Source organism: Gossypium arboreum, chromosome 2 (assembly GCF_025698485.1).
Source record: "Gossypium arboreum isolate Shixiya-1 chromosome 2, ASM2569848v2, whole genome shotgun sequence".
NCBI classification, from domain to species: Eukaryota; Viridiplantae; Streptophyta; class Magnoliopsida; order Malvales; family Malvaceae; genus Gossypium; species Gossypium arboreum.
In genome coordinates this window covers 31,215,712-31,287,800 of record NC_069071.1, presented here as the reverse complement: position 1 = coordinate 31,287,800, position 72,089 = coordinate 31,215,712, and the positions used below count along the sequence as shown (strand labels likewise).

The window sequence follows — 72,089 nt, the reverse complement described above, 5'->3', positions numbered from 1 at the left end:
CATAACTTGTAATAAATATCAAGAAACTTACTTAACTTGTTTCAATTAAGTAATAAGCTAAGTTCATACATGGTTGTTTTAGCTCATTTTACACATCCGTACACGATTTACCTTTTCCCGATAAACCATTCGGAATTGGGTAGGACACTCGGATAATCACACATATATTGTACAATGCCAGCGTCCCAGACGTGGTCTTACATGTAATCACATATCGATGCCACTGTCCCAGACAGGGTCTTACTCGCACACATATATCAGAGTCACATATCGATGCCATGGTCTTACTCGCACATCACATATCGAAATCCTTGTCATGACCTATGTATCCTAACTATTCCTAAGGTTCATACGGGGCTTTCGGACATCGTAACTCGGTCTAAAAGAACTCGAAAATATAGTAGCCAAACTTATTCATATTCGTCCATAGCATGTATAATTTCATACATTTCATACCGGCATATATAACATTTAACTACAATTTAGCACATTTATTTGCTTATAACTTACCTCAGACGTTATAAAACGGAATAGGGCAGCTAGTCGACGACTTCTGTTTTCCCTCGATCCAAATCTGATTTCTTTGGTTATTGATCTAAACATATTCAAATTAAGTTCATTCAAACATATTTTCATTCAATTTAGTCCAAAAACACATAAATGGACAAATTACCATTTTAACCCTTACATTTACAATTTTTACAATTTAGTCCCTATTGCACAAAACACAAAATACACCAAATTTCTCCATACCCAAGCTAGGCCGAATATTACCCATGTCTACCATATAATTCATTTATTTCACATTTTAGTCCCTCAAATTATTTTTTTTTCAATTTAGTCCTAATTACTCAAAATCATCAAAAACTCAAATAGAAAACATGCTAATCTAAAACATATCTTTCATATTTCATCATCAAACAACAAAAATCACAAGTTCTCAACAATGGCACAACTCAAAATATTCACCAAAATAAAAAATTCAAGTATGGGTTTTGTAGTACTCGAAACAACGATCTCAAAAAGGTAAAAATTATCAAAAACCGAGCTAGACACATACCTTAATTAAGCTTGGAAATGGCCGAACCCTAGGTTTCTCTTTTTCTTTTCTTTTTATTTTGTTTAGTTTCGGCAATGAAGAACAATTATAACACATATATCAACTTTATTTTATGTTTTATGATTTACAAATTTAACCTTAATGAATTATTATATAATCTTTATATTATAAGCCTAATACCGTCCAACTAACATGAAAGTGGGCTATTTACAACATAAAGGCTCCCATTAAAGAAGCCAATAGCAATTAGGTCCCTTTTAGAAATTACCACCAAATTTCCCTTTTACGCGATTAAGTCCTTTTATTTAATCGGATACCTAAACAACAAAATTAAATCACAAAAATTTCACGGATATAAATTCACACAAAATAAACAAAGAAAATAATTTTTAAATATTTTTTTAGTCAAATTCGTGGTCCCGAAACCACCATTCCAATTAGGGTCTAAATCGGGCTGTTACACCCTGGGCTAGCTAGATTAAGTTGCAATGATCTCAAAAACATAGAATCATTAAAAAGGGGACAAAAATCACTTACAAGTGGACAAAATAGGTTCGCTGAATGTTAAGCTACCATGTCTTCTTTTTCTCTTTGATTTTTGGTTGAAGATAGTGTTTTAAAGATGAAGACTTGTTTTTCTTTTATTTAATTAACCATTTATTTACTAATTACTTAATTATCCTTAAAACTTAATCAAAATTCCAATAATGCCAAGCCAATATCATCCACTATCTAATTAATGGACTAATTATCATTTAAGGACCTCCACTTTAAAGTTCTATAGTTGTTAGACCCCTTTAGCTAATAGAACTCTATTTTTACATTTTACGAAATTTAGTCATTTTTATCGAATTGAGTATACAAATGATAAAATTTCTTCACGAATTTTTTACTCAATCATACTATCATGCTGTAGACTTAAAAATAATAATAAAATAATTATTTTGACCTCAAATTTGTGGTCCTGAAACCACTATTCTAATTTGACTAAAAATGAGTTGTTACAAATATTGTTGTCTCATCGCATCTTCAGCTTCCAAAGTAGCCTCCTTTGCCTAATGGTTGCACCACAAAACCTTAATCAACAAAAATTTCTTATTTTGCAAAACCTTCTTTTCACAAGCTAGAATCTCAACAGTTTCTTCCTCGTACATGAGATCAATTCGAACATTAATCTCCTCTACCAGCACAATATGCGATGGATCTGAATGATACTTCTGTAACATCAATACATGGAAAACATCATGAATTCACTTAAGCTTCAGCAGCAACTTAAGCCAATAAGCAACCTGACCAATCCTTTCAACAACTTCGTAAGGTCTAACATTTCTTGGACTCAATTACCCTTCCTTCAAAACCTCAAAACTTCTTCCATTGTGAGCTTTTCAAGAACACCTTATCTCTAACTTGAAACTTGATATCTTGATGTTTCAAATCCACATAAGATTTTTGCCTATCCCTTGCTACTTTCAAACGATCACAAACCAACTTCACTCTCTCTTCACTCCCTCAAACTAAATTCAGTCCAACAACCCTCTTTTCATACAACTTCATCCAACACAAAGAAGTCCTATACTTCCTACCATACAATGCCTAAAATGGTGCCATGCAAACATTCACTTGGAAACTATTGTTGAAAGTAAACTCTGCTAAGGGCAGATATCACTCCCAACTACCACTAAACTCAATCACACAGCTTTGCAACATATCTTCCAAAACTTGAATTACACTCTCTGACTGACCATCAATTTGGCGGTGATAAGTTGTACTAAAACTAAGCTTCAACCCTAAAGCCTCTTGAAAACTCTTCCATAACCTCAATGTAAAGTGTGGATCCCTATATGAGATGATAGAAAATGGAACTCCATGAAGACATACACTTTTAGCAATGTAGCAATCGGCCAACTTTTGCAAAGAATAATTAGTACGTAATGCCAAGAAGTGTGCACTCTTTGAAAATTGATCAATAATTATCTACGTCGAATCCTTCTTCATCGAGGTCAAAGGCAAACCCAAGAAGAAGTCCATGGTGATCCTTTCCTATTTCAATTTAGGAATTTCAATCGGTTGCAACAAACTTGAAGAAAATTGATATTCAGGTTTCGCCTTTTAAAAAATCAAACATCGAGCCATAAAATTCGTAACATCATGCTTCAAACCAGACCACCAATAAATCTCTCAAAGACCACGATACATTTTACAACTACTAGGATATATAGCATAAGGGCTACTATGCACCTTAGTAAGGATCGACTACCCCAAATCCACATCTTGTGGCACAAACATCCTAGTTGTAACGCCCCAATTTTTGGGATTTTCGGGAGTTCTGTGATTTTCAATGAATTTTAGAAATTTTGTGTTTTAACTGTCTATAGTAGGTCTGAGTATGTTAGTGGGCCTTTAAAAGGCCCAAGAGTAAATCCAATTTGAGGCAATTTCTGAATTCCCAATTTTAGAAAGAGAGAGTACTTGCGTTGAGGGCTCATAAATTAAAGATGGGGAAATAGGGCACAAAGGACCTATGATAAATTGGCATGTGATGCCACATAAGGTATAGGGGGAGTGGCGTGTAGATGTTTAGGGGCAGCCAAGGTTCGAGCCACAAGATTAGCAAATAGGGTATTTATTTTTTGTGAACAAAAAGGGGATGTGATGGAACTCAAGGGGGAACTCTGTTAAGGAGAGTTTAAGCTAGTAAGGGGATTGTGTAAGGATAAGATAAGGGAGGAAATTTAGGAGCTGATCAAGGAGCAAGAGTTGGTCGGTCAAGGGTTTTAGCACAGGAAATTCGGCTAGGTCATTTAGTGTTAGGAATTTCGGCTTTTGGATGAGTGGCTGCCGAATTCTTTTTGTTCTTTTGCTAGAAGCCGAACTTACACCCTACACCTGTGCCGACTCCTCCTCTTCAAGAATTGAATTCTTGTATCTTCTTCCCTTTCTTTCGGTCATCTGTATCCTTTTCCCCCATAGCCGAACTTGGAAGCCCTCACTATGCCGTTTCTCCATAACTGAATACTACTTCCTTTCTCATCTTTTCTTTTCTTTCATCTTTTCTTTTCTCTATAGCTGAGCCCATACCCTTCTCTTTTTGTCTCTTCCCTTATTTTCCTTTTTTCATTATTTTTCAAAAGCCGAATCCTGCTATAGCCGAACCCCTTTTTCCTTTTTCTTTCAAAAGCTGAAAACCTTCATATCTGCGGTGTAGGAAGCTGAATCTTTGGCTATTTGAACCTCTCTCTTCTGACTATGGTAGATCAGGATTAGAATCATAGATAAGAACACTCTCTTAGGCAGAACAACAATTGGTAAGTATATGAATCACTTTCGTTAATTATTCATGGTTTAAGAAAAAGCCGAAACCCCTTAAGGGTGACTAAAGTTGGGACTAAGGGCATTTTTGCCTCTTTCTTTTGGCTTTGTATGTGTTAGCATGGACAAGGGGGCGTATAACGAAGGGCTTGAAGGTTAACTCGGTTGGACATCTAGATCTAACCCATATTTCGACAAAAAGGTAAGAATTTTAGGGTTTAAGGCATTGTTGGCCGAATATGGTAAGGGGTCTAATACGTAGCTTACTTTTGATATTTAGACTGACTTTTTAGTAACTCGATTGTAGGCAACTCGTGTGTGGATCTCGCCAATGTATCATCACAGAACAGGTGTTTAAATGACACTCACTCATAGACTAGATAGGCAAAAGCCGAAAAGCTGAAATGCCGAAAAGCCGATATTTTGTGGACTTGCGAGCGTGCGAGCGCTCGTGAGATGGTTTGGTTGTTAATCCTGGTAATCTCAAGTGATATGATTGCAGAGTGCGCAATTTCATGCACTTCGGTATATTTGAGCTTAATGGGCCAAAAACGGGATAATGGGCCAACGGGCTTAATTCGGTAAGAACGCTCGGTAAGTGTTTCTGTTGATGCGATAATGGCTGTAGTATGTATGTAAACCCTAAAATAGGTAAATTTACTAAAATACCCTAAGTATGAAAATTACCATTATGCCCCTAAGTGCAACTTGACCATCATACCCCTATGGTTGATTTTGACTGAAATGCATAATATTTTGATTTTGTATGTTGTATGCCATGACATGTATATTTGTTGCATGGGATATAGGTTATAATGATGGAGGAAGCGTTCTGGTGGCTCTGCCACAAATATCTGTTTCTGGTGGCCCTGCCACAATTATCTGTATCTAGTGACTCTGTCACAATATCTGTTCTGGCAGCCATGCTGTATACTTGTGATGTGTAGACAGATGGATGGGTCGAGTAGTCTCCCCACATGGTGTAAGGTTGGCACAGGGGTGTATACGGATGGATATGGGTTGGGTTTTTTGCATGCTTGAAATATCTGTTTTGTTTCTATTATGGGCCTATGGGCTTCATTCTGAATTCTGTATAGGGCTAAGGCCCAACCTAATTTGTTTCTGTGGTTTGAACTGATCTGGACTATGGTTGGGTTAATTTACACACTGAGTTTCCCCAAACTCACCCCTTAATTTTATCCATGCAGGTAACCCCCATCCATACTGGACTTAGAGCTGTGAGGGATTCGGAGTGGCCACACGTACTGCAAACTTGATTTTCTTCTTATAATTTAATTAGTTTTGATTTACTTTTATGATTTGGGTTTTTAGTTGTAATAAGGCCGCTTTAATTATTTTAAATGGTTTTAATATGTTTTACTAGAATAGGTATGATATTATCTTAATCGCTGAAACTGATTAGTTTTAGGGCGCATTTTCAAAAACAGTAATTGATTTTAAAATATCACAACAACAAAACAAAACTTCCGCAACGAAAACGTTTTCCAAAATTAATCATTTTTCCTTAAACTGGACTTAATTGAATTGGTTTCCTAAGAACATACACTAAGTTAAGGTGTGGCAATGGTGGTGTGCATGTCTAGGATTGGATCCGAAGGGAGCTTGGTGCTTAAGTAGTCTGATGGACTCACCCCCTCTTTTTCGGTTTCCTACCTGGTGCTCAGCTTCCATTCACTTTAACCTATATCGAAAATACTCTCTAAATGCTACGAAATATTTTACATAAAACATGAGTTTTTTAGTAACGCTTCAACGTGACATGCTGGATTCGATCGTAACATTTGGGCCGGGTTTGGGGTGTTACATTTGGTGGTATCAGAGCTCGGTTGCAACAACTCGGCTGTAGATCGGGTCCGAAAAGTTTTTTGAAAAACTTAGGCCCAAGAAGGGTATTTTTGGAAACGGTTTTGAAAAGTTCTTTTCAAAGACATTTTACAAGGTATACATGTTTTAAGGTTTAAACTGAAAATAGTTTAAGTTTTTCTGGGTTTTTGAAATTTGACAATTGAAGAGGTGGCACACCGAATATCCGGCCCAAGTCTGTAAGTATTACTCTGAATTTTTCTGAATATTCTTGAATTATCAGCTATACAACTGTACTGAAACCCTATGATACTTTAGTTAGGATGATATGTGAACTGTAGGAACTTTTGATAAGTGGGCTAAAGACTGTAGCTAGGCTGCGTTTCCGCAAAAAACAAACCCTGAATAACTGTCTGTTCATAAAAAATCTGTAATAAACACTGAAATATTTAATGGATGCATGAAATTCGTAATCAGATAATACGACATGAGTACGAGGGCAGCACGTGAAAGAGGCCATGGATGTGGCTGAGGTAGTACACGGGCTAGATCTTCGTCTTCAGGGCATATGCTGGGGGCAGATGCACCGGTACCACCAGCAACGGAAGTGAAATCTCATGATCGAGGTGCAGGGGATGACGCCCTATCACAGGCAATGCTTCGTGTTCTGGAAAGGGTTGTCGGGGCAAGCACGGGTAATGGAGTTCGAGGATCTATTTCTGAGCAACTCTGGGCTAACGGAGCAGAGATCTTTAGGGGTGTATTTGGTGTAGTCCCGAATGTGGCAGAATATTGGTTGGAGGCCACGGAATGGATTATGGATGATTTGGACTGCTCTGTGGAGCAGAAGCTGAAGGGAGCCATCTCATTGTTACGGTATGAGGCTTATCAGTGGTGGCTCACTGTGAGAGATGGGACCCCCACTGACAGGGTGACTTGAGAGCTGTTTAAGACGGTCTTCAAGGGAAAGTATGTTAGGGCGAGTTATGTGGATGCCCGCAGGAAAGAATTCCTGAATCTAGTTCAAGGAGATAAGACAATTGCTGAGTACGAGGCTGAGTTTCTGAGGCTGAGCCGGTATGCCATTGGGATAGTCGCTACGGAGTATGAACATAGTGTGCGCTTCGAGGATGGTCTTAGAGATGAACTGAGGGTGCTAATTGCTCCGCAGAGGGAACGTCACTTTGCTACTTTGGTGGAGAAAGCTAAGATAGCAGAGGAGGTAAAGCATACTAAAAAATAGAATCGTGAAAAGGATCGGAACCATTTTCAGAGGGATTCAGGACCCTTGGGTGGTGCAAATAGGAGTGCTAAAAGGGCAAGAGTAGAAGAGCCAGTTCGACCAGTACCGATGAATGTTGTTAGACCACAAGTTTGTAGGGAATGTGGTAAGGTGCATCTAGGCAAGTGTAGGAAACGTTTTGGTGCTTGTTTTCGGTGTGGGTCTATGGAGCATAAAGTCAAGGACTGTCCTCAGAAAATAGATCAGGTTCAGGTTGCGGAATGGAGGGCTGCTCAACCAGCGAGAGGTGGACCACAACCACCGAGAGGACGTGGTCAAGGTAGGGGCGGTAATGGAAATGGTCGGGGACGAGGAGCACCTGGCAAGGGTGCCGAAAATGCTAAGGCTTGACAATCGGCGTTGGTGTATACAACTCATCGTCGAGAGGAGGGTGATGCACCCAACGTCATAACTGGTACATTTTTTTATTTCTAGCATACTGTACACTGCTTTGATAGATATTGGATCTACTCATTCATATGTTGCATGTGCCATATCTGGGTCGTTGGGTGTGCACTCTGAGGAGACTGTGAGTGGGGTATCAGTACTAAGTCCTTTGGGTCACTTGGTTAGGGTAGACAAACTGTATAAAGACGTACCTTTAGAAACTCAAGGTAGGATATTCGCTAGAGACTTGATGGAATTACCGTTCAGAGAGTTCGATCTTATCTTGGGGATGGATTGGCTTGTTAAGCATAGGGCAACTTTGGACTATACAACTAAGCGAATGGTGTTAAAAACTACGGAGGGTGAGGATCTTATGATGATAGGTGAATGAATGGATTATTTTTCCAATGTGGTGTCAGCGTTGAGAGCTGAGAAGTGGATTCGTAAAGGCTGTGAGGCGTATTTGGCATTTATAAGTCAGTCAAAGACTGGAGGTTTGACGGTGGATAAAGTTAGAACTGTTAAGGAATTCCAAGATGTTTTTCTAGAGGAGCTCCCGGGGTTGCCTCCGAATCGAGAAGTCGAGTTTGGAATTGACTTGTTGCCTGGAACGATACCAGTGTCCATCGCACCATACAGGATGGCACCGAATGAGTTTGTGGAGCTAAAAGCACAGATTCAAGAGTTGTTGGATAGAGGCTTCATTAGGCCGAATGTGTCCCCGTAGAGAGCACTAGTATTGTTTGTGAAGAAGAAGGATGGACGATGCAGATGTGCATTGATTATCGGTAGTTGAACAAACTAACGATTAAGAATAAGTACCCTTTGCCAAGAATCAATGACTTGTTCGACCAACTTAGAGGAGCTTTGGTATTTTCCAAGATTGATCTTCTATCTGGATATCATCAATTAAGGGTCAAGGAGGTGGATGTTCATAAAACAGCATTCAAGACTTGGTATGGTCATTACAAGTTTTTGGTTATGCCATTTGGGTTGACGAACACTCCTGCAGCATTTATGGATCTGATGAATCGGGTATTCCAACCATTCTTGGACCAATTTGTAGTCGTTTTTATTGACGATATTCTGGTGTATTCTGAAACTAAAGAGAAACATGGTGAACATCTCCACATTGTGCTGCAAGTTCTGAGGGAGAGAGAACTTTATGCGAAATTTAGTAAATGTGAATTCTGGTTGAGGGAAGTAACCTTCTTAGGTCATGTTGTCTCTACTGAGGGGATCAAGGTGGACCCTCGAAAGATTGAAGCAATTTTGGAATGGAAGCCACCTAGGTCAGTGTCAGAAATTCGGAGTTTCCTGGGTTTGGCAAGGTACTATAGAAGGTTTGTGGAAGGTTTTTCTGTGTTGGCAGCACCATTGAAAAAGCTTATAAGGAAAGGAGCACCGTTTGTTTGAACCGAGAAGCAACAAGAAGCTTTTGAGAAGTTGAAGGAAGTTCTGACCAAGGCACCTGTTTTGATTCTAGAGTCTGGGAAGGATTTTACCGTGTATAGTAACGCATCACATGTGGGTTTGGGCTGTGTGTTGATGCAAGAGGGTAAGGTGGTTGCTTATGTGTCGCGATAGCTTAAGCCTCACAAAGAGAACTATCCTACTCACGATTTAGAATTGACAGCAGTAATCTTTGCACTTAAAATTTGGAGACACTACCTGTACGGATAGAAGTGTGTCATATACATAGACCATAAGAGTCTCAAGTACCTACTAACTCAGAAGGAGTTGAATCTGAGGCAGCGAAGATGGATAGAATTGCTTAAGGACTATGATTGTTCGATTGGATATCACCCAGGGAAGGCTAATATGGTAGCCGATGCTCTAAGCCGTAGAGCTATATCTGATCTGAGAGCAATGCTCGCTCATTTGAGTCTGTATAATGATGGCAGTCTGTTAGCTGAATTGCAAGTAAGGCCAACCTGGGTGGATCAGATTAAGGAAAAGTAGTTGAAGGATGAGTCTTAGGTTGGTAGGTTCCAGCAAGTTGAGAAAGGGGAAACTTCCATGTTTGGGTTGAATAGTGAACGAGTTCTGTGTTTCTGAGGGAGAATTTGCGTTCCGAAGGACTCTAACTTAAGGAAGTCAATACTGAAAGAAGCTCGTGAAGGACTTTGTGCTATACATCCTGGAGGAAATAAGTTGTACCACGACTTGCGAGAATTGTATTGGTGGCCTGGGCTTAAGCGAGAAGTAATGGAGCTTGTTGGGAGATGGCTAACATGCTAGCAGGTGAAAGCTGAGCATCAACTACCTTCCGGACTTTTACAGCCAGTAAAGATACCACTTTGGAAGTGAGAGAGGGTAACCATGGACTTTGTGAGTGGGCTACCCTTGACACCGATGAAGAAGGACTCGGTTTGGGTGATCGTGGATAGGTTGACCAAGTCTGCTCATTTCATACCTGTCCGCACTGATTATTCACTTCAGAAGTTAGCCAAATTGTACGTGGTGAAGATTGTACGACTTCATGGAGTGCCAGTTTCGATTATTTTTGATCGAGATCCTAGGTTCACATCTCGGTTCTGGCAAAAGTTGCATGAGGCATTGGGAACGTGACTAAACTTTAGCATGGCTTTTCATCTGCAGACGAATGGTCAGTCAGAAAGGGTTATTCAGATTTTGGAAGACATGTTGAGGGGTTGCGTTATCGACTTCCGAGGTAGTTGGGAAGATTACTTGCCGGTGGCAGAGTTTGCGTATAACAATAGTTATCAGGCGAGTATCCAAATGGCACCATATGAAGCACTGTATGGACGTAGGTGTCGTACACCTAGTTGTTGGACTTAGTTGGGAGAATGACAGGTTCTTGGACCGGAGTTGGTAGTAGATACTGAAGCTAAGGTCAGGGTAATCAGATATCGATTAAAGGAAGCATTTGATAGGCAAAAATCGTATGCGGATTTGAAGCGTAAGGAGATCGAGTACTCTTTAGGTGATATGGCCTTCTTGAAGGTTTCTCCTTGGAAGAAGATATTATGGTTTGGTAATAAGGGCAAGTTGAGTCCGCGATTCATCGGGCCTTATCGGGTTCTTAAGCGAGTAGGTCCAGTGGCTTATCAATTGGAATTACCTCCTGAGTTAGACAGGATTCACAATGTTTTTCACGTCTCCATGTTAAGGCGATATCATTCTAACCCTACTCATGTCGTGCCAATTGCAGAGATTAAGGTGCGGCCAGATCTGACTTTCGAGGAAGAGCCTGTGCAGATATTGGATCGTGATGTTAAGGTTCTAAGAAGGAAGTCAGTTCCCTTGGTAAAAGTACTTTGGTGTAATCATGGCAAAGAGGAAGCCACTTGGGAGCCAAAAAAGGCAATGTGACAATAATACCCTCATCTGTTTGAATTAGGTAAAAATTTCGAGGACGAAATTTCCTTAAAAAGGGTAGAGTTGTAACGCCTCAATTTTCGGGATTTTTAGGATTTCTGTGATTTTAAATGAATTTTAGAAATTCTATGTTTTAACTGTCTGTAGTAGGTCTGAGTATGTTAGCGGGCCTTTAAAAGGCCCAAGAGTAAATCCAATTTGAGGCAATTTCTGAATTCCCAATTTTAGAAAGAGAGAGTACTGACAGTGAGGGCTCATAAATTAAAGATGGGGAAATAGGGCACAAAGGACCTATGGTAAATTGGCATTTGACGCCACATAAGGTATAGGGAGAGTGGGGTGTAGATGTTTACGGGGAGCCAAGGTTCGAGAGACAAGGTGAGCAAATAGGGTATTTATTTTTTGTGAACAAAAGGGGATGTGATGGAACTCAAGGGGGAACTCTGTTACGGAGAGTTTAAGCTGGTAAGGGGATTGTGTAAGGATAAGATAAGGGAGGAAATTTAGAAGCTGATCAAGGAGCAAGAGTTGGCCGGCCAAGGGTCTTTAGCATAGGAAATTCGACTAGGTCATTTAGTGTTAGGAATTTCGGCTTTTGGATGGGTGGCTACCGAATTCTTTTTGTTCTTTTGCTAGAAGCCGAACTTACACCCTACACCTGTGCTGACTCCTCCTCTTCAAGAATCGAATTCTTGTATCTTCTTCCCTTTCTTTCACTCATTTGTATCCTTTTTCCCCCAAAACCAAACTTGGAAGCCCTCACCCCGTTTCTCTATAACCGAATACTACTTCCCTTCTCATCTTTTCTTTTCTTTCATCTTTTCTTTTCTCCATAACCGAACCCATACCCTTCTCTTTCTATCTCTTCCCTTATTTTCCTTTCTTCATTATTTTTCAAAAGCCAAATCCTGCTATAGCCGAACCTCTTTTCCCTTTTTCTTTCAAAAGCCAAAAACCTTCATATCTACGGTGTAGGAAGTCGAATCTTTGGCTATTTGAACCTGTCTCTTCTGACTACGATAGATCAGGATTAGAATCATAGATAAGAACACTCTCTTGGGCAAAACAATGATTGGTAAGTATACGAATCACTTTCGTTAGTTATTTATGGTTTAAGAAAAAGCCGAAACCCCTTAAGGGTGATTAACGTTGGGACTAAGGGCATTTTTGCCTCTTTCTTTTGGCTTTGTATAGGCTAGCATGGACAAGGGGGCGTACAGCGAAGGGCTTGAATGTTAACTCGGTTGGACATCTAGATCTAACCCATATTTCAGCAGAAAGGTAAGAACTTTAGGGTTTCAGGTATTGTTGGCCGAATATGGTAAGAGGTCTAGTACGCAGCTTGCTTCTGATATTTAGACTGACGTTTTAGTAACTCGATTGTAGGCAACTTGTGTGTGGATCTCGCCAATGTATCGTTACAAAATAGGTGTGTAAACGACACTCACTCATAGACTAGATAGGCAAAAGCCAAAAAGCCGAAATCCCGAAAAGCCGGTATTTTGTAAACCTGCGAGCGTGCGAGCGCTCGTGAGATGGTTTGGTTGTTAATCCTAGTAATCTTAAGTGATATGATTGCAGAGTGCACAATTTCGTGCACTTCGGCATATTTGAGCTTAATGGGCCAAAAATGAGATAATGGGCCAACTGGCTCAATTCGATAAGAACGCTCGGTAAGTGTTTCTGTTGATGCGATAATGGCTGTAGTATGTATGTAAACCCTAAAATAGGTAAATTTACTAAAATACCCTAAGTATGAAAATTACCATTATGCCCCTAGGTGCAAAATGACCATTATACCCCTAGGGTTGATTTTGACTGAAAAGCATGATATTGTAATTTTGTATGTTGTATGCCATGACATGTATATCTGTTGCATGGGATATGGGTTATAATAATGGAGGAAGCGTTCTGGTGGCTCTGCCACAAATATCTATTTCTGATGGACCTACCACAATTATCTGTATCTGGTAACTCTGTCACAATATCTGTTCTGGCAGTCATGCTGCATACTTGTGACATGTAGACGGATGGGTGGGTCGAGTAGTCTCCCCACATGGTGTAAGGTTGCAACGGGGGTGTATACGGATGGATATGGGTTGGGTTTTCTGCATGCTTGAAATATTTGTTCTGTTTCTGTTATGGGCCTATGGGCTTCATTCTGAATTTTGTATAAGGCTAAGGCCCAACCTAATCTATTTCTGTGGTTTGAACTGATCTGGACTATGGTTAGGTTAATTTACACACTGAGTTTCCCCAAACTCACCCCTTAATTTTATCCATGCAGGCAACCCCCAACCATAGTGGACTTGGAGCTGTGTGGGATTCGAAGTGGCCATACGTACTGCAAACTTGATTTTCTTCTTATAATTTAATTAGTTTTCTTTTACTTTTATGATTTGGGTTTTTAGTTGTAATAAGGCCACTTTAATTATTTTAAATGGTTTTATTATGTTTTACTAGAATAGGTATGATATTATCTTAATCGCTGAAACTGATTAGTTTTAGGGCGCATTTTCAAAAACAGTAATTGATTTTAAAATATCACGATAACAAAGCAAATCTTCCGCAACAAAAACGCTTTCCAAAATTAATCATTTTTCCTTAAACTAGACTTAATTGAATTGGCTTCCTAAGAACATACACTAAGTTAAAGTATGGCAATGGTGGTGTGCATATCTAGGATTGGATCCGAATGGAGCTTGGTACTTAAGCAGTCCGATGGACTCACCTCCTCTTTTCCGGTTTCCTACCTGGTGCTCAGCTTCCATTCACTTTAACCTATATCGAAAATACTCTCTAAATGCTACGAAAGATTTTAGATAAAACATGAGTTTTTTAGTAACGCTTCAACGTGACACGCTGGATTTGGCCGTAATGTCTGGGCCGGGTTTGGGGTGATATCATCATTGTCAACATCAAAATCCCCCTTAACATCTAGCTCAACTTGACGAATCCTTTTTAACAACTCTCTATCTAATGGTTGCTTCTCCTAATCTATTGAGACAAAGTCAGCCTTACTTAAAGTTTAGCTAACAAACCACCATCACTAGTTAAACTCAAGTGCACAAACATAGCTCTCAACTCCGTCATCTATTTTCTACTTAAAGCGTCAGCAAGAACATTCGCCTTGCCAAGATGATACTCTATCACTCAATCATAATCTTTCAGAAGCTCAATCAATGCCTTTTCCTTAAATTTGACTCCTTTTGGGTGAGGAGGTACTTAAGGCTCTTATGATCGGTATAAATGACACACTTCTCACCAAACAAATAATGATGCCAAATCTTAAGTGAAAAAACCACAACAACTAACTCCAAATCATTAGTTGGATAGTTCCATTTATGCATCTTCAACTGTCTCAAAGCATATGCCACAACCTTGCCTTCTTGCGTCAACACACAACTAAGTCCCGAATACGAAACATCAATATAAACCAGAAAATCTTTTCCCGACTCTGGTTGAATCAATACAGGTGCCTCAGTCAACACTACCTTAAGCTATTCAAAACTCTACTACCTTTCGTCAGTCCATTCAAATGTCACATTCTTCTGGAGTAGTTTTGTCAAGGGTGCTACAATAAGGTAAAACCGTTCAACAAATCCACGATAATAACTAGCCAAACCCAAGAAACTTCAAACTTTAGTAACACGCCTAAGTGGATTCCACTCTAAGATTGCCTCAATCTTCCTTTGATCCACACGGATTCTATATGCTGACACAACATGACCTAATAATGTCACTTCTTTAAGCCAAAATTCACACTTACTCAACTTCGTATACAACTGCTTATCTCGAATAATCTACAAAACAACCCTTAAATACTCCTCCTTATTATGAGAATAAACCAAAATATTATCTATAAAGATGACCAAAAATTTATCCAAAAATGAATGGAACACTCGATTCATCAAATCCATGAACGCAATAGGAGCATTAGATAAACCAAACAGCATCACCAAAAACTCATAATGCCTATACGAGTCCTAAAAGGTAGTTTTCAACACACCTTCACCTTCAACTAATAATACCTAGATCTAATATGAATCTTCAAAGACAATGTTGCACCTCAGAATTGATCAAACAAATCATTAGTTTGAGGAAAAGGATACTTATTCTTAATTTTCAACTTGTTCAACTACTTATAATCAATACACATCTGCATCAAACCATTCTTCTTTTTCATAAACAAAATCGGTGCACCCCACAGAGATACACTCAATCAAATAAACCCCCTATCAAGCAACTCTTGCAACTGAATTTTCAATTCCTTGAGCTCTTTTGGTCTCAAGTGATAGGGCATAGTGGACACTAGTGTAATATTAGGATAGAGCTTAATTCCAAACTCAACTTCCCGATTCGATAGAAAACTAGGTAACTTTTCTGGAAACATGAAAGGAAATTCCCTAATAGTGTGAATATCTTGAACTCTTAACTCAGTTAATAAGGAGTTGAGAGTTAAGGATACCTGTACCGTCTAGGATTTTCCTAATGTGTTTCCTGAAAAGTTTCCTAGTTTACTGTCAGAACATGAGGTAGAGTTTGGAATTGAGGTTAATCCTAGTATTGCATCAGAGTCTATTACGCCCTATTGCATGGCACCAAAAGAGCTTAAAGAGTTAAAGATTCAGTTGCAAGAGTTGTTTGGCAAAAGGTTTATTTGACCGAATGTGTCTCCTTAGGGTGCATCGATTTTGTTTACGAAGATGAATTATGGTACGATGATGATGTCTATTGATTATAAGTAGTTTGATAAGTTGACCATCAATAACAAGTATCATTTGCCTCGTGATCCTCCTTAAAATGTGAATACACCAAAATTTCATCTATGAAGACAACCAGAAATTGACTCAAGTACGAATGGAATACTTGATTCATCAAACCCATGAATGTGGTAGGGGTATTAGTTTAACCAAACGGCATGACCAAGAACTCATAGTGTCCATACCAAGTTCTAAAAGTAGTTTTCAACACATAAGACTCCTTCACCTTCAACTAATAATACCCAGATCTTAAATCAATATTAGAAAACATTGTTGCACCTCAAAATTGATCAAACAAGTTATCAATTCGAGGCAAATGATACTTTTTCTTGATGGTCAACTTATTCAACTGCCTATAATCAATACACATCCTTATCCCACCATTATTCTTCTTCACAAAAAAAATCGATGCACCCCAAGCAGACACACCTGGTCGAATGAACCCTATGTTAAGCAACTCTTGCAACTAAATCTTTAACTCTTTAAGCTCTTTTGGTGCTATGCGATAGGACGCATTAGACACTTGTGTAATACTATGATAAACCTCAATTCCAAACTCAACCTCACGTTTCTACAATAAACCATGAAACTCTTTAGGAAACACATCAGGAAAATCCTTGACGGTACAGATATCCTGAACTCTCAACTCCTTACTAACTAAGTTAAGAGTTAAAGATATTCACACTGTTAGGGATTTTCCTGACGTGTTTCTAGAAGAGTTGCCTGGTTTGCTACTGGATCAGGAAGTTGTGTTTGCAATTAGGCTCTATTCTAGTATTGCACCGGTGTCTATTGCGCCCTAAGGCATGACACTAAAAGAGCTCAAGGAATTGAAGATTCAGTTGCAAGAGTTACCTGATATGGGGTTTATTTAACCGAGTGTATCTCTGTGGGGTGCATCAATTTTGTTTGTGAAAAAGAAGGATGATTTGATGTGGATATGTATTGATTATAGCTAGTTGAACAAGTTGACAATTAAGAATAAGTATCCTTTTCCTTGAATTGATGGTTTGTTTCATCAATTCTGAGGTACAACATTGTTTTCAAAGATTTATTTTAGATCTGGGTATTATCAGCTGAAGGTGAAGGAGTTTGATGTGCTGGAAACTACTTTTAGAACTAGGTATGTACATCATGAGTTCTTGGAGATGTCGTTTGGATTAACTAATGCTCCTGTTGTGTTCATGGATTTGATGAATCGATTGTTCCATTCGTAATTAGATCAATTTGTAGTTGTCTTTATAGATGATATTTTGGTGTATTCTCATTCTGAGGAGGACCACAATGAGCATTTAAGGGTTGCTTTTGCAGATTCTTTGAGATAAGTAGTTGTATGCGAAGTTAAGTAAGTGTGAATTTTGGTTTAAGGAAGTGGCGTTCTTAGGTCATGTTGTATCCGTAGAAGGGATTCGAGTGGATCCTAAGAAGATTGAGGCAATCTTAGAGTGGAAATCTGCCTAAGAGTGTTACTGAAATTAGGAGTTTATTGGGTTTATCCAGTTATTATCATAGGTTCGTTGATGGGTTTTCTCTTATTGCTGCACCCTTAACGAAACTACTTTAGAAAGATGTGGTGTTTGAATGGATTGAGGCTAGACAAAAGCGTTTTGAGCAACTTAAGGAAGTTTTAAGTAAAGCACCAGTGTTGATTCAATTGAAACTTGGAAAGGATTTCATGGTTTATAGTAATGCCTCGTATTTGGGTCTCAGTTGTGTGTTGATACAGGAGGGAAAAGTTGTGGGTTATGCTTCAAGGCAGTTAAAAACGCATGAGCGTAACTAACCTACTCATGATTTGGAGTTAGATGTAGTGGTTTTTGCAGTCAATATTTGGCATCATTATTTGTATGGAGAAAGGTGTGTTATCTACAAGGGTCTTAAGAGTCTTAAGTATCTCCTCACTCAAAAGGAGTAAAATTTATGGCAAAGATGTTGGATTCAATTGTTAAGGGAATATGATTGTGTGATAGAGTATCATCCTGGCAAGGAAAATATTGTTGCTGATGCTTTGAGTAAAAAGTCAACGGTAGAGTTGAGAGCTATGTTTTCAGTAGTGATGGTGGTTTCCTAGCCAAACTTCATGTGAGGCCAAGTTTATCGCAACAAATTAAGGAGAAGAAGCTTTTAGATGGGGAGTTACTGAAGAGGATTCAATAGGTTGAGTAATGTCTTAAGGAAAAATTTTGATGTTGATGGTGATGGTGATGGTATCTTAAACTTTAGGTTGTGTGTGTCACATGATGTAGAATTAAGACAAGTGATTCTTGTCAAGGCACATAGTAGCCCTTACGCTATGCATCTCAGTAGTGGAAAGATGTATCATGATATTAGAGAAGTTTATTGGTGGCCTAGTTTAAAGTGGGATGTTACAAATTTTGTAACTCAGTGTTTGGTTTGTCAAAAGGTGAAAGCTAAACATCAGTTTCCTTCGGGTTTGTTGCAACCGATTGCAATTCCCGAATGGAAATGGAAAAGGATCACTATGGATTTTGTTTTGGGTTTTCCTTTGACACTATCTAAAAAGGTCTAAAAAGGATTCAATTTGGGTTGTAGTTGATCAATTTTTGAAGAGTGCACACTTCTTAGCTGTGCGTACTAGTTATTCTTTACAGAAGTTAGCCGGGTTGTATATTGCTGAGATTGTTCGTCTTCATGGGGTACCAATTTCAATTATTTTAGATAGGGATCTACGGTTTACTTCGAGGTTTTGGAAGAGTTTACAAGAAGCTTTGAGATTGAAGCTTAGGGATTGAAGCTTAGTTTTAGTATGACTTACCATCCCTAAATAGATGGCCAATCTAAAAGGGTAATTCATGTTTTAAAATATATGTTGTGAAGCTACATAATCGAGTTCAGTGGTTGTTAGGACGAGTATTTGCCATTAGCAGAATTAAAAACCGAGTGGCACAAGTTGTCTAACATAATTTAAAACCTCATATTCTATCATAAAACACCAAAATACACAAATTTAACCTATGGGTATTTTTCCAAATATGAACCCTAGGTTGAATTATTGCTAGCATAAGTTAATTCGAGCTACCGAGATTCCAAAAACATAAAGAACATTAAAAACGGGGCTTGGAATCACTTACTATGGAGCTTGGAAGCTTGAAACAAACCCTAGCTATGGATAACCCTTGAAATTTCAGCCTAATGAAGAAGATGGACAAAAATTGGCTTTTAATTTTGTTTTTAATTCATTTTAATAACTAAATGACAAAAATGCCCTTAATTAAAAACTATGGTGTTTTATCTTCCTTTAGGTATTTTTTTTCCAAACTAGTATAATGGTCTAATTACTATCCAATGACCTCCACTTTAAAAACCCATTACTCACAAGTACTTAATACCTTTGTGAACTAGAACACACATTTTACAACTTTTGCAATTTAGTCCTAAATATCAAATTGGACCCTCTATTGATAAAATTTCTAAACAAAATTTTCACACAATCATGCAATCATGCCATAGACCTTAAAATGATAATAAAATAAATTTTTCTACATCGGATTTGTGGTCACGAAACCACTATGCTGATTAGGCCCTAATTCGGGATATTACAGAATTGCTCAGAATGATTATCAATTTCCTATCTATAGAGTTGTAGAAGCAAAAGCTACTCTAGGAGTTATTGAACTGGACACAATATCTGCACTTAGTGCTCAAGTTTCTTCTCTTGCAAATATGATAAAAAAAAAATATGAAGGGACTTGTGACGTCGCACCTATACAAGTCACTCAACAAGTTGACGTTCCTACCTTTTGTTATGAGATTTGCAGTGACAACCACAGCTACGAAGATTGCCAACAACATGCAAAGAATGCCTTTTATGTCAGTAACATCTGCAACATTTCTTATGGCAATTCTTATAATAATTCTGCATGCAATCAACAGTTTTGGGAATATATTTACTCAAGGCAATTTTAATCCAAGACATTGGAATTACAATCAATAACGGCAGAACTACAATCAGCACATTCAGATGCATCCACAACAAAGCTAAATGCATCCACACTAGAATTAGACGTAGCCACGTCACTCTTCAATGTCGCATCAGCATGTTCAAGAGCATCGGCAACAACAGCACACGCAAGTTTATCCTTCTGACCCCTTAGTAGCTCTTGAGGCTTTAATGAGGGAGCATATGACTCGCACAGAAGCTATTGTGCAAGGGAATTCATCTTCTATTAGGGCATTGGAGGCACAATTAGTATAACTTCCTTTGAATCTAAATACTCAACCACCGGGCACACTACCTAGTGACACGAAAAATCCCAGTCTGAGGGGGCAAGAACACTGCGAGGCTATCACTCTCAGTAGTGGTAAACAAATTGGCGAACCGACTATAGACTCTACTGTAGCACCTCAAGATGCTGGTAAAGTGATCCCTAGGGAGAAAGTTGAATTTGAAGAGCTTGTCAATGTACAAGACAAATAAGTTCCACAAATTGTTAATGTACAAGATACTTTTGCTTTTCACCATATGCCTTGCATTCTTTGCAATGCACCAGTCACATTTCAAAGGTGCATGATGGCAATATTCTCAGATATGATTGAAGATTCTTTAGAGGTTTTTATGGTTGATTTCTCAGTCTATGGGAATGATTTTGATCATTGCTCTAGAAATTTAGATAAAGTATTGTAACGATGTGAAGACACACATCTTTTTCTAAATTGGGAAAAATGTCATTCCATGGCAACTGAAGGCATTGTGTTAGGCCATCGCATTCTCGTCAAGGCATTAAAGTAGACAAAGCTAAATGGAAATCATTGAAAAACCTCCACCAAAAAATGTGAAAGGTATTAGCAGTTTTCTTGGGCATGTGGGGTTTTACCGAAGCTTTATTAGAGATTTCTCGAAACTTACAAAGCCCTTAAGCTCATTGTTGGAACAGAATCAAAAATTTCTCTTTAACGATGCATGTCCAGCAGTATTCATTCAATTAAAAATGCAAACAACTTTGTTGTGGGTGTTGTTCTAGGACAATGCAAGGGAAAAATATTTCACACCATCTATTATGCTAGCAAAACTCTTACAGAGGCTCAAATCAATTATACCACTAAAGAGAAAGAATTGTTGGTCGTAGTATTTGTTTTCGACAAGTTTCATTCTTATCTTGTTGGCACAAAGGTTACCATATTTACTGATCACACGACATTGAGATATCTTTTTGTTAAGAATGATGCAATACCAAGACTAATACACTGGATCTTACTATTGCAAGAATTCGACATTAACATAAAAAAACCTCAAGGGTTCAGAGAATCAAGTTGCAGACCATCTATCTCGATTGGAATTTGGTAGTGAAGGTGGAAACATACTTCAAATTGTCGATACATTCCCAGATGAGAAGTTATTTGCTGTAGATGCAACCCCTTGGTATACAAATTTGGTTAATTATCTAGTGTGTAGAAAACTCCCATTAAGTGTCACATGCCATAAAAAATAAAGGTTTCTTCATGAAGTAGTGAAGTATCATTGGAATGATCTATATTTATTCAAGGTATACTTTCAATCTTGAAGCACTATTATGATGCTCCTTATGAAGGCCATTTCAGTGGCATGCGAACTACTGCTAAGATTCTCCAATCAGGATTCTATTGGCCTTCATTATTCAAAGACGCCCATAATTTTGTGAATTAATGCGATAGGTGTTAGCGAACTAGCTCTGTATCCCGACGCAATGAAATTCTACAATAGTCAATTATGAAGGTTAAACTATTTGATGTTTGAGGTATGGATTTTATGGGACCATTTCCAAATTCATCTGGAAATCTTTATATATTAGTAGTCGTTGACTATGTCTCAAAGTGAAATGAAGTCATTTGATCCCAAAGGATGTTCTTGAAGGCAAGGCTTAAATTTTTTTCATAAGCATATATTCACCCACTTTGGCACACCAAAGGCATTCATTAATGATCAGGGTACACACTTTCATTGCAACCAAGTGGCAACCACACTAAAGAGATATAGAGTTAATTATAGAATGGCTACTACTTATCATTTGCAAACTAATGGACAAGCCGAAGTATCGAATCGACAAATTAAAAACATTCTTGAGAAGGTTGTGAACCCTTCGAGGAAAGATTGATCTTCCAGACTAAATGACATTTTATGGGCGTTGTGAATAGCATACAAAACTCCATTAGGGATGTCACCGTATCAATTGGTTTTTGGGAAAGCATTTCACTTGCCAGTCGAACTAGAGCATAAAGCAATGTGGACAACTAAGCAAGTAAACATGGACTATGAAGCTGTTGGAAAGAAAAGGCTATTGGATATCACTGAACTAAAGGAGATTAGGTGAAATGCATATGAAAATGTTGCAATTTACAAGGAAAAGACCAAATGATGGCATGACAGAATTATTTTGTAGCGATAATTTATCGTAGGTCAACAAGTTTTATTTTTCAATTCTAGACTGAAACTACATCCGGGTAAATTGCACTCATGTTGGTCTAGACTTTTCAAAGTTGTCAAAATATTTCCTAATAATGAAGCCACAATCAGAGATTTACATGATGGACACCAGTTCAAAGTGAATGGCTAGCTATTGAAACATTATTTTGGGAATATTGATTAAAAGCAGGCAAAGACCATTAAATTGGTCGAAAAATTTTAATTTTTATGGAATTTATTATTATGTAATTTTGTTTTATTTTTGTTTCTGCTCAAGTTCGTTTTACTTTTTTTTTCCTACAGAATAATCAGGTACCATTGTTGATGCATTTGGACTTTATTGTCAACACAGTTCATACTATTATACTGTTACGTATGACTCACCATGAATGAAGGGTGGATCAGAATTTTTAGATCCTATCGTTTGATCAAAAGTGACCTAGCCGTCTGATTTGTTTGAACGGGCGCAATTCCCATTGGACACATTTATTCCTGTCAACTTTATATCTCTTCATGGTACGTGATACTCGCGACAGGTTTTAAAAATTTATAATTAATCGTTCTTGAAACTAACTATTATCACGATGAAGGCAAGTGTGATTGCACGCCTAGAGATAGGGTGACAAGATTTTGTCTGATTAGGGTGAAACCTAATAAGGGGATCCATGGATCGTGTTAATGCAACACTAGGGCGTTAATTAGAAAATGATTTCAATTAATCAACCTAGGGTTAGACGTTATTAGTCTCGAGAGAGATAATAATATAACTTAGGGATTTCTACGGATCAAGTCAAATGAAAAAATCGTCTGATTCAGAGTCAAATAACAAGTGAAGTCTAGCTGGATTTTTCCTTGGGTATTGTCTTAATCAATTGAGTTTTCCCAAAAGCTTTTCCCCAATTTCTCTCTGTGCACTCTTAGTTTAGTTACTTAGTTTAGATAAACAAATCCCTTAATTTTTAGACTAGATAATAAAAAAAAAAGTAATTACTAGTACTCTTGGTTCCTTTGGGTTCGACAATTCGGTCTTGCTAAAGCTATACTACTGTTCGATAGGTACACTTGCCTTCATCGTGATAATAGTTAGTTTCAAGAATGATTAATTATAAATTTTTAAAACCTATTGCGAATCTCACGTATCAAGTTTTTGCCGCTGTTGTCGGGGAACGAAGATATTAGGAAAACTTGATTTTTATTACTTTAGCCATTTTACTTTATTGACAATTTAAATTTTTATTTTCTTTTCTAATTTTTCTTTTATTTGCTCTTGGCAGGTTTTTATAGTGTATGACTAGAAGAAACCTATCGGGACTATTACTGGTTGATAGTGAGATTGATCGCACAGTTCGCAGAAACTGAAGAGGAATAAGGCAAAACTTAAGATACACAGAGGAAGAGCAAGAGGATGATATTCACACCACAATCGAGGAGATGGCTGAAAACCAAGAAAATCTGATACCTCCTGCGATTGCTGCTAATCAAAATCCTGCTCCGCGTACTATGTATTATTATGCTAAACCTTCTTTAATAGGAACTGAATCGAGCATAGTTAAGTCTATTGTTGCTTCATATAATTTTGAACTGAAACCTAACACCATTCAAATGATCCAACAGTTTGTTCAATTTGATGGTTTGCAGGACAAGGACCCAAACGCTCATTTGGCGAATTTCTTAGACTTTTGCGACACTTTTAAAATCAATGGCATTTCTGATGATGCCATTCACCTTCAGTTATTCCCTTTTTCATTGAGGAACAAAGCTAAACAGTGGTTGAACTCATTATCGCGAAGTTCAATCACTACTTGAGAACAAATGACCAAAAAAATTTTATTAAAATATTTTTCACTGACTAAAACAGCCAAATTACGTAATGATATCTCTTCTTTTGTGCAGACGGATTTAGAAACACTCTATGATGCATGGGAGAGATACAATGACCTTTTAAGAACATGCCCTCGTTACCACTCTGGCTACAGGTTCAAACGTTTCACAACGGCCTAAATCCTTCGACTAGACAGATGATTGACGCAGCTACTGGAGGAAGTATCACTAATAAGATTCCTGAGGATGCTTATGAATTTATAGAAGAGATGTCACTGAATAATTATCAGTGGCAAGTCATGAGAACAAAACCAACAAAAACAGTCGGCATTTTTAACGTCGATTCGGTCACTATGCTCTCTAATCAGGTAGAACTTTTGAACAGAAAAATTGACGGTTTTCTTGGTTCTTCACAGGTTCACCCAGTAATGCAGTGTGAAGCAAGTGGAGGTGGATCAAGCAATTTAGAATACCCACCCTATGGCCACAACATAGAGAATGAGCAATTAAATTACATGGGTAATAATCCTCGATCTCAAAATAATCCTTATAGTAACACTTACAATGCAGGTTGGAGGAACCACCCAAATTTTTCATGGGGAGGCCAAGGAAATCATAGACCACCACCACCTCCAGGCTTCCAACAACCACCCTACCAATAAGAAAAAAAAATCAAACCTTAAGGAGATGCTAACAAAATTCATCTCAGTGTCAGAAACTCATTTTCAGAATACCAAGCAACACTTAAGAATCAACAATCGTCAATCCAAGGGCTCGAAACTCAGATAGGATAGCTCACCAAATTAATATCTGAACGACCACAAGGTAGCCTGCCAAGTAACACTGAATCTAACCCAAGGGAACAACTCAACGCAACTACCATTCAAGATGAGGAAGGGTTAGTTGCAGCTGAACCAGAACCGAGGCAAGAGACTGTGGAAAGTAAAGGTAAAGGTGAGGTGGACCACAATGACCAAAAACAGGTAAGTAAAGAGTACAAACCACATGTACCATACCCAAATGCAACAAGGAAAGACTACTCAGACGAACAATTTGGTAAATTCCTTAAACTTTTAAAGAAATTACATATTAACTTACCGTTTATTGAAGCTCTTTCGCAGAGGCCGAACGCAGTCAAATTCTTAAAGGAGCTTTTAACAAATAAACGAAAGTTGGATGAGGCGTCGCATGTGGAACTAAATGCGGTTTGCTCAGCCATACTACAGAATAAGCTGGCCAACAAATTAAAAGATCCAGGAGTTTTACGATTTCTTATTTAATTGGTAGCTTAGATGTTAATAATGCTTTGGCTGATTTAGGGGCTAGTATCAATGTCATGCCTTATAAAATGTTTAAACAACTAGGTCTTGGGAAACCCAAACAAACTAGGATGAGTATTAAATTAGCCAATAAAACAGTCAGATTTCCTAAGGGTATTATTGAAGATGTACTCGTTAAAATTGACAAATTTATATTCCCAGTTGATTTCGTTGTTCTATACATAGAGGAGGATAGTATCTTTCCTTTAATTTTAGGGAGGCCCTTTTTAGCAACTATTAGAACAATAATTGATGTTAGCACAGGTGAACTCACACTTCGGGTGGGAGACAAAAAAATCTCCCTTCAAGCTCGTAATTCGAGTAACACATCGAAAATTCAAGGTGGTTGTATAAATCATACTATTAAAACTGATCATGTGGTGAAACCTTCCTGGCAGGAAACACATTCAAAGAACACATCTAAGCCATGTTCAAATAACGACAAAGGACCTATCTATGAAGAACTAGTTGAATGGCGGACACATAAATCGAGGACACATGATAAACCAAAACCATGCCATGACGAGCTCAATATCTCACCAAATCAACTTAAGGTTGGAGACGAAGTACTGCTAGATGCAGCAGACCCTCATATTGTCACTTCTGAACCTAACGGAGCAATCCCTCTTACGGTACTCAGTATTTTCCCATATGGTACAGTCGAGGTAATTCATCCCAAATTCGGCACTTTTAAGGTGAACAGTACTCATCTTAAACCTTATGTTGATAAAATTGATAGCAGGGATGAGGAGTGTAAACTCCTCGTACCACCATGACCATGCAACAGAAAGGCAAGTCAAGCTTAGACTATAAATAAGTGCTTCTCGAGAGGCAACCCGAGCACTAATGATGTTAACTTCTTTAAAATTTTAGTTTTTGACATCTAATCACTAACTGAGTCGTTGAAACATAGGTTTTCTAATCCACATGGTCGGGCACATGGGCGTGCCTTAGGTCGTGCTCACACCATAGTAGGAGACACGGTCGTGCGATACGAAAGTGTGAAAATAGGGCAAATTTTTTCCTTAACACGAGATACGATAAGTTGCCACGGTCGTGCGACGTGGCTGTGGGCAAGTCTGTCAAACTAACACGGGCGTGCGACACGCCCGTTTCGATAACCCGTGGTTGAAACTGAGAATTTAGCATGGGCGTGCGACATGCACGTGCCCATCAACCGTGCTCAAGACTAATAAATTACCACAGGTGTGGACATCCATACACGGGGATGGGAGAAGAGAACAAAGTAGAACACGGTCGTGCCCAAGGAACACAGGCGTGGGCCGAATGCCAAACGTGGCCAAATTTAAAAATCGCTAAACATACGGGTAAAAATTAAGGCACACAGGCGTGCCCCACGACCGTGTGCCCCAAAATCTATATATACCTCTCACTATTCATCACCCCCTTCCCCAAAATCCCTAACCCTAGCCGCTACAACTTCATAGGGCATCTCGAGCATGCTACATATAAGGATGATCGAGAAACGACGCGGAACCTACCCTCCTCAGTACCGCCTCATCCAGTCCACCGAGGAGGAGGACCTAGAGGACATTACTGATGATGTCCCTCCACATCATGAGGACCCACCGTTTCAACCACCACCCATCCATCGTCCAATTCATGCGGTGGCTTCATACTTTGACATCTCTGAGTGCCTTACTCAATTTGAGCAGCAGTGTTTTCAGCACTTTGATCACATTGATGCTATTCTTCATCAGATTTGCCAGCACCTTCACATCTCATTGCCACCACCACCCTGCGAACCATCCGGTAATTATGATGTTTAAAGACTTTTTATTTTTTATTTTTATTTCCATTTTTATCTTTTTTTATCTTCTTTAAGTACTTTTTATTTTATTTTCCCTTAATATTATTTTAATTTTAGGTTCTATAATTTTTATTGAATAATTTATAGTTTCGTCTATTTCATTACGAGTAATTATGCTTCCTTATATTTCCTAAAGAGTTCTTGATTTTATCACAGTTATAAAGAGCTCCAAAGCTCATCATCACTTAGGAACTAAAAACTCTACTGGAAAAGGTTCTCCACGACTACCCTGTCCTGCTCAACCACGACCATAGCTACTACCAGATATAATATTCTTTTGGCGCGGGACTTATGGACTAATGAACCTCTACCACCACCAGAGTATCCTCCTTCACTCTCATCATTGCCTTGGCTGATTATTCTCCATAACTCCAATTCAAGCAGTTCATTCATCATTCAGGAAGTTTCACTTCTCTCTCTATCTTATGATTATAGATCTATGTTTTTCAACATATTTATCTTTGTACATTGAGGGCAATGTACATCTTAAGTGTGGGGGGTCTTTTATATTATTATCAAAAATCCCTGAATTTTGTCTTGTTCTCATGTGAGCTTCTCATACCACTATTAGAATGAATTTTGATTAAGTTATGATTTTTATTGATATGTCTTGAATTAAAACATAGGCATTTATGCATTGATCGTTTAAACTTTAAGACATTAGGGAATCAAGCATGATAAGTTGATTTTTGAGAATTAAAAATTTTTTAGGTTGTTTCCCTAAGTTTAGATATTATCTTGAGTTAAAATTCACAGGGTTAACATCAAAAAGTCATAATTTTTGTGAGATCTTGAGCCTTTAGAACATATGTTATTTCTTTCATGCTCACTCTTATTATGAGTGCGTCAGTATTGATTTGTTATTCTAGAACTTACTTGATTATGCATGCCAAGACTACACCATTTGATTTGATATGTCGAGATGATAAAGGCACTTAGGTTTAACTCACTCACTCCACAAAAGCCTACCTTCATAATTAACCCTTAGTGAACCCCTTTGAGCCTAACAAGCCATTAATTGATTTACCCTCAATATTAACCCATAACCCATTATTATTGAAATCCCCTAATTTGATCCCTATTTTTGTCAAGATTTGATTTGAATTAATTGGTTAGCTATATTTTACTCTTCGTTGCAATAATTAAGTTCTATGTTATTTGACTTGTTCTTAAAAAAAAAACAATACTTACATGCATATTAGTAGTAATTTGTCGTTTTTGAGCTTGAGTGTTAATTCCATATTCTGAGAAGAAGCTCACTTGTATCCAACTGATAATTAGTTATTTTTCTAATTAGGTGATTTTTTTTTCAATTCAATCTCAATTCTAACCTTTTCTTTCAGCTGGTGACCACACCCCCTAACCAAAGCCACGTTACAACCCTTTAAAGACCTTTTTGATTGATGTATCATCTCAATTTATAGTGGTAGAGATTTCATTTTCATGCAAGCCTATGGTAATAACTTTTCATATTGACTAATGAGTGCTTTATTTGATGTCCTTAAACACCTCGAGTGATTTGAACGAACCTTTAGTGAGGATGTTAAGCTCTGTGATATTTTGATCAAAGGTGATTACTTAGATGGAGGGGACACCTATGTTTTCATGATAAAATGCTCAATTTGGAATGTTTGAAACTTTGATGTACTTTTAGTTGAATTTTCAATGTATGAATACTTATAGATTATTTTGAGATATTATTGATAGGGATTATAAATTGAGAAGAATTTATTTTGTTTGTGAGTTGAGGATTTTGTTTGAGGACAAGCAAACGCTTAAGTGTAGGGGTATTTGATATACTGTAAATTATACATATATTTATCCCATGCTTAGCACATTTATGGATGGTTTCTCCTTAGATTTGGTGAATTCGATGCTCCTAATTCTTTAATTTCATGTTTTATACTTAGGTGAGCACAGGAGAGTAAAAAGAGCAAGAAACAGGCTGAAGACAGAGAAAATGGACCCACATGGGAAATCAACACGGCCTGGATTTCCTCACACGAGTAAGCCACACGGTTGTGTCCATTTGGCAAGATCGAAGCACGACTTACACAGGTAGACTACATGCCCGTGCCTATTTAACAGCCTTAACCACGGGCTAGCAATCACACACGGGCGTGTCACATAGGCATGTCCCTGTCGAGCCCAAGTATAGTCCTATTTAGAAAATGCCACTTTTGAGGGCTCTTAAGCATTCTAAAGCCTATTTAAACACCTGATGAGGCACTTAGAAACAGGACACGAGTAGAAGGCAAGGAATTACTCAAGACAAGCTGATTGATCCACTCAGAAGCCAGATTCATCGTCATGACTAAAGATCTCCCTTCAATTTCCATTCAGAGGTTTTGGGTTTTCTTTATGTTTTGTATTCATTATTCTTCTGAGATGTTTTCTTTTATAATCATGAACTAAACCTCCTAAATACCTAAGGGGAATGAAACCTAAGACGGATCTTGTTATTATTATCTGAATTGTATGGTAAATATTTGACTTGTTCTTAATTATATGTTCTTAGTTCTTGTCTTAATATTCTAGGATATAGATTCAAGTTAATGCACTTATTCAAAGAAGAAAAAATCCCCGTCTAAAAGTAAATTTTCCATAATTAAGCGGAGTTGATTGCACGCCTAAAGATAGGGTGACAAGATTTTGCCAGATTAGGGTGCAACCTAATAAGGGGATCCATAGATCGAGTTAATGCAATACTAGGACGTTAATTAGAAAGAGATTTCAATTAATCAACCTAGAGTTAGACATTATTAGTCTCGAGAGAGATAATAATATAACTTAGGGATTTCTATGGATCAAGTCTAATAAATAAATCGTCTGATTCAGAGTCAAATAACAAGTGAAGTCTAGGTGGATTTTTCCTTGGATATTGTCTTAACCAATTGAGTTTTCCCAAAAGCTTTTCCCATTTTCTCTCTGTGCACTCTTAGTTTAGTTAATTAGTTTAGATAAACAAATCTCTTAATTTTTAGGCTAGATAATAAAAAGAAAGTAATTACTAGTACTCTTGGTTCCTTTGGGTTCGACAATCCGATCTTGCTAAAGCTATACTACTGTTCGATAGGTACTTGCCTTCATTGTGGTAATAGTTAGTTTCAAGAATGATTAATTATAAGTTTTTAAAACATGTCATGAATATCACGTATCAATTTAAAATATCATGCTGGTTTTGATGAAGTTACAATCTTATTCATTCATATTTATGTATTGTCGATGTAATATTCTGTCATTTGAATGTGACTCATTCATTGAGATTTTATGTGATTCAAGTTGCTAGAATGATCCTTTGCCTTAGTGAACCTATGGCGGCTTTTGAAGCTATCTTTTGAGGGGATAGTATCTTCGACAACCTATCTTTTGAAGCTTTTCCACTATGGCGGCTTAAGCTTCCTATGGATGAACTGACGTGAAAGGGACAGAGATTAGCTCCTGACGAGGAGCCCTGAGTGTGACACAAGAGAGAGTTGAGAGATTAATTAAAGATTTTCTAGGAATAATACTCTCCACTTGTTTCTTTTATATTTCTTTTCTAAACACTGGTGATTACTTTCTATTTCATGTTTGTATAGAATTTTACATGATTTCTAGGTTAAATGTTGTTTTATTTAATCTTGCTTCTACTGTTTAATCTTTGAGTTTGAATGCTTTTAGCATGGAAGTGTTATTGCTGTTACTAACACTAGAAAGTGCAGCGGCAGTTCAAGCTAACAAACATGACAACAGAAGTTGCTTAAGGATTAAAGGAATTTAATCAACTTATTCTTAATAATATTCTATTGCCATCATCAGAAGATGTGGTTGATATGCATGTTTAAGTCTTAGATTAAATATAGAAGTTAAGCTTAGTAAGATATTTATTGCGATTTAATGCATCAACAATCACCTATCCTTTTATACCTTGTAAGCACTTAGTATTCTGTTGAATATTCACATTGGGGGTCCCAGTTTATCATTGTCATATTTTATCTTCTTGTTTTCCAGTTATTACTTTGATAACTACTCCCACAATTTTTCTCGTTTCTATTTATTTATTACATTGAATTGATAGAAAAAAGACAACCATCCTTGTGGGATCGATATCCGACAGACTCATATCTGTCTATTATAATTGCATCAACAGTGTACGCTTGCACATTATTGATGTGATGTAAACAACCAGTCAGAACTAACAAAGTTTAATCGATCTTACAGAGTTGACTGATGTTTGCGGGACTTGTGATATGATCAAGGACTTTAAGGAAGGATCAAGCCAAATGAAGTGGAGATTAGGGATCGTTGATGGGTCAAGTCATGCACATAGGAAGAGGATACCATTGGAGGCTTCACTTCAAAACCAATAACAACGAAGCCAGATAATATACTTGGAATCGAGATTTTAAGACAAATAGTCCTTAGCTAAATTTTAAGAAATTCTTTTTAAGAAATTCTTTGTAAATCGACAATTTGAGTAGAGATACAAATAATTTAAGAGAATAAACATTTTTTGGCTTAAGGCCATAGTTGTAAAAATTATTATTATAAATTTTATGATCAAATTATTTTCCTTAGTTTTTTTATAGTAGTTAACAAAATTTGGTATACATCCATTTCTAACGTTCCACACCCAGATCTGGCGAACGAGTCTGGTGTCAGGTGTTCCACCCTTAGTATTAGGCTCTGTTTGATCAAATATTACACAGTCCTTTTCAGGGTTATTAGCCAAACACCTGCAACCTCATATGTTATTACTCGCTTTTCTTATCTTTATAATTTGGCAAATCTTTTGGGTTATCTCATTTACTCGTGTTCTTGGACGAGCCATACTTGCCCTTTCATGTTAATTTCCAAGTAGATCATACTTTTATCTCTTTCTTCCCTTGCACTATCATCTTCCTAGCCCCATATTTTGGCCGGACTTCACCTTACGCCATAGCCGAGCTATGGTCTTACTCAGTCTGATCTCAGATTTAATGTCCTAGCAAACTTTCTATGTTACCATAGTTGAGCTATGGTCTTACACAATATACCTTATGTTTAACGTCCTGATGGACTACCCCATGTTTATTGTCCCACCGGACTCTCTATTGGTTGCCATAGTCGAGCTATAGTCTTACACCTTAAACCTTTTTGAGGTGTAGCCCTGAAGGACTTTACCACCGTCACTGTGTCACCCAAAAGAGTTTGTTGGCCACCGTCATGGTGTTGCTATAAGGGACCTAATAATCATTGATATTGATTCATCTCATATCTAACATTGATGTTCAAACACCAAAGTGTCCCTTTCGTAAGGCTTGGAGCTTCACACATCACATTTTGCAGCTAGCAACCCGGTATGGCAGTATCTTAACGAAATTCCATTTCCCTATTCCTCTATCCATAACTCTAATTCGCCATTTTGATCTTAATGCTTGAATACTACAGTGTCCCCTCCGCAAGGCTCGGAGCTTCGCACATCACGATTTGCAATCAAAAACACCGTATGTTAGTATAGATAATTGTTATTTCCCAAATCCTAACTCCATTTAACCTGTTAATGATTTCCCTTTTTATTATGCATATATTACTCAAGCATATCATACAATTCATGATTAACATACATCATGCCAATTTACCTATCATCAAGTTGTAACAGTCTGATTTTGGGGCTAGTTAGAACAGTGGTTTCAGGACCACAAATCTGACGTAGGAAAAATTAAATTTTATTATATTTTTATGTTCTATATTTTTATGGAACTCTTCTGTGAAAATCTCGTTCGAAAATTTTGACGTTTGGGCACTCAATTTAGTCAAAAGGACTAACTCGTAAAAGTGCAAAAGTTGAGTTCTACTTGTTAAAGGTGTCCAATTGCTATGAGATTTTAAATTAGAGGTCTTTAGTTGGTAATTAAACCATTTGTTAAGTTAGTGGACAAAAATGGACATGGTGAGATAAAATTTTAAAGTTTGGCAAAAAGGGCATTTTGGTTATTTGGTAAATAAAAGAATAAAAAGGGAAAATCAAGTCAAAATTGTGTCCATCTTCTCCTACATTGGCCGAAAATCTCAAGCTCACCATAGCTAGGGTTTTGTCAACTTTCAAGCTTGATAATCAAGAAAAATTAAGTTCAGACCTTGATCGAGGAAAGAATAAGGTGTTTGACGATTAAATCCATTTCTCCTATTTTTGGTACCAAGGTAAGTTCGTATGTAAATAATGCATTGTTTATTTATATTTTAAATACTTTAATATTGTATGAATTTATGTTTAACTCTTAGGATGAAATCGAAAATGGATGACGAGTGAGAAATATCCTAGTTGAACCTTAGGAATAGTTAGGATACAAATGTCATGACATTAGGGTTAGTTGAGAGTACGTGTAAGACCATATATGGGATATGGAATCGATATGAGATTTCGTGTAAGACCATAGCTGGGCTATTTGCATCGATATGAGATCCCATGTAAGACCATATTTGGGATATGGCATTGGTATGGTACTATGTATGTGAGATATCCTGAGTATCCTTTAGTATTCCAAGTGGTTCAATAGGAAACTTAACGACAATGTTTTAGTTGTCAAAGACTATGGTATGTTGCGAACGATTATGGTGAGTTGCAAGTTGGTATAGGTATGTACATAAAACTCATACTTAATGAGTTCAATATTTGATGAAACCTCGAATTGGTTGACGAGTAAGTTATGATGTTAAGATTTTATATACATCTATGCTAAGCTTGATTATGAATTCACAATGACTTTTATGTTAATTTACTTCATGTTAAATCTATGTTAAAGTATGTTTACGATGCATATTATTTTCATAGGAACTTACTAAGCTTTAAAGCTTACTCCCCTTTCTTTTCCCTCGTCTTATAGTGTCGCCAAGCCAGCTCGGGGGTCGAAGATGGTTGGAGATCCGTTCACATTATCAAATTTTCATTTTGGGTACTTATGATTTCATTATTTTGAGTTATGACATGTATAGGGACTCAGTCATTTTGTTATTTTTCATATTCAATTTTTCCAAATGTGTTGGCTTATAATGGTGGATAATTCATTTTGTAAATGGCCATTGAAACTGGCTAATATTGGTTAAGTACATATGTATATGATGATGTTTTCAAGGATGTGAAAATTTGCATGGATTGAGTTGATGAGTAGGTGATGTTTGTATGTGGTAAATGGTTGCATGTAAATGTTATATTGATATCTTGTTTGTGGCTGAATTGGTTGTATGAATATGCTTGGATTGGTGTTGCTTGTTATTGTGTAGGTTGGTGCAAGTAAAGGTGACAAAATGGCTTAGTAAGTATGTAACACCCCTTACCTGTATTCGATGTCGGAATAGGATACGAGGTGTTACCGGACATAAACTCACACAATCATACAAAACTAAGACATGAATTCCATCCAAATTTAAAAATTTTCATTCACATGCATATCGTCCCTTATATGGGCCCTGAGGCCCAAAACATACATTGGGTGTGGTTCGGGACTCAACCGAGAACTTTTGGAACTTTTACAACACTTAGAAATTTTTCTTATTTTGGAGGGCCACACACACGTGTGGGTAAGCAGTGTGGTCACACACGCCCGTGTGGCTTGGGACATGCCTGTGTCCTTAGCCCATGTAACCCTTTGTTTATGACGTCATTAGCAAAATAGGGTCACACAGCCAACTTACACGCCCGTGTGCTTAAGCCGTGTGACGAATTAAATTCCAAAAATTTAGTGCAGACTTCACACGCCCTAGGCATACGCCGATATCCCTGGGTCGTGCCCGTCACACGACTGAGACACATGGCCGTGTCTCTGCCCGTCACATGTCTTAGCATTAGCCTGGCAACCGTAATCTTTCTCATTGTAATATGTTACATCAATTAACAAATCATTTCAAAATTCATGGTAAATATGCACATTAATTATATATATACAAATTTTCAAACACATAACTTATCATTTTTCAATTTTCTAAGCTCTTAACACCTCATACTAACATAGCCATCTTTAGTGAATAATCATGCCAATCTTTTCTTTTTGCTTATATCCGATGAATCATTTTCAAGTGAAATACAACATTCCACAATTCAATTCAATTTGGCTTAAAATTCCAAGTCATAAACATCAATAATTCTTACCATACATATTTACACATATACCATTATTCATAAGGTTAACACAATAACATTGTCACAATGCTCATGAACTCACCATTCATGAATTCCATACATATATACACGTATACCATTATTCATAAGGTTAACACAATAACATTATCACAATGGTCATGAACTCACCATTCATGAATTCCACAATCATTTGAATTTTTGTACATATCTGTACAATTTCGTAGCATAATCATATCCTTTCACATCTGACATAAACTTTGTATTACCCGTTGAACACTTGGAATACCAATTGGATACACGGAAAGCCTTTGCACACGAGTGCCACATATGTAGCCAAAGCTACCTCATATTTCATATCACAGAAATGCTCGCTCTCGATCTAATCAACGGCCTGCTCAGAAAAGCTGATAGTCAAGACATAACTACACGGCCTGCTCACAGAAGCTGACAGGTAACCGCAACACATGTCGGGTTACCCAACCACCGGTAGAATGTACAAGACCAACACCTGGATTCACATAAACGTCCGAGGGGGGAGGGGCTAACCAGAAACAGGGGACCGAAGAAAATACTTCTTCTTCCCTTTTTTCAGAGGAAGAGGTGGATCCGAGCAAAATCGACGAAACAGAAAAGCTACGAGTGACTGGAAAGAAAAAAAATAATAAAGGGCGAACTCCACTTTCGTTTTAAAGAGACATACTATAAAAATAAACCAGTTTATGAAACTTCTTATCTGGATGGGAATCAAGAAAGTTAGAAGTTAGAAATATTAAAAAAAAAAGAAGATAAATATTTATTATGGATTGAAAAACCTCTTGTGACACTTCTTTTTTATTCTAAACGATGGAATCGACCTTTGCGATATATAAAAAATGACCGGGTTGAAAATGCTATAAAAAATGAAATGTCACAATATTTTTTTTATACATGTCAAAGTGATGGAAAAGAAATCGGGATCATCCCATTTCCTCATTCTGACCCTTTTTGCCGAAGAACCCTATTTAGATTAGAGTCCGCCACAATATATATTTGTTTGTATGAAAGAATTTTTTTTTGTAATGAAAAACTCAACTCTTATTACAAGTGAATTTCTGAAAATTCTTTTGGATACAAGACCAACACCTGGATTCACATAAACACATATCGCATAGCTCATGAGCTCAAATCATATAGCCCCTAATGACATGTCACATTGTATCCTAAATTATTCCTAAGGTTCAAACAGGATTTTCTCGATGTCACATCTTCGTCGAACTCGTTCACAATGTCATTCTCATTGACCATGATATCATTCATACCCTCATTATAACAATTAAACATAGAAATTCATACATTAATAAAGCATTAAAACATGGTACAATATTGCATCATTTACAAAGGAACTTACCTCAAATGCGACAACGGCGAAAAGGACCTATTTGTCCAACATTTATTTTTCCCTCGATCTAGACTCGAACTTCATTTTTCTTGATCTATAATATCAAATTTAGCTCACTTATTAGTCATATGATTAATTGTGACCCAAAAATCATATTGTGGAAAAATTACGTTTTGCCCTAAAGTTTCACATATTTACATTTTTGCCCCTAAGCTCAGAAAATGAAATTTATTCAATTTCTCTAACATACAAGCCTAGCTAAATCATTTTCATAACTATAACAGCCACAATTCCCATTAAAACACACTTTTACTACATATTTTATAACTTTTACAATTTAGTCCTTTTAGGCATTTTCACAAAAATCACTTAGCAAAAGTTGTTTCTCTAATCATAAACATGCATAATCTACCATTAAACATCAAAATAAAAAAATTTCTCACATTTTTCAAACCCTATACCTTCATCATATCTCAAATAAATGGTAGAAATAGGTAGATCATGTTACAAGGATTTCAAAAACGTGAAAATCATGAAAAACGGGGCAAGAACGAACTTACTATGAAGCTTGGAAAGCTTGAAGAAAAACCTAGCCATGGTGGTCTTCAAAAATTCGGCCAAGGGGTTGAAGATGAGCAAAATTTGGCTTTTATTTTCTTTATTTAATCATTTAATTACTAAATGACCAAAATACCCCTAACTTAAAAACATTCTATTTCACCCATTTCATGTCCATTTTTTCCAACAAATCAACCAATGGTATAATTACCATTAAAGGACCTCCAATTTAAGATTTCAAAGCAATTTGACACCACTAGCTTCTAGAACTCAAGTTTTGCACTTTTTATAATTTAGTCCTTTTGACTACATTGAGTGTCCAAACGTCGAAATTTTCGAACGAGATTTTCACAAAACAATTTCATAAAATTGTAGACCATTAAAATATAATAAAAATGAATTTTACTACATCGGATTTGTGGTCCCAAAACCACTGTTTTGACTAGGCCCAAAATCAAGCTGTTATAAAATAGTCTTATTTTTGTCCACACGAGCAGAGACACGACTGTGTGTTTTAGCCATGTGAAGGACACAGCCCAAGGACATGGGCGTGTGCCCAGGGCTTGTGAAGTCTGCACCTATTTTATGAAAAATTATGAAAATTAAATCACCCACACGACCTAAGCACACGGGTGTGTGACTTGGCCGTGTGACTTCAATTTGCTAATGATGTCATAAACAGAGAGTTACACAGGTTAGGGACACAGGAGTGTGTGACTGTAACACCCCAAAAATCTCGAAACCTAAAAATCTCGAAATCCTGAACTTTTTTTGCTTTCGATTTTGATAAAAATTGTGTTTTATGTTCCTAGGAATAAATGAAATTATAGCTTAATTATTAAAAGAATCAGGGTTGGCAAGTAGATGGGATTTTAAATAAAAATAGGGGAAAAATAGCATCAGAAAGCCTTGTGGAGGAGTGGCTAAGTGACGCCACTTAGGGAGTAGAGAGGTGGCGTTAGTAGCTAGCAAGGAGATCCAAGGTTTGAATCCTAGGTTATTATTTTAGAGGTTTAATTTTGGACTTCTAGAAAGATGGAAGTGGCGTGAAGATGGACTCCAAGGGGAGTGTTCAGAAGAGAAAACTAAGGAAAATATCAAGGGGTTATCAGGGAGAAAAACGAGGATATGAGAAGAGAAAAGTGATAGAGCCGAATTCGAAATTGGGCATGGAAAATTCAGCTATAAGGGCTATAAATAGGGGCCGAATACAGGGTTGCCAGGCTACTACCGAAATTCTTCTTCACCTTGTTGCCAGAAACCCCTTTCTCCAAAAGCCGAAAACCTTTTTCTTTTAAAGATCCAAAAAGTCAAAAACCCTTTTATTTTTTTTTCTTTTCTTCATGTCGATTTCTATTCTCCTCTACACAATTTTCTTTCTTTCACTTAGCCGATTTCTTCTTCTACTCTTCTTCTTTAATCTGTACCAAATAAACCTTATTCACCATACTAAGTTTGAAAAGCCGAAAAGTCAAATCTCCCAAGGGCTGAATACGCTTTGACCGAATCAAGTGTAAATGTTGCTCTTCCAATCAGTTTTCTTTGCTAGGTATTGATTATTGTCCCTCACTCTTTCAATCAACTTTGGTAGGGAATTAGTACCGGATCTCAGATCTTAACTCTCTACCGAATTGCTCTTTAAGTGTTTGCAGTTTTGATAAGTATTCCTTATCCATTGGCTAAGATTGGCCGAATAGCCATAGTAAGGTAAGGGGACTTGTGTTGGATACGAGTCACCTATTATTCTAGTTTTAATAGTTACGATTGGTGCAGATCTAGGAGTTGATCATGGTTAGTGTGACATCCCAAAATTGACCATAGTCGGGAAGTGGTTTCGGGACCGCCAAACCGAGTCACCGACATGTTCGAACGTAATATTTATTGTCTAGAATATGTGAAAATGCATGTGTGAATTTTGAATTCTTTGATTTAGTTAATTTGATTGTGAATTGAAAGAAAAAGGACTCATGTGAAAGGATTTAAATAGATGTGGCTAATTTTAAGAGATTAATAAAAGGATGAAGTAAAATAAATGGACTTGCATGTCAAATAGCCCATTCCTAAGGTTAGTGGCCGGCCATGTCAAGAGTGATGGGCAAGGGAAAACATGTTTCAAACATGTTTAGCTAATGTATTATGCTTGAAAGAATAAAGAAATGAAATTGAAAAAAAAAATAGGGATATGATGAAAACAAAAGAAAAAAAAAAGTGTTCATTCTCTCATTTTCTCCTTGCTTGGCGAATATACTAAGAAGAAAGGGGAAAAAGCTTGAGAAAATCAGCCATGGGAGCTTACTAGACTAAGGTATTTTGATACAAGAAGGTATGTTTTATGCCACTCTTGAAAATGCATGCTTGATTTGGAGGATTGGTTCAAAATTTTCCTTGAATCTCAAATCGAAACTAAGTTGTTAGGTGAGTTAAATTTCGGCCATGCATGTTGTTTTCCTTGGTGAGTGTTTTGATGTTGTTGTGATGAAAGCATGGAGATGAGTGAGTTCGAATGTTTAACAAAAAGGAAATTTTGTGCCATTGAGATCTTGTTGTTATGTGTGTGTGTGTGCATGAGTATCGGCCATGCTATAGAATTTATGTTGCAAAATGATTAATGCTTAATGAGATGTATAATAGTACTTGTGAATGAGCTTGAGAGTATTTAAACAATTAGACATGAAAAGGGTGGTAATGAGGCTGAAAAATTGTTGGATGGTTAATTGGGTAAGGAATGAAGCATTCGGCCATATGGGGTATAAATGGGCATAGGTGTTAAATACCTTGTATTGGAAACTTTGATAAATAAGTAGCAATAAATTAAGATGAGATTGAGTAAATTTTCAGCTTAGTTGTGTTAAGTATTCGCAATAACCATAATAATGCATGTGAATGCCGTATGTTTGTGTTTGATGGAGAGGTAAATTGTTTGATTTAGCTCAAGAGCAAAGGGAACTAGATTGGACAAAGGAAAGGAGAAAGCAAACGAGTAGCCGATTTGGAACCGTTCTACCCCAAACAAAGTAAGTCATTAAGCACATATGTTTGATATTGCTTAAATGATTGGAAAATCTATGCAATTGTGTTTAATGGAATGCTATATATGTATAAATGAAATTGTATGTGTATGGAGTGAGGATAATTGTTGAATGTAAAAGAAATAGTGGAATGTGTAGAAAGTTTGCTTTCGGCACTATGTGTGCGGGCAATACGTGTGTATGGTGACGAGATTGGCACTAAGTGTGCGTGCTGGAAAAATACGGCACTGGGTGTGCGAGCTCGAAGGGTATGGCACTATGTGTGCGGGCTTAAATTGCGTGGCACTAGGTGTGCGAAATCGAGTAGTAAGCACTGTAAAAGCGTACTCTATATATATGGAGGTGTGTCTCCATCGAATTGAGTATGGACAGCGGATCGGTAAGTACCTCATGACGAATAGAGAATACGCTCATGCTTGGGGTTGAATTTGGTAAGCCTTAAATCTATGTGATGATTGAAATTGTATGGTTGTGGTGGAAAATGAGTTAATGTGTAAAATGCTTGATTATCTTGTTGTGTAGAATATGAAATGTGGATGTATGACTTGGTACGAGATTGGACCGAAAGGTCCGAGGTATTATGGTATAGATTCGATATGGATGAGTACCTAGCCTCGTTTGTTGTTCATGTTGTAGTAACTTTATCATGGATTGATGAATGCTTATGACTTCTTGAGTCGTAAACTCACTCGGTGTTTTTCTTGTCACCCATTTAGGTCTCTCGAACTCGTATTGTTTGCGTGATCGGGACCGTCGTTGAAGTCATCACACCGCTGAAATCTTGTGGTATTGTCTTCGTTGTTGAAGAACATTTGGCATGTATAGGCTATTATATTTTGTCGAACTGTGGGTTGTAAACTTTAAGCCATGTGAAAATGGCCTATGTGGTCGTCGAGTGGGATGCTAGAACCTATAGCCACGAGTCTTAGAAACTCTAATTTTGATAAGGTGGCCATAATTTGTGTCATGTATGATGGATGATTAAGGCCAAGGAAAGATTCATGAAATTGGCATAGTCTACTGCAGTAACTGTTGCGGACAGCAGCAGTGAGATGAGATTGAAAAATCACTAAAAATAGTAGAAGTAGAATTAAATAGTGAGTAAATTATGAAATTGAACCTTGATGAATCTATTTTTATATGGACGAAACGAAATGACCATATGAGCAGTATACTGAGAAATATTAAAGTTCTCGTGAGACAGGGCCAGAACGGTTTCTGGGTCCCCTGTCGCGAATTAGAAAATTTACCATAAATTATCTAGAAATAATTAGGAGTCATGCCTTATATGTACAGATTCCATTTTGAGTCTAGTTTCATTAGAAAGAAACGGCACCAGTATTAAAGCCCTGTACAGAGAGATATTCAAGTTGTAACGTGCGAAGGTCAGAGCAGTCGATCCCTGTAACATGGGTGAATTTAACTAATAAACTGTACCAATTGGCCTGACCAAAAATTCTAGAAATAAATCCATGGATGGGTATGTGAGTCTAAATTCAGGGAAAATTTACGAAACCAGTTTCTGAGTTTTGAAACTCGAGATATGATTTTTAAGGCAACGGTGACGCAGTTTTCCAGCCTGACTGGAAATGTCAAATTGGTTGGTACCTTGAGAGGATTTGGTCGTTAACCCTCGTGTCCCGATAATCGCGACGGTCACGAGTTCGGGTGTTACTATTTTATTGGTATCGAGCTATGGTTTAGTCGGTTCTAGGACTACCATAGAGCGTGTGAGTCTAGCTATACATGCCAAATTGTTAGTGCTTAATAATGTGATGACTTCGACGGTTGAAATTTTTGTTTTGATTAGCGATGGAACCCGGATAGAGAGACCCTTGGCGGATGACGTTGAAAGTGTAGCGGCTGCTCTGCGCAAGGGACACCGCTGTTGAGCCTCGGTCATCCGCGAATAATCAAAATGAAGGCGAAACAAGCCTTCTTCACCATGATGAATGAGTGGGTCGCGAATATGCCCGAACCAATCCGGCTGTCCAACCATTCCCGAATTTAAATAATCCACCCCAAGAGCCCGTAATGCCATCGATTCGATCCCGTGAGGCTGAGTAAACCACCGTGGACTTGATTAGGAAGCGTGGGGCCGAGGAGTTTAAGGCCATAGTTACCGACGACGCCGAAAGGGCCGAAGTTCGCTTGATAACACCATTAGAGTGTTTGATGAACTGTCATGCACACCGATGAATGTCTTAAGTGTGCTATATCTTTGTTGAGACTCACCTACTATTGGTGGAGGACCTTGATTTCATAGTCCCAAAGGAACAAGTTACTTGGGATTTCTTTCAAACGAATTTCGGAAGAAATATATTAGTCAACGGTTCATCGATCGAAGCGTAAGGAGTTCTGGAACTCAAACAAGGCAGATATGATCAGATGTCGAATACGAACATGAGTTCGTAAGACTTAGTCGGTATGCTCGGAGTGTGTGGCTGATGAGGTTGCTATGTGCAAAAGATTTGAAGAAGGATTGAATGAAGAGTTAAAGTTACTAGTGGGAATTTTGGAGATAAAGGAGTTCGTGACACTAGTCGAACGAGCTCGCAAGGCGTAAGAACTTGGGAAGGAGAAGAAGAAGGCTGAATTTGAAGCAAGAGATTACCGTAAAAGATCAACGAGTAAAGCTCCGTTCTCGATCAGTAAAGAGGTTCGGGGAGGACACCAAGAAGTCGAGGGCGATCGGGAATTTCCATTAGAGCCCGACCATTGACGGACTCCGAGCTACATCGGTAGCTAGTGTGGGCAATAATCGTCAAGAGAAACCTGAATGTCCCCAATGTGGAAGACGACACCTAGGTGAATGTTGGGGTAAGTCATTAACAAGGCTCATTACGGATGTGGTTCAAGGACCACTTCATTAGGGATTGTACTGAGCTAGATGAGAAGAATAAGATGCAAGGTGCGAGATCTAGTGGGGCGACGACTAGAGGTAGACCCCGAGGGTTTCAGGAGGTAGGGTGGTAATCGAGGGGAGCCACCGATACTACTGTTCGATCCGAGACCCGAGCTCCTGCTAGAGCATATGCCATCCGCAAGACGAGAGGAGGCATCCTCCCCGACGTTATCACCGGTACTTTTACTCTCTTTGATACTAGTGTGATTGCATTGATTGACCCCGGCTCTACTCAATCATATGTATGTGAAACTTTAGCATCCAAGAAGACTCTACCGTTGAGTCTCTCGAGTTCGTAATTCGAGTGTCAAACCCTTTGGGTCAATACGTACTCGTTGATAAAGTGTGCAAGAGATGCCCCTAATACTTCGAGAATCTGTTTTCCTACCGATCCGATGCTTCTACCATTTGATGAATTCGATGTTATTCTTGGTATGGATTGGTGACCGTACATGATGCGATGGTTGATCGCAAAGGAAAACCATTGATTTGAGGAGTGCAAATAATGAGGTAGTCCGAGTTTAGTCTCATCGATTTAAAAGGAGTGCCGATAATATCTTCTATGACCGCTTCGGAGATATGTGAAAAAGGGTGTGAAACATACCTTGCGTATGTGTTGGAAAGTAAAGAGACGGAAAAGAAACTCGAATCGGTATCGGTGGTTTGTGAGTATTCAGATGTTTTTCCGAGGAGTTACCGGATTGCCACCGGTTCGAGAAGTGGAATTCGCATCGGTTGTACCGGTACTACGCCGATCTCAATAGCTCAGATCGTATGGCATTAACGGAGTTAAAGGAATTGAAGGTTCAATTGCAAGAATTGACGGATAGAGGTTTCGCTCGATCGAAGTTTTTCTCCATGGGGCGCACTCAAGATTGTTTGTGAAAAGAAGGACGGAAGCATGAGGTTGTGCATCGACTACCGTCAACTCAATAAAGTGACGATAAAGAATAAATATCCGTTGCCATGAATTGACGATTTGTTTGATCAATTAAAGGGAGCCTCGGTGTTTTTAAAGATAGATTTAAGGTCGGGGTACTATCAGTTGAGGGTCTGAGAATCGGACGTACCCAAAACCGCTTTTAGAACAAGGTACGATCACTACGAATTCTTGGTGATGCCGTTTGGGCTCACTAACGCCCCTGCGGTGTTTATGGATTTAATGAATAGAATTTTCAGGCCATACTTGGATCGGTTCGTAGTTGTATTTATCGATGACATTCTGGTCTATTCGAGAGATGAAACTGAACATGCTGAACACCTAAGGCTAGTGTTGCAAATCTTACGAGATAAGCGATTATCGCAAAGTTCAATAAATGTGAATTTTGGTTGAAAGAGGTTAGCTTTTTGGGGCACGTGGTGTCGCGATCGGTGTCGTGGTGGACCCGAAAAAATTTTGGCCATAGTCAATTGAAACCTCCAAGGAATGTTACCGAAGTTAGGAGCTTTTTGGGGCTTGCGGTTACTACCGACGGTTTGTAAAAGGATTCTCGATGATAGCCACACCCATGACAAAACCGCTTGAAAGATGTCAAATTTGAATGGACGAAAAAGTGTCGGAAAAGTTTCGACCAATTGAAAACCCATTTGACGAAAAGCTCCGGTTCTAGTACAAACTGAATCGGCAAAGAGTTTGTCATCTATAGTGATGCCTCCCTACTTGGGTTAGGTTGCGTATTGATGCAAGAAGGTCGAGTTGTGGCCTATGCGTCGAGACAATTAAAGCCACATGAGAAAAATTATCCAACCCATGATCTCGAATTGGTCGCCATCGTATTCGCCTTAAAGATATGGCGACATTACTTATTTGGTGAGAAGTGCCATGTATTCGGATCACAAAAGTCTCAAATATTTGATGACTCAAAGAGACTTAAATCTGCGACAAAGACGATGGCTCGAGTTGTTAAAAGATTATGAACTCGTCATTGATTATCACCCGGAAAGGCTAATGTGGTTGCGGATGCCTTAAGTCGAAATCACCGTTTGCTTTCTGAGCGATGAATGTACACTTGTCTATCCTACCCAACAATGTGTTAGTAGCGAATTAAAGGCCAAACCATTGTTGGCTCATCAAATTCGGGAAGCTCGAGAAAGTTGATGAGGAGTTGCTTGCAAAACGGGTGAGTGTGTTCGAACAAGGAATCGAGTTTCAAATTGATGATGACGATTGTTTGAGGTTCGAAGTCGTCTGTGTGTTCCAAAGAATTGAACTTATTTCGATAATTCTAAATGAAGCCCATTGTAGCCGAATGGCAATCCACCGAGGAGTACGAAGATGTACAACGATTTGAAACGTCGATTTTGGTGGCATGGTATGAAACGAGACATCTCGATTTTGTTTGAAATGTTTAATATGTCAACAAGTGAAAGCGAACATCAAGTGCCATCGGGATTACTTCAGCCGATCACGATACCCGAGTGGAAATGGGATCGAGTCACAATGGACTTTGTATCCGGACTGCCATTGTCAGCAAGTAAGAAGGATGTGATTTGGGTCGTTGTAGATAGATTGACTAAGTCGGCTCACTTTGTCCCCGTACGTACGGATTTTTCAATGGACAAACTAGCCAATTGTACGTTCTCAGTTGTGAGACTACACGGGTGCCTATTTCCATCGTGTTGGATAGAGATCCGAGATTTACCTCGCGATTTTGGAAGAAGTTACAAGAGGCTTTGGGTACCAAGCTGCATTTTAGCACTGCTTTTCATCCCCAAACCGATGGTCAATCCGAACGGATAATTCAAATCCTGGAGGATATGTTGAGATGTTGCATCCTTGAGTTTAGTGGTTCATGGGAAAGATATTTGCCTTTGATTGAATTCGCCACAACAATAGTTTTCAATCAAGTATTAAGATGGCGCCTTACGAGGCCTTGTACGGGCGTAAATGCCGTACACCATTGTTTTGGACCGAGCTCGGTGAGAACAAAATTTTTGGAGTGGATTTGATTAAAGATGCTGAACAGAAAGTAAAAGTAATCCGTGAAAATCTGAAGATAGCCTCCGATCGTCGAAGTAAATGCGCGGATCTAAAACGAAAAGACATTGAGTATCAAGTGGGAGATAAAGTGTTTCTTAAAGTTTAGCCTTGGAAGAAGATACTCAGATTCGGTAGTAGGGCAAATTGAGCCCGAGGTTCATCGGGCCATATGAGATATCTGAAAGAGTCGGTCCATCGCGTATCGTTTGATTTTGCCCCTAAGCTCGAAAAGATTCACAATGTTTTCATGTCTCGATGCTTGACGATATAGGTCTGATCCATCGCACGTAATTGCTCCATCTGAGATTGAGATTCAGCCTAATTTGAGCTATGAAGAGGAACCGGTTCGCATTATGAGGCGTGAAGTAAAAGAGTTGCGCAATAGGAAAATCCCATTAGTGAAGGTGTTGTGGCATAAACACGGAATGGAAGAAGCCACTTGGGAGCTTGAGGACTCTATGAAAGAGCGATACCCAAGCCTATTCACCGGTAAGATTTTCGGGGACGAAAATTTCTTAAGTGGGGGAGAGTTGTGACATCCCAAAATTGACCATAGTCGGGAAGTGGTTTCGGGATCGCCAAACCAAGTCACCGACATGTTCGAACGTAATATTTATTGTCTAGAATATGTGAAAATGCATGTGTGAATTTTGAATTCTTTGATTTAGTTAATTTGATTGTGAATTGAAAGAAAAGGACTCATGTGAAAGGATTTAAATAGATGTGGCTAATTTTAAGAGATTAATAAAAGGATGAAGTAAAATAAATGGACTTGCATGTCAAATAGCCCATTCCTAAGGGTAGTGGCGGCCATGTCAAGAGTGATGGGCAAGGAAAACATGTTTCAAACATGTTTAGCTAATGGATTATGCTTGAAAGAATAAAGAAATGAAATTGAAAAAAAATAGGGATATGATGAAAACAAAAGAAAAAAAAGTGTTCATTCTCTCATTTTCTCCTTGCTTGGCGAATATACTAAGAAGAAAGGGGAAAAAGCTTGAGAAAATCAACCATGGGAGCTTACTAGACTAAGGTGTTTTGATACAAGAAGGTATGTTTTATGCCACTCTTGAAAATGCATGCATGATTTGGAGGATTGGTTCAAAATTTTCCTTGAATCTCAAATCGAAACTAAGTTGTTAGGTGAGTTAAATTTCGCCATGCATGTTGTTTTCCTTGGTGAGTGTTTTGATGTTGTTGTGATGAAAGCATGGAGATGAGTGAGTTGAATGTTTAACAAAAAGGAATTTTGTGCCATTGAGTTCTTATTGTTATGTGTGTGTGTGTGCATGAGTATTCGGCCATGCTATAGAATTTATGTTGCAAAATGATTAATGCTTAATGAGATGTATAATAGTACTTGTGAATGAGCTTGAGAGTGTTTAAACAATTAGACATGAAAAGGGTGGTAATGAGGCTGAAAAATTGTTGGATGGTTAATTGGGTAAGGAATGAAGCATTGACCATATGGGGTATAAATGGGCATAGGTGTTAAATACCTTGTATTGGAAACTTTGATAAATAAGTAGCAATAAATTAAGATGAGATTGAGTAAATTTTCAGCTTAGTTGTGTTAAGTATTCGGCAATAACCATAATAATGCATGTGAATGCCGTATGTTTGTGTTTGATGGAGAGGTAAATTGTTTGATTTAGCTCAAGAGCAAAGGGAACTAGATTGGACAAAGGAAAGGAGAAAGCAAACGAGTAGTCGATTTGGAACCGTTCTACCCCAAACAAAGTAAGTCATTAAGCACATATGTTTGATATTGCTTAAATGATTGGAAAATCTATGCAATTGTGTTTAATGGAATGCTATATATGTATAAATGAAATTGTATGTGTATGGAGTGAGGATAATTGTTGAATGTAAAAGAAATAGTGGAATGTGTAGAAAGTTTGCTTTGGCACTATGTGTCTTGGCAATACGTGTGTATGGTGACGAGATTGGCACTAAGTGTGCGTCTTTGGAAATATATGGCACTAAGTGTGCATGCTGGAAATATATGGCACTAAGTGTGCATGCTGGAAAAATATGACACTATGTGTGCAAGCTGGAAAAATACTGACTTTGGGTGTGCGAGCTCGAAGGGTATGGCACTATGTGTGCGGGCTTAAATTGCGTGGCACTAGGTGTGCGAAATCGAGTAGTAAGCACTGTGTGTGTGCGTACTCTATATATATGGAGGTGTGTCTCCATCGAATTGAGTATGGACAGCGGATCGGGTAAGTACCTCATGACGAATAGAGAATACGTTCATGCTTGGGGTTGAATTTGGTAAGCCTTAAATCTATGTGATGATTGAAATTGTATGGTTGTGGTGGAAAATGAGTTAATGTGTAAAAATGCTTCGATTATCTTGTTGTGTAGAATATGAAATGTGGATGTATGACTTGGTACGAGATTGGACCGAAAGGTCCGAGGTATTATGGTATAGATTCGATATGGATGAGTACCTAGCCTCGTTTGTTGTTCATGTTGTAGTAACTTTATCAGTGGATTGATGAATGCTTATGACTTACTGAGTCGTAAACTCACTCGGTGTTTTTCTTGTCACCCATTTAGGTCTCTCGAACTCGTATTGTTTGCGTGATCGGGACCGTCGTTGAAGTCATCACACCGGCTGAAATCTTGTGGTATTGTCTTCGTTGTTGAAGAACATTTGGCATGTATAGGCTATTATATTTTGTCGAACTGTGGGTTGTAAACTTTAAGCCATGTGAAAATGGCCTATGTGGTCGTCGAGTGGGATGCTAGAACCTATAGCCACAAGTCTTAGAAACTCTAATTTTGATAAGGTGGCCATAATTTGTGTCATGTATGATGGATGATTAAGGCTAAGGAAAGATTCATGAAATTGGCATAGTCTACTGCAGTAACTGTTGCGGACAGCAGCAGTGAGATGAGATTGAAAAATCACTAAAAATAGTAGAAGTAGAATTAAATAGTGAGTAAATTATGAAATTGAACCTTGATGAATCTATTTTTATATGGACAAAACGAAACGACCATATGAGCAGTATACTGAGAAATATTAAAGTTCTCGTGAGACAGGGCCAGAACGGTTTCTGGGTCCCCTGTCGCGACTTAGAAAATTTACGATAAATTATCCAGAAAGAATTAGGAGTCATGCCTTATATGTACAGATTCCATTTTGAGTCTAGTTTCATTAGAAAGAAACGGTACCAGTATTAAAGCCCTGTACAGAGAGATATTCAAGTTGTAACGCGCGAAGGTCAGAGCAGTCGATCCCTGTAACATGGGTGACTTTAACTAATAAAATGTACCAATTGGCCCTGCCAAAAATTCTAGAAATAAATCCATGGATGGGTATGTGAGTCTAAATTCAGGGAAAATTTACGAAACCAGTTTCCGAGTTTTGAAACTCGAGATATGATTTTTAAGGCGACGGTGACGCAGTTTTCCAGCCTGACTGGAAATGTCAAATTGGTTGGTACCTTGAGAGGATTTGGCCGTTAACCCCTCGTGTCCGACACCGGCGACGGTCACGAGTTCGGGGTGTTACAGTTAGTGAAGGGGTTGTTATACTTATCGCACAAGGTAAGGTTAAGGTGAGATTCTGGCTTTTGGTAAAGTACTCGATAAGTATGTAAGATTAATCTTTGAGTGATATCGATTGTAGGTTTGGGCTAAGGAGATCGCATCACACTTGCTTACTAGGTGTGTACATACACTGCACACACATTATGTATCGGCAAAAGCTGAAAAACCGAAAAGCTGAAAGTTTGGCTACGGTAGTCTTGCGAGTGCGCGAGCACTCGTAAGGGGGAGATCGATAGGTTTCCTGAGGCCTACGAGCAATTCCGTGGACTTGGGTTATGATTTGGTCATTTGGGCCAGAATTGGCTAAATGGGCCCAATGGGCTGTTGGGCCCATAATAGGCAAAAACTGAATGTTGATGCTATGTGATAGGATCTTGTATGTGAGCATGAATATGGATGCGACTGGGCCTAACGGGCCATATAAATGTGATTTGGGCCTAATGGGCCATATAGGTGATTTGGGACTAATAGGTCATATGAATATGATTGGGCTTAATGGGCCAGATACATGTATGTGAAATTGTTTGGGCTTTGTAAGGGTTTTGGGCCTAGTATATGATATCCACAAAAGACTTAATTAATATATTGCAATCGTGGACAAGTCAAAGGGTTAAGGTGTGGCAACAGGTATATGCATGTCTAGGATTGGATCTAGGGAGAGCTTGGTACTTAAGAAGTCTTAATGACTCACCTTTTCTTCTCTAGAATCCTACCTGGTGCATAATGTTCGTTCATCTTAGCTCACGAGACTCGTTAACGGGCCAAGGTAAGTGAAAACCGTATTTAAGGAAAAATTATTGAAATGCCCCTAAAGGCGAAAATGACCAAAATACCCCTAGATGTAGAATATAAGTTTTATGGATGTGACATGCATACATATGATATTCTGCTTAGGTTGCATATGGGTGGGAATTATGGAATAGAGGAAGTATATGAGGATCGCATGGTTGCTTGACAATCGTGGATTCACCGACGGCTTTTAAAGCCCAATATGTAAATGAAGGTAGTTCCACAATCGGGCTACCATGGTGTGTGGGCTGGGTGGGTCGATATTTATATCCCCACATGGTGTGACGGGGGACGGAGCTGGTGTGTAGCGGATGGATAATTTGGATGGGATTCCATTGCATGACTAATGAATGATGATTTTTTTTTTGAATGTTTGCTTTCCATCGAGGGTTGTACACACAGAGTTTGTGAAAATTCACCCCCTCTTTTATTTCATTTTCAATTGATGCTCAATAGAAGGTTTGATGTTTGGAAGGACTCTGGGTGGCCAGCTAGCAAGACAACTTGCACTTGTTTCTCTTTTAAAAGAATATAAATTCTTTACTTTATTAAGTATTTTTTGGACCGAAATGTAATAAAGCTTCCTTCTTATTATTATTTGGATTATTATTATTTTCATTGTAATTACGAGAAGTCAAACATGGGATTCCTAAATTATAATATGTTTTCTACGCCGCAACTTAATTTTTAAATGATAAAGTTTTCTTAAATCAAATGTTTTAAACAAGGCTTTCATGAATCGAAAGGTGTGTTTATTTTAAGTTAATTAAGGTTTCTTTTGTTTAAGAAGGGTTTTCAATGAAAACACGGTTTTCGCTAAAACACTTCAATGTAACACGTCAGATTCAGAAATAGCGTCTGGGCCGGGTTTGGGGTGTTACATTTAGTGGTATCAGAGCCCAGGTTGTAAAACTTGGGCAGTGACTTGGGCCTTATTACTTGGTTTTTTTGTGTTTTAAAAAAATATATTTTGAATCACAATGTTTTGGAAAAAGGGAAGTCTTGTTGAGTGGCACACTGAGTCTCTGACGTCGAACCAAGTAAGTACTTTTACTCATAAATTTGTTTAAATTGTTATACAGTAGATAGTTAGAGGGCTACTTTAGATGATTTTGTTAGAATGGAACTGAAGCCTGTAGGATCTTGGAACTATAGAGGATTTTCAAAAACAATCTTCTCTTTAAGTACTTCTATAAAACATCGGGTTAATTATTGAAACTAACTAAGACTTCATAAAATTTTAATCCAGATAATACACGAATCAACGATGAGTGCAAGAAGAGGTGCAAGGGGCTGTGGCTGAGGCCGCGAAAGTGTTAGGGTCGAATTGTCGGCATTGGGCCATATGCCCAATGCTGGAGTAGAAGAGGCTCCGGCCTCACCTGTGGCAGGGAATAGACTGTATGATCGGGCCGCGGAAGAAGATGTATTATCGCAGGCAATGCTGAGAATTTTGGAAAGGGTCGCTGGGCCCAATAATGGCAGCGAAAATCGGGGGTCCATTCCGGAGTGACTTCTATCAAATGGGGCTGAAATTTTTAAGGGCGTGGCTGGTGTGGCTCCTAACGTGGCTGAATATTGGTTGGAGGCCACTGAAAGTATAATGGAGGACCTGGACTACTCACCTAAGCAAAAGTTGAAAGAAGCAGTGTCACTGCTTAGGGAAGAAGTCTACCAGTGGTGGTTGACTGTGAAAGAGGGCACCCAACCGGAGCGGATCACTTGGGAGTTGTTCAAAGCTACTTTCCAAGGGAAGTATGTAGATGCAAGCTATACGGATGCTAGAAGGAAGGAATTCCTAAACCTGACCCAAAGAAACAAATCGGTGGCGAAGTATGAGGCGGAATTTTTACGCCTTAGTAGGTATGCGAGAGTAATGGTGGCAACAGAGCATGAACATTGTGTAAGGTTTGAGGATGGACTTAGAGATAGCCTCAGGGTACTGATAGCTCTGCAAAGGGAGTGAGTTTTCTCGGAGTTGGTGGAGAAGGCAAATATAGTAGAGGAGGTAAAGCGCACGGAGCGCCTGAATCGGGAAAAAGAAAGGGGTAAGAATAAAAGGGAGGCTGAGGCTCCTGGTGTTGGAGAGAGGCCTAGGGTTAGGGCCAGAGATAATGGGCCAGTTAGAGCAGGGCCCCCTGCTGTTAATCTAGGGGTGCCACCTTGTGCTGATTGTGGGAAAAACCATGGAGGCGAGTGTTGGAAGAGGACGGAAGCTTGTCTAGCTTGCGGATCTATGGAGCATAGGATCAGGAATTGCCCTAGAATGTCAGCTCAGGTGCCAGTCGTGGACCGAGGGATGTACAGCCACGTAGGGGTAGTCAGCTACCGCTGAGAGGCCGTGATCAGGACAGGGCTGGAAATGGTTTGGGTAGTGGAGCACCAGGCAGAGGTGCTGGTCATGCTGAGGCAAGACAGCCAGCTTTGGTCTATGCAGCACGTCGTCAAGAGGATGGAGATGCTCTAGAGGTGAATAATGGTACGTACTTACCCATAGGGTGCTATTTATGTAAGTTGGAATCAGAATGCGCAGTGGAGGTGTGGTGTGGTAGTCTGTTTTAGTAGTTGGAAATTTTGAGGATGAAATTTCTTTTAGGGGATAGAGTTGAAACGCCCCAAAAATCTCGAAACCCAAAAATTTTGAAATCCCAAACTTTCTTTGTTTTTTATTTTGATAAAAATTGTGTTTTATGTTCCTAACCATGTGATAATTATAGTAGGTCTTAACTAAGGTTTGAGTTCGAACCTAAGAATAAATGAAATTATAGTTTAATTATTAAAAGAATCAGGGTTGGCAAGTAGTTGGGCTTTTAAATAAAAATAGGGGAAAAATAGCATCAAAAAGCCTTGTGGAGGAGTGGCTAAGTGACGCCACTTAGGGAGTAGGGAGGTGGTGTTAGTAGCTAGCAAGGAGATCCAAGGTTCGAATCCTAGCTTAGTACTTTTAGAAGTTTAATTTTGGGCTTCTAGAAGGATGGAAATGGCATGATGATGGACTCCAAGGAGAGTGTTCAAAAGAGAAAATTAAGGAAAAAATCAAGGGGTTATTAGGGAGAAAAACGATGAGAAGACAAGGGAGAAGTGATGGAGCCAAATTGGGAATTGGGCATGGAAAATTCCGCTATAAGGGCTATAAATAGGGGCCGAATATAGGGTTGCAAGGCTACTGCCAAAATTCTTCTTCACCTTATTGCTAGAAACCCCTTTCTCCAAAAGCCAAAGACCCTTTTCTTTTTAAGATCCAAAAAGTCAAAAATCCTTTTGTTTTTCTTTCTTTTCTTCCTGTCGATTTCTATTCTTCTCTACACAATTTTCTTTGTTTCACTTAGCCGATTTCTTCTTCTACTCTTCTTCTGTAATCTATATCAAATAAACCTTATTCACCATACTAACTTTGAAAGCTGAAAAGCTGAATCTCCTAAGGGCTGAATACTCTTTGACCGAATCAGTGTAAGTGTTGCTCTTCCAATCGGTTTTCTTTGCTAGGTATCGATTATTGTCCCTCACTCTTTCAATCAACTTTGGGTAGGGAATTAGTATCAGATCTTGGATCTTAGCTCTCTGCTGAATTGCTCTTTAGGTGCTTGCGGTTTTGGTAAGTATTCCTCATCCATTGGCTAAGGTTGGCTGAATAGCCATAGTAAGGTAAGGGGACTTGTGTTGGATACGAGTCACCTATTATTCTAGTTTTAATAGTTACGATTGGTGCAGATCTAGGAGTTGATCGTGGTTAGTGAAGGGGTTGTTATACTTATCGCGCAAGGTAAGGTTAAGGTGAGATTCTGGCTTTTGGTAAAGTATTCAATAAGTATGTAAGATTAATCTTTGAGTGATATCGATTGTAAGTTTGGGCTAAGGAGATCGCACCACGCTTGCTTACCAGGTGTGTACATACTGTAATAACCTGAATTAGGGCTTAATCGGAATAGTGGTTTCGTGACCACAAATCCGAGATAGAAATAATTATCTTACAATGATTTTGATGTTTATGATATGATTGCATGATTGTGTGAAAATTTCGTGATGAAATTCTATGCCTAAAGTGCTTAAATTGAAAGTAGGGACTAAATCGAATAAGTTGCAAAACTTGCATTCTAGAAGTTTTTAGTATGAAATTGTTTTGGAATATTAATGAGGAGGTCTTAAATAGCAATTTTACCAATCTTAAGTTCATGGACAAAATTAGGACATGGAAGGAATTTTTGGAAAGTTTAGTAGTAAGGGTATTTTGGTCATTTAGTTATTAAAATGAATTAAAAACAAAATTAAAAGCCAATTTTGTCCATCTTCTTCATTAGGCCGAAATTTCAAGGGTTCTCCATAGCTAGGGTTTGTTTCAAGCTTCCAAGCTCCATAGTAAGTTATTCCAAGCCCGCTTTTAATGTTCTTTACGTTTTGGAATCCGGAAGCTCGATTAAGCTTATGCTAGCAATAATTCAACCTAGGGTTTATATTTGGAAAAATACCCATAGGTGAAATTTGTGTATTTTGATGTTTTATGATAGAATATGGGGTTTTAAATTCTGTTAGACAACTTGTGCTACTCGGTTTTAGTGAAAAGCGAGTAAAAGGCGAATCGCAAAAATACCTAATAGTCACAAGTATATGTTAGAGAGAGAATTTGATGTTTCCATAGAAGGAAAAGTGATCAGCATGTTATAAAACATAAGAATAAGGAATAAAGTTTAATTCAGAGCCTAGGGGCAAAAGTGTAATTATGCAAAAGTTTAGGGGCAAAAGTGTAATTTTTTAAAGTTCGTATTAAATGTTGTTTTGATAAATGTATGTATTAAATAAGATTAATTTGGTATTATAGATCAAGAAAAATGAGATTCAAGTCGTGATCGAGGAAAAGAAAAGATTGTGGACTAAATTGCAAAATCTTTATATTTTGGTACCAAGGTAAGTTCATGTGTAAATAATGTAGCATAATTGTTATTTTTAAGTTATTGATGTTAATTATATGATATGCTGATTTTTATTATGAAATATATGCTTTGTGGTTATTTTCGAATAAAATGCAAATTATGTGTTTTAATTGTTAAATATAAAGTCCTACCGAGTATTGGTTTTGGTATTTTACGGAAGATGGCAAGGATATGTGTTCGAGGAAAATCCCGTTTGAACCTTAGGAATAGATTAGGATACAAGTGACATGTCACTAGGATGGTTGAGCATTCAAACTCGTTGAGTTGAGTCCGAGTTCACCTATGGATGCGAATGTCCGAACCCGTTGAGTTGAGTCCGAGTTCGTGAGATGTAACTAGGCATCCGAACTCGTTGAGTTGAGTCCGAGTTCACCTATGGATGCGAATGTCCGAACTCGTTGAGTTGAGTCCGAGTTCACTTAGGGGCGGGTTACATGATTTCTTGATTACTATGTGGCACTTATGTGCAAATTATCCATGTATCCGAGTTATATTCCGATGTGTTCAACGGGTGAAATTTCTAGTTTAATGGAAGAGCACTTAAGATATAAGTGACGTTTTGGGTAAGTGTTGTGAAATGGACACTTTGGACAGGTATGTTCTTAACCCTCGGGTTGAAAATAGATACAACAACAATAAGGTGGTAAGATGATGAATGATGTTCAGAAATGTGATATATGTTTTGGTGATACCATGCTAAAGTTGTTTGGTATATTTGTATTGTTATGTTACTTGCTATTTACATATGAACTTACTAAGCATTTATGCTTACTCCTTCCTTTTCATTCACTGTAGTTTTGAACAAAGTGGCTCAGAATCGGGATGGTCGAAAGTTCGATCACACTATCCAAAGGACTTTTATCTTGGTAAATGGCTTGTACAACTACTTAACTATGGCATGTATAGCAATATACCTATTTTGTGTAAATAATTTTATGATATGGCCATGTTTGGTTGAGAAAATGTTTGATATTGATAAGTCATGGTGATGGCTAATTTAGATCATGTTTGATATCATGGAAGTTTAACAGTTATCTAGTTCATAAAAATTCATGGAAAGATGAAACTTGCCTTAAAATAGAATATTTGCTGCAAGAATGACATGAATTTGAAAAATCACTAAAAATAGTATAAATAGAATTAAATGATGAGTAAGCTATGACATTGAAGCTTAATGAGTGTATTTTCATATGGATTGAACAAAATAGAAATATAAATTATATTTTATGAGATATTTAAACTTTTCAAACAGGGCTAGAGTGATTTGGATCCCTGCTCGACTTTACAAATTCATAATAAATTTTACTAAAATAATTAGAAGTTTTTATTTATATGTACAGATTCCTTATTGAGTCTAGTTTTAATAGAAACAAACCTCATATTCATTGAAATTTCTATAGAGATATATCTGATTCGTAATACACAGAGGTCAGAGCAGTTGAACCCTGAAACAGGGGATACTTTAATTAATAAAATGTACTAATTTTCTGAATAAAAAAATTCTAGAAAAAAAATTAGTAAATAGATATATAAGTCTAGATTCAGGGAAAATTTATGGATCTTGATTTTGAGTTTCGTAACTCGAGATATGATTTTTCTTGTAACTGTGACGCGAGTAGCTAGAAAGCTGTGAATGTAGAAACAAATGATTTGAAGTTCTTAAATTGATAAATTATGTTCGGTAACCCCTCAAGCTCGACTCCAGTGATAGTCTCGGGCATGAGGGCGTTACATTTAGTGGTATCAGAGCAGGTTTAGTCGGTTCTCGGACTACGTGTTGTATGTACGGATTTTGCTATACATGCCATATGTATGAATTGTGATAGTGTGACGACTTGACCTTTTAAATGATTTTATATAGTAAATGGATCCCGATCCATTGTGGTAGATGAAGTAGAGAGTAATGTCATGCCCTCGATGAAGGGGCAAGACCGACTGAAAACCCACCTCCTCTTGTTGGTCGGGGAGGAGGAGAAAGGGATCGGGAAGCCTTTCTCCAAATGATGAGTGCATGGTACATCGAGTTCGTTAAAGACGAACCCAAATGTACGACCTCCCCCACCTCCCCCAATTCCCCAACCTATGCCTCCAATGCCTCAAAGAGTGGATATGATAAAATTTCACAGAACCTCCGTTGATAGATTTCGTAAACAAGGGGCTGAAGAATTTAGAGCAAATATTGATGATGATGCGAGAAAGCGAGTTCGCTTGAAAATTCTATCCGGTATTTGATGAATTATCTTGTACACCTGAAGAATGTTTGAAATGTACTACATCTTTGTTGAGAGATTCAGCCTATAATTGGTGGAAGACTTTGATTTCGTTGGTACCGAAAGAGAGGGTAACCTGGGAATTCTTTCAAGAAGAGTTTCGGAAGAAATATATTAGTGAAAGATTTATTGATCGAAATGTAAAGAGATTCTTGAGTGAAGCAAGGAATATGATGATCTCGAATATGAAAGAGAGTTTGTTCGATTGTGTAAGTATGCCAGGGAATATGATCCTACAGAAGCCAAGATGTGCCGACGATTTGAAGACAGGCTCAATGAAGACATTAAAGTATTTGTCGGGATCCTTGAACTGAAAGAAATGGTAGTCCTAGTTGATCGAGCTTGTAAGGCTGAAGAACTACTTAAAGAGAAGAGGAAGGTAGAGGCTGAGACACGAAATTGGAAGAAAAGCCCAATGAGTAAGGCACCTTCACAACAACCCGGAAAGTCAAGAAATATGAATCCTCGTTCCCAAGTTTCAGCTGGGCAATCATATAGAAATTTTAAGAAGCAGAATATGGGTCCTAAATCTCGAATACTTCTGACCCGGTGTAGGGAACTCGAGATTTGTTAAACCCGAAGTGCCGGTGTGGTAGAAATCATTTTGGTCCGTGCGAGCAAATGAATGTTTTCGATGTGGTTCTTCGGATCATTTTATTAGAGACCGCCTTGAGAGAGCCGAGAAAGAAAAATTTGAGTGTAAAAGCTAGTGGTGCAAACTCAAGGAAGGTATCCAGAAAAGTGGAAGTGAAACAAGCAAGAAGAATGTAGCGAGAGATGCAGAGTTAGATCGAGGAAGAGCTCCGGCTAGAACTTATGCTATTAAAGCGTGTGAAGATGCTTCCTCACCCGATGTGATTACGGTACATTTTCTCTTTATGATATTAATGTTATTCCTTTGATTGATCCTGGTTCTACTCATTCATACGTATGCATTAAAGCGGTGCTAGTATGAATATACCGTTGAGAACACGTAATTTATGATTAGAGTGTCGAACCCGTTAGGCAAATGCGTGATAGTTGATAAAGTAAGCAAGAAATGCCCTTTAATGATTCGGGGTCATTACTTTCCGCCCTACTTGATGTTGTTGCCGTTTGATGAATTTGATGTTATTTTGGGTATGGATTGATTGACATTGCATGATGCTATAATAAATTGCAAAGAAAAGGTTATAGAATTAAAGTGTGAAAGTGGTGAAATTTCGGGTTGAGCCGGACAAATCGAGGCATTATCTAGTATGATTTCTTCGATGTCGGCTTAGAGATATTTGAGAAAGGGTTATGAAGCTTATTTGGCGATGTAATTAATACAAAAGAAGTTGAAAAGAAAGTTGAATCGGTGCTTGGGTTGTGTGTGAATTTCGGATGTATTTCCGGAAGAATTGTCGGGTTTGCCTCCACCGTGGAAGTAGAATTTGGTATTGATTTAATAAGGAACACTCGATCTTGATTGCTCCATATAGAATGGCACCAACAGAGTTGAAAGAATTAAAGTCGCAGATTGCAAGAGTTGGTGATAAAGGCTTTGTGAGACCGAAGTTTTTCACCTTGGGGTGCTCCCATGTTATTTGTGAAAAGAAGGATGGTTCTATGAGATTATGTGTTGATTATCGGTAGTTAAACAAGGTGACAATCAAAAACAAGTATCCGTTCTTTGAGAATTGATGATTTGTTTGATCACTAAAAGGAGCGACATGGTTTTCAAAGATTGACTTGAGATCCGGTATTATCATTGCGAGTAAAAGAGTCGATGTGCCTAAACCGCTTTTAGAACAAGGTGCAGTCATTATGAATTTTTAGTTATGCCATTCGGGTTGACAAATGCTCTGCTTGTGTTTATGGATTTAATGAATCGCATATTTTAGCCATACTTGGATAGATTTGTTGTGGTGTTTATAGATGATATTTTAATTTATTCAAAAGATGAGACGAGCATCTTGAGCATTTGAGGACGCTTTGCAAACTTTGAGAGATAAGCGACTATATGCTAAGTTTAGTAAAAGTGAATTTTGGCTCCGGAAGTTGGATTTTTGGGTCATATTGTTTCGGTGATGGTATACTGGGTTGATCCTAGTAAAATTTCAGCCATTGTTGATTGGAAACCAAAAAACGTGAATCGAAGTTAGAAGTTTCTTGGGGCTAGCTGGGTATTATCGGTGGTTCGTAAATGGATTTTCTATAATTGCTGCTCCTATGACTAGACTACTCAAACGATGTTAAATTTGAATGGACGGAAGAATGTCAACAGAGTTTCGAAGAATTGAAAAAGTTATTAACTGAAGCACCAGTGTTGATACAACCCGAATCAGGTAAAGAATTTGTGGTGTATAGTGATGCTTCTCTAAATGGTTTGGGGTGTGTACTCATGCAAGAAGGAAAAGTGGTGGCTTAGGCTTCGAGACAGTTAAAACCTCATGAGAAGAATTATCCTACTCACGATTTGGAATTGGCTGCGGTGGTATTTGCTTTGAAGATTTGGCGACATTATTTGTATGGTGAAAAGTGCCGAGTATATACCGATCACAAAAGTCCTAAATACTTAATGTCACAAAAAGACTTGAATTTGAGACAGCGAAGATGGTTGGAGTTATTGAAAGATTACGAGCTTGTTATCGATTATCATCCAGGAAAAGCGAATGTGGTTGCCGATGCTTTAAGCAGAAAGTTGTTGTTTGCTTTGAGAGTTATGAACACTCAGTTGAAAATTTCAGATGACGGTTCGATTCTAGCAGAGTTAAGAGCAAGACCGATGTTTTTACAAGAGATTTCTGAAGCTCAAAAAAAAATGATCAAGATTTGCTAGCCAAAAGAAAACAATGTGAAGTCGATACGGATCAGATTTTAGAATCGATTCGATGGTTGTTTGATGTTTAAAAATCGGATTTGTGTACCGAAAAATGATGAGTTGATTCAAAAGATTTTGCATGAAGCACATAATGGTTGTTTAGCGGTTCATCCGAGCAGTACGAAGATGTATAATGACTTGAAGAAAATGTACTGGTGGAGTGGAATGAAAAGAGATATTTCCGAGTTTGTATCAAAGTGCTTAGTTTGCCAACAAGTGAAAGCTGAACACCAAGTACCTTCGAGATTACTCCAGCCTATTAAGGTTCCTGAATGGAAATGGGATCGGATTACTATGGATTTTATATCAGGGTTGCCGTTAACTCCAGGGAAGAAAAATGCCATCTGGGCAATAGTTGACAGACTGACTAAATCGGCTCATTTTATTCCAGTACGTACAGATTCTTCTCTTAATAAGTTGGCTGAATTGTATATCCGAGAGATTGTTAAACTTCATGGGATACCTTTGTCAATCATTTCGGATAGAGATCCGAGGTTTACCTCACGGTTTTGGAAAAAGTTGCAAGAAGCATTAGGTACAAAGTTAAATTTCAGCACTGCCTTTCATCCACAAACTGATGGACAATCAAAGAGAGTAATTCAGATTCTTGAAGACATGCTTAGATGTTGTGTATTGGAATTTCAAGGTAGTTGGGAAAAGTATTTACCGTTGGTAGAATTTGCTTATAATAATAGTTATCAGACAAGTTTGAAGATGGCACCTTATGAAGCATTATATGGTCGTAAATGTCGGACGCCATTGTATTGGACTGAACTCAAGTAAAATCAGATTTATGGAGTTGATTTAATAAAAGAAACCGAAGAAAAGGTGAAAGTGATTCGAGATTGTTCGAAAGCTACTTCAGATAGATAGAAATCTTATGCGGATTTGAAACGAAAGGAAATGGAGTTTCAAGTTGGTGATAAGGTATTTTTGAAAGTGTCTCCATGGAAGAAAATCCTTAGATTTGGACGAAAGGGCAAGTTAAGTCCGCGTTTTATTGGACCGTATGAAATAATTGAAAAAGTTAGACCGGTAGCATATCTGTAACACCCCGAACCCGAGACCATTGCCGGTGTCGGACACGAGGGGTTAACAAGCCAAGTTCACATGGTTTGCCCACCAATTTGACATTTCCAGTCAGGCTGGAAGACTGCATCACCGTCGCCTTAAAAATCATATCTCGAGTTTCACAACTCGGAAACTGGTTTCGTAAATTTTCCCTGAATTTAGACTCATATATCCATCCATGGATTTATTTCTAGAATTTTGGTCGGGCCAACTAGTACAGTTTATTAGTTAAAGTCACCCATGTTACAGGGATCGACTGCTCTGACCTTCGCGCGGTATAACTTTAATATCTCTCTGTACAGGCCTTTAATGCTGGTGCCGTTTGTTTCAAATGAAACTAGACTCAAAATGGAATCTGTACATATAAGGTATGTCGCCTAATTCTTTCTGGATAATTTATAGTAAATTTTAAAGTTGCGACAGGGAACCCAGAAACCATTCTGGCCCTGTCTCACAATAGCTTTAATATCTCTTAACCTGTAACTCCTATGACCATTTCGTTTCTTCCATAAGAAAATAGACTCATCAAGGTTCATTTACATAGCTTATTCACTATTTAATTCCATTCCTATGAATTTTGGTGATTTTTCACATTCACGCCACTGCAGCTGGCAGCATCTGTTTTAAGGTAGGTCTTACCTATTTGGTAGTCTCCATGAACCAACTAGTCTTGCCATACATAGGTTCATATATGATCATTTTAACCATGCCAATGGCTGATCATATGACCAACATTCCCATTTCCAATCCATAGCCACATCATGACACCAAATATATACATACAAACCACAATTAGTCTAAGTTCATGCTTCCCTTTCGAGCCATTTTCGCATGGCCGTATATACTTACATTACAACATATTTAACAAACAAGAGGTAGTCCTATACATGCCATCTCAAGTTCAACCAAAAATTTATACCAAAATGGAGGCTTGATAGTGTGGATGACTTGACTTCAACGATCCCGAATCCGATTGCTATCGGCGAAATCTAGAAAACCGAGAGCCAAAGCAATGAGTAAGCATTTTATGCTTAGTAAGTCTCAAGGAATATAATCAACTCTAATTACAGCAATACATTCACATAGTTAAATGCATCATTTCATTAATGCACATTCACATAATCATACTTACTTCACCATCCCAACTCTTATGTTCATACACAAATAACGGCTTCATTAAGGCCGATAACTCGCTCCATCATAGGAGCGGATATTCATACGCTCTTACTCCTAGCGCAAAGCACACACCGTACTTACCTTATCATTGGGAAATTTCACAAGTGCATTAGCTGAAATTTTCCAGCAAGCTCATAATTTTCAAATCACATACCTTCGGAGTTTATCCGGATGTCGGTACTCGCTCAATCGCCTTGGGACATAGCCCGGTTATGGTAACCCGCACCAAGGCCTACGGGACTTTACCGGATATCACGATTTGCACAAATGCCTTGGTCTTAGCCCGGATTTAACAACTTGCACGAATGCCTTGGTCTTAGCCGGATATAGCTACTAGCACAATTGCCTTGGTCTTAACCGGATATAAATTTCAGCATAATTGTCTTGGGGCTTAGCCCGGATATCATTCAATTTCTCATGCACACATACATCAATAATCATTGGACATACATATTTCATTTTCGTTACTAAGGCTCAAACACAATTATAATCATTAGCATATTCGCCTTGGGACTTAGCCGGGTGGAATTCAAATACTCATACACACATGATCAATAATCATACACATCCATGTTTCATCTTACATAATTCAAGTAAGGTCACTTCTTGAGGACTTACCTCGGATGTTGTCGAACGGCTTTTTGGCTATTCGATCACCTTTTCCTTCCCTTGTCCAATTGTGGCCCTCTTAGCTCTTGAGCTAATTCAAACAAATTCAATTTATTAAAACCTCATTGTGCTTGCTTATGGCGAATATGACAAGGATTTTAAATGGTCATATGGCCACTCTTTAGCTTGAATACACAATGGTCATGCACATTTTATACTACATCAAGCAATTCAATACAATTTATTTGAGCATCAAGGAAATGCTAAGGCCTTCAATAGGCTACCCAAGGCGAATATTCATGTACATGTTGAGGTCAATTTTGCACTTAATACCTCACAAAAACAGCATGCAATTTACTAATTAATGCTTTGCACATTGTGGCTCAAAACTTATAATATAGCATCAAGCACTTATATGTGTGCTAGGCAATTGTGCTTGCAATTTCACAAGCATTCTTCCACATTTTCTTCTTTAAACCAATATATTCATCACTTAGTTCATAACCAAACATAATGTGCAATCATATATATGCATATATGAGCATGGCGAATTTTCAAGGTGTCCATAGCCATCCAAAACACAAATTTTAACTAACATGCAAGAAGCATGAATCATGCTCAAGAATGCATCATGGCGAATATGACAATCATGCTCCTTTTCAATTTCAATCATGATAAAACAAAGAGAAAACTCAAAATCTTACTCAAGAGTAGACAATCCATCATTGCATGCATCATCATCAAGCTTCACACTTAGCATGCAATGGCTTTATCACCATAACAACTTTGGCCAAATACCATTTCCATGGCTTAACAAAGATTTGAGCCATGGCTAACATGCACATCAAGTTAGCAACCAAAGCATGCATGAAACTCCTAACACAACCTCATACATACCTTAATCTTGATGCAAACTTAGCCAAATCTCCTTCTAGATCTCTTCCAAACCAAGCATGAAGCAAAATCCTCCTTCTTCCTTAGTTTTGGCTCAAAGAAAGGATGAACAAAATTTTTTTCTTTCCTTCTCTACAACTCACGGCAATGGGGGGGATTACCACACTCACACACATTTTTTTTTCATTTTTTTATCACCCATACACCTTTGTTTATTATTTCACCCTAATGCACCAACAAAACATGTTTCATGACATGTTTAGCCCATCCTCCTTGTCATGGCCGCCACCACCTATAAAGGGGGAATTTGACATGCAAGTCCATTATTTTGCATGCATGCTTTAATTAGTCATCACACATTTCCCTATCATACTTTCAAAGTTCATTACTAAGTCCTTTCTTGTGGAATTCACCCTTATAACACTAAATCAATCATCATAAAATGTCATACATGAGCACACACATATTATAGGCATCAAAATAAATTTTAATTATTTTTATGCCTCGGTTTTGTGGTCCCGAGACCACCTTCCGACTAGGGTCAATTTTGGCTGTCACAACTCTCCCCACTTAAGAAATTTTCGTCCCGAAAATCTTACCGTAAATAGGTTTGGATATCGCTCTTTCATAGAGTTCTCGGTCTCCCAAGTAGCTTCTTCTATCCCGTGCTTGAGCCATAACACTTTTACTAGCGGAACCCGCTTGTTTCACAACTCTTTCACTTCTCGTGATAGGATACGAATCGGTTCTTCCTCATAACTCATATTAGCTTGAATTTCAATTTCGATGGACTAATCACGTGCGATGGATCGGATCTATAGCGTCAAGCATCGAAACGTGAAAGACATCGTGAACCTTTTCGAGTTCGGGGGCAAAATCAAACGATATGCCTTTGGATCGACTCACTCGGATATCTCATATGGCCCAACGAACCTCGGGCTCAACTTGCCCTTACTACCGAATCGAGTATCTTTTTCCAAGGCGATACCTTGAGAAACACTTTATCACCCACCGATACTCGATATCCTTACGCTTTAGGTCCGCGTCGACTTACGACGATCGGAGGCTATCTTCGACTTTCACGGATTACTTTCACTTTCTGCTCAAGCATCCCTAATCAAATCCACCGAAAATCTTGCTTTCACCGAGCTCGGTCCAAAACAATGGCGTCGGCATTTACGACCATACAAGGCCTCGTAGGTGCCATCTTAATACTTGATTGAAAGTCGTTGTTGTAAGCAAATTCAATCAACGGCAAATACCGTTCCCATGAACCACTAAACTCGAGGACGCAACATCTTAACATATCCTCAAGTATCTGAATTATCCGCTCGGATTGACCATCGGTTTGGGGGTGAAAGGCGGTGCTGAAATGCAACTTGGTACCCAAAGCCTCTTGCAATTTTTTTTCCAAAATCGCGACGTAATCTTGGGTCTCTATCCGACACGATAGAAATAGGCACCCCATTCAATCGAATAATTTGGGAGACGTATAATTCTGCCAATTTATCGAGCGAAAAATCCGTGCGGACAGGGATAAAATGAGCAGACTTGGTCAGTCTATCAACAATGACCCAAATCGCATCTTTCTTACTTGCCGACACTGGTAATCCAGATATAAAATCCATTGTCACTCGATCCCATTTCTATTCAGGTATCATGATTGGCTAAAGTAATCCCGATGGCACTTGATGTTCCGCTTTCACTTGTTGACATATCAGACACCTTGAAACAAATTCAGAAATGTCTTATTTCATACCGGCCACCAAAATTGGCGTTTGGTCATTGTACATTTTAGTACTACCGGGTGGATTGACATTCGACTACTGTGAGCCTCGCTCAAAATCATCGAAACAAGTTCAATCCTTGGAATACATAATCGACCCTTGAACGTCAAGCGGTCATTGTCGTCAATCTGAAATTCGATTCTTCATCCGAAACACATTCGCTCGCTTAGCGACCAATTCAGCGTCGACCTTTTGAGATTCAAGTATTTGATGAATCAATAATGGTTTGGCCTCTAATTCGACTACTAGCACCTCCTCGGGTGAAACGGATAAATGAGCATCCATCGCTCTCAAAGCAGACAGTGCCTTGCGACTTAAAGCATCGGCCACCACGTTGGCCTTTCCCGGGTGATAATCAATGCTGAGTTCATAGTCTTTCAACAACTCAAGCCAACGTCTTTGTCGCAGGTTTAAATCGTTCTGAGTCATCAAATATTTTAGACTCTTGTGGTCCGAATAAATATGACACCTTTCTCCAAACAAGTAATGCCGCCATATCTTCAAGGCGAACACTATGGCTGCTAGTTCAAGGTTATGGGTCGGATAGTTTCTCTCATGCGGCTTTAGTTGTCTCGACGCGTAAGCCACAACTCGACCTTCTTGCATCAACACACAACCTAACCCAAGCAAGGATGCGTCACTGTATATGACAAACTCTTTACCAGACTCCGGCTGTACTAGCACTGGGGCCTCGGTTAAACAAGTTTTAGTCGATCGAAACTTTCTTGACACGTTCGACCACTCGAACTCAACATCTTTTAGAGTAGTTTCGTCATCGACGCAGCTATCATCGAAAAACCTTTCACAAATCGTCGATAGTATCCGCAAGCCCCAAAAGCTCCAAACTTGGTAACATTCCTTGGAGGTTTCCAATTGACTATGGTCGAAATTTTGTTCGGGTCCACCCGACACCGATGCGGACACCACGTGCCCCAAAAAACTAACCTCTTTCACCAAAATTCACATTTACCGAACTTTGCGTATAATCGCTTATCTCGTAAGATTTGCAACACTAGCCTCGGTGTTCGGTTTCATCTCTCGAATTGACCTAATTGTCATCGATAAATACAACTACGAACCGATCCAAGTATGGTCTGAAAATTCTATTCATTAAATCCATAAACACCGTGAGGGCATTAGTGAGCCCCAACGGCATCACCAAGAATTCAGTAGTGACCCGTTTCGTTCTAAAAGCGGTTTTGGGTATGTCCGATTCTCGGACCCTCAACCGATAGTACCCGACCTTAAATCTATCTTTGAAAACACCGAGGCTCCCTTTAATTGATCAAACAAATCGTCAATTCGTGGTAACAGATATTTATTCTTTATCGTCACTTTATTGAGTTGACGATAGTCGATGCACAACCTCATGCTTCCGTCCTTCTTTTCACAAACAATACTGGTGCGCCCCATGGAGAAAAAAAAAACTCGGTCGAGCGAAACCTCTATCCGTCAATTCTTGCAATTGGACCTTCAATTCCTTTAACTCCGTTAATGCCATACGACACGGAGCTATCGAAATTGGAATGGTACCGGTACCAATTCGATGCCAAATTCTACTTCGAGCACGGTGGTAAGCAAGCAATTCTTGGGAAAACATCCGGTATTCACAAACCACGGGCACAGATTCGGGTTTCTTTTTCGATTCCTTGTCATCGAAAGCACGACGCAAGGTACGCGCCCTTTTCTTACATATTTACGGGCCAACATCGCCGATATTACGGTGGCAACTCCTTTAAGTCCGTAGACTCAACCCAGTATTATCTTGTTATTCGAGCTCCTCAAATCGATAGTCTTGCTCTTTCAATTTACAACCGCATCGTGCATGGTCAACCAATCTGGACCAAGAATAACGTCGAACTCATCGAACGGCAAAAGCATCAAGTTCACGGAAAACAAGAACCTCGGAACACTAGGGGACTTTTCTTGCACACTTTGTTGACAAGCACGTAATGACCCAAGGGTTTGATACCCGAATTACAAACTCGAAGAAACTCGATAGGCAAGTCTTCTTTGGATGCTAAGGTTTCACATATATATGAATGAGTAGAACCAGGTCAATCAAAGCAATCACATTTGTATTGAAAAGAGTGAAAGTACGGTAATGACATCCGGAGAGGCAAGATCCTCGCGGCGCGTATGGCATAAGTCCTCGCAGGAGCACGAGCCTCGGATCGATGGTAGCATCTCTAGATCCTCTCGACCGCCAATCGACATTGCCCATATTTCTAGGTGGCCTACCTCGGCAATGGTAGTACCCGAGTTTCCACTCGACTCACATTCATTCAAGCATCCTCGGGCAATCCTTCCTAAAGTGGTCGGCCGATCCACACTTATAGCGAGGAGTGATCACGAAACCAACAGCTCCCGAATGCCATTTGCCACAATGTTGACACTCCGCCTCTCTCGGCGATCATTTCCACCATGGCGATCAAGTGACTCGTGTGGTCACAGGGTCGATCGCGTCCTCGTCTAGAAAAGCCCAAACGCTCTAGACCGGCTCACATCATCTCGAAATCCTTCGATGCTTGTTGAAGAGACTTTCCGAGGACCTCTTTCGAATTCTCCGGTTCCACATCAGCTTTTTGTTTCTCCTTTCTAAGCTCTTGACTTTACAAGCTTGCTCAACGAGTACTCGAACTCTCGTATCTCGAGAATGCCAACAAACATCCTTATATCATCATTCAGCCCATCCTCAAGCGTTTACACATAATAGCTTGGACGAAATGCATTCTCGCGCGTACCGGCTAAGCCTCACAAACTTTCGTTCGTAGTCGGTAACGGACATAGAACCTTGCTTAAGATCAAGAAATTCCCTCCACTTTTGGTCGATAAATCTCTGACTGATATACTTTTTTCGGAACTCGGTTTGAAAGAATTCCCAAGTCACTTGCTCTCTAGGCACCACAAGTCGAGTACTCCACCAATAGTAGGCGGACTCGCGTAGCAAGGAGATGGTACACTTTAAGCACTCATCGGGTACAGGATAGCTCATCAAGCACCGGATAGTGTTATCTAACCAAAAATTCAGCTCGCTTCGGCATCATCATCATCCGTAGCCTTAAATTCGGTGGCCCGTGTTTTGAATCCTATCGATTGGGGCTTACTTGACCTTATTTGGTCATCCACCGGAGGTATTGTAGGTCTTGGGGTTGCATTTGTCGGGAACGGAGGTTGTGGAACAGTACCGTGTTGGTTCAAATGTATTGATTGAACCATTCGTTCATCACACTATAAAAGGCTTGCCTAGCCTCGTCATTAAGATTGCTGGCCATAGGTTGAGAGTCCATGGCGCTGTCCCTTGCGTGGGAGCAGGCGCCACACTCTCCACACCATCAGCTATCGCTTCGGTTGGGATCGGGATCCATTGCTAATAACAAACACAAAATCAAATTGTCGAAATCCCACACTATCGATTCATCATTTAATGGCATGTATAGCTAGACCCCAAACACATCACGGTAGTCCTAGAATCGACTAAACCGTGGCTCGATACCAATAAAATTGTAACACCCGAACCCGAGACCATTGCCGTGTCGGACACGAGGGGTTAACAAGCCAAGTTCACATGGTTTGCCCACCAATTTGACATTTCCAGTCAGGCTGGAAGACTGCATCACCGTCGCTTTAAAATCATATCTCGAGTTTCACAACTCGGAAACTGGTTTCGTAAATTTTCCTGAATTTAGACTCATATATCCATCCATGGATTTATTTCTAGAATTTTGGTCGGGCCAACTAGTACAGTTTATTAGTTAAAGTCACCCATGTTACAGGGATCGACTGCTCTGACCTTCGCGCGGTATAACTTGAATATCTCTCTGTACAGGCCTTTAATGCTGGTGCCGTTTGTTTCAAATGAAACTAGACTCAAAATGAAATCTGTACATATAAGGTATGTCGCCTAATTCTTTCTGGATAATTTATAGTAAATTTTAAAGTTGCGACAGGGAACCCAGAAACCATTCTGGCCCTGTCTCACAATAGCTTTAATATCTCTTAACCTGTAACTCCTATGACCATTTCGTTTCTTCCATAAGAAAATAGACTCATCAAGGTTCATTTACATAGCTTATTCACTATTTAATTCCATTCCTATGAATTTTGGTGATTTTTCACATTCACGCCACTGCAGCTGGCAGCATCTGTTTTTAAGGTAGGTCTTACCTATTTGGTAGTCTCCATGAACCAACTAGTCTTGCCATACATAGGTTCATATATGATCATTTTAACCATGCCAATGGCTGATCATATGACCAACATTCCCATTTCAATCCATAGCCACATCATGACACCAAATATATACATACAAACCACAATTAGTCTAAGTTCATGCTTCCCTTTTGAGCCATTTTCGCATGGCCGTACATACTTACATTACAACATATTTAACAAACAAGAGGTAGTCCTATACATGCCATCTCAAGTTCAACCAAAATTTATACCAAAATGGAGGCTTGATAGTGTGGATGACTTGACTTCAACGATCCCGAATCCGATTGCTATCGGCGAAATCTAGAAAAGCGAGAGCCAAAGCGGTGGAGTAAGCATTTTTATGCTTAGTAAGTCTCAAGGAATATAATCAACTCTAATTACAGCAATACATTCACATAGTTAAATGCATCATTTCATTAATGCACATTCACATAATCATACTTACTTCACCATCCCAACTCTTATGTTCATACACAAATAACGGCTTCATTAAGGCCGATAACTCGCTCCATCATAGGAGCGGATATTCATACGCTCTTACTCCTAGCGCATAGCACACACCGTACTTACCTTATCATTGGGAAATTTCACAAGTGCATTAGCTGAAATTTTCCAGCAAGCTCATAATTTTCAAATCACATACCTTCGAGTTTATCCGGATGTCGGTACTCGTTCAATCGCCTTGGGACATAGCCGGTTATGGTAACCGCACCAAGGCCTCGGGACTTTACCGGATATCACGATTTGCACAAATGCCTTGGTCTTAGCCCGGATTTAACAACTTGCACGAATGCCTTCGGTCTTAGCCGGATATAGCTACTAGCACAATTGCCTTGGTCTTAACCGGATATAAATTTCAGCATAATTGTCTTGGGCTTAGCCCGGATATCATTCAATTTCTCATGCACACATACATCAATAATCATTGGACATACATATTTCATTTTCGTTACTAAGGCTCAAACACAATTATAATCATTAGCATATTCGCCTTGGGACTTAGCCCGGTGGAATTCAAATACTCATACACACATGATCAATAATCATACACATCCATGTTTCATCTTACATAATTCAAGTAAGGCACTTCTTGAGGACTTACCTCGGATGTTGTCGAACGGCTTTTTCGGCTATTCGATCACCTTTTCCTTCCCCTTGTCCAATTGTGGCCCTCTTAGCTCTTGAGCTAATTCAAACAAATTCAATTTATTAAAACCTCATTGTGCTTGCTTATGGCGAATATGACAAGGATTTTAAATGGTCATATGGCCACTCTTTAGCTTGAATACACAATGGTCATGCACATTTTATACTACATCAAGCAATTCAATACAATTTATTTGAGCATCAAGGAAATGCTAAGGCCTTCAATAGGCTACCCAAGGCGAATATTCATGTACATGTTGAGGTCAATTTTGCACTTAATACCTCACAAAACAGCATGCAATTTACTAATTAATGCTTTGCACATTGTGGCTCAAAACTTATAATATAGCATCAAGCACTTATATGTGTGCTAGGCGAATTGTGCTTGCAATTTCACAAGCATTCTTCCACATTTTCTTCTTTAAACCAATATATTCATCACTTAGTTCATAACCAAACATAATGTGCAATCATATATATGCATATATGAGCATGGCGAATTTTCA

General features: G+C 38.5%; 1 non-coding gene across 1 annotated transcript; it reads right to left on the bottom strand.

Annotated features, from left to right (window-relative positions):
* Positions 1-24,227: 24,227 nt before the first annotated feature.
* Positions 24,228-24,334, bottom strand: LOC128289773 (small nucleolar RNA R71). Its single transcript, XR_008279417.1, has one exon. It is a non-coding gene; the product is annotated as a small nucleolar RNA R71 (small nucleolar RNA).
* Positions 24,335-72,089: the final 47,755 nt, after the last annotated feature.